The sequence below is a fragment of the Zingiber officinale genome, chromosome 2B (assembly GCF_018446385.1).
Source record: "Zingiber officinale cultivar Zhangliang chromosome 2B, Zo_v1.1, whole genome shotgun sequence".
In the NCBI taxonomy this organism is placed as follows: domain Eukaryota; kingdom Viridiplantae; phylum Streptophyta; class Magnoliopsida; order Zingiberales; family Zingiberaceae; genus Zingiber; species Zingiber officinale.
The window spans coordinates 9,622,825-9,694,913 of NC_055989.1; the positions used below are offsets into that span (position 1 = coordinate 9,622,825).

A 72,089-nucleotide genomic window follows, 5' to 3' on the forward strand; every position below is an offset into this window, starting at 1 on the left:
CCTTCTGGTTGCTTCATATGGATGTTCTCTTCAAGACTTCCATTAAGGAAAGCTATCTTGACATCCATTTGCCAAATCTCATAATCCATATGAGCAGCAATGGATAAGAGTATCCGGATAGACTTAAGCATGGCTACCGGTGAAAAGATTTCCTCATAATCGATTCCCTCTTTCTGAGTGTATCCTTTCGCAACAAGCCTAGCTTTGAAGGTTTCTACCTTCCCGTCTGTCCCTCTTTTCATTTTGTAGATCCACTTGCATCCAACGGCTTTTACACCATCAGGTGGTTCTACAAGCTCCCAGACCTTATTAGAGTACATAGACTCTATTTCAGAATTCATTGCCTTTTGCCAAGATGCTGCATCTATATCTTGGAGTGCTTCGTCATATGTTCGGGGATCAGGTTCATGTTTACCCGGGATCAAGTCCGAAGACTCTCCCAAAAACATGAATCTCTCAGGCTGCCTTACAACCCTCCCACTACGACGAGGCACTGTCTGTGGTTGTGTATCATGTGTGACACGTGTTGCAGTCTCTTGTGGTACTTCATCTTGTACTGTTGGTACTAAAGTAGACGTGTCTTCTCTTAGTTCTTCTAAAACAACTTTACTACTGGGCTTGTGATCCATTATATAGTCTTCTTCTAAAAATTGGGCATTGGTGCTAACAATGACCTTCTGGTCTTTAGGACTATAAAATAAACCACCTTTCGTTCCTTTGGGATATCCTACAAACACGCGAACTTCTGTACGGGATTCTAACTTATCAGCATCTGGTTTCAGCACATGTGCTGGACTACCCCAAATCCGAATATGTCTTAGACTGGGTTTTCGCCCATTCCACAATTCTATGGGAGTAGAAGAGACTGATTTAGAAGGTACTAAGTTCAGAACGTATACTGCTGTTTCCAGAGCATATCCCCAAAACGAATTTGGTAATTCTGAATAACTCATCATTGATCTAACCATCTCCATAAGAGTCCTATTCCTTCGTTCTGCTACACCATTCTGTTGGGGTGTTCCAGGTGCAGACAGTTGGGATTGAATCACGACCTCTGATAAGTAATTCCTAAACTCTCCTAAGAGGTATTTGCCACCACGATCAGATCGTAGTGTCTTGATACTTTTACCTAATCATTTTTCTACATCAGCCTTGTATTCTTTGAACTTATCAAAGTACTCGGACTTGCGACGCATTAGGTAAATATATCCGTATCTTGAATAATCGTCTATGAAAGAGACAAAATATTCAAAACCTCCTCTTGCCTGGACAGACATAGGACCACACAAATCAGAGTGAACCAATTCTAACACTTCTTTGGCTCTATACCCCTTAGCCTTAAAAGGCCTCTTGGTCATTTTACCTTCCAAGCAAGATTCACAAGTTGGAAAATTTTCCAACTCTAATGAACCCAAAAGTCCATCGGCTATAAGCCTTTGAATCCTACTTAAGTTAATATGACCAAGCCTTAGATGCCAAAGATATGCTTGGTTCATTTCTGAAGGTTCTTTTCTCTTATATGAGTTAGAAGATGAATTATAAATTTTCATGTTTTGCTTTGTGGAAGAAAATGGATTTAAAGTATACAAATTGCCAACTAATGCACCAGAACAGATAATCACTTTATTTCTTTTAATAACTACATCGTTACTGAAAGAAACTGAATATCCATCTAAAAATAGTTTGAAAACTGAAATTAAATTCTTTCTAAAACTGGGTACATAAAGACAATTTCTTAAAATTAAATTTCTATTTCTACTAAAAGATAAGTAGACATCTCCCACTGCAACAACCGCCACCTTAGTAGCATTGCCCATGTAGACGGTAATCTCTCCTTCAGTTAGTCGTCGGGTTTCCTGGAACCCCTGCAGGGAATTGCAGACATGATCAGTGGCTCCCGTATCTACACACCAGGTGCTGGTAGATAACACCGCTAAACATGTTTCAACAACTAGAGCATGAGATATACCTTTGTTTTGGTTCCTACGAGGACAGTCCACCTTCCAATGTCCTGCCTGCTTGTAGATGAAGCATTTGCCCTTCGACTTCTTCACTCCAGCTTTAAATCCCGTACTCTGAGATTTATTCACTTTCTTTGCTGAGCCATCTTGTTTATTCTTCTTCTTTCCTTTCGGTTTAGAAGTAGAACCATTTTCAGCAAAGTGAATTTGAGAATTGTGACGAAATAATCATTCTGCTGCTTGAAGTTCTGTCAGTAGTTCCCCTAATGAATAAATCCTTTTATTCATATTATAGTTCAGGCGGAACTGCTCAAAACTTCTAGGTAGCGTTTGGAGGATCATATCGATCTGGGTTTCCCCATCAATTTCTCCTCCAAGGATCTGTATCTCGTTCAGATAAGCCATCATTTTTAGGATATGATCCCTTATAGGAGTACCCTCTTGCATGGTGGCTGTCATTATCTTTCTCATGGCTTCTTGCCTAGAAGCTCTATCCTAATGACCAAAGAGTTCCTTGAGATTGTTCATAATATCATAGGCTGTTGGTAAATCTTGATGTTGATGTTGCAATACATTTGACATTGAAGCCAAAATGTAACACCGCGCCATCTCATCTGCTTTTACCCATTTCCTATGATATTCAATCTCCTCTTGGGTAGACTCACCAGTAGGTGCTTCAGGGCAAGGCTCAGTCAGTACAAATTTATAGCTTTCGGCAGTAAGAACAATGTCCAGGTTCCTTTTCCAATCTATGTAATTAGGTCCAGTAAGTCTATTCTGTTGAAGTATGATGGACAGTGGGTTGAAAGTCATCCTAAGAATCACAAATAACTTTTGGTCAGAACTCTAAATTTAGAATAATATTGATTCCTCAAACAATACTATTTTAAATTAACCAACACCTCAAAACACCGTGAATTTTGTATGTCACGTTAGTGTGGTCATATACAAATTCAACATTTGTAAAAGGAGGATTTTAACCCATTAATTTTATTATCTTGTCAACCTAACTTTTTGACAAATAAAATTAATAGTTGGTATTATTTGGTCACACAAATAATAGCAGTGACTCCGATGGGGAGGATACTATTAGATGTGTCTAAGTGTATACCATTACTTGACACTAAGTCCATTAATAAGATTATGCCCCTTCCGTTGGGGAAGATCGCACGCTCTTAATTAACTTCCTATAGTCATCCAAAAATGGAAGTCTGTTCTAGTGATCCATAAACAAGCTCATCCGTTATGGAGGAAGGCACTCAGAGCCAATGCGCAAGCTTGTTTGCATCACTTACAAACCAGTAATGGAGACCATGGGATTTACTTAAAAATCCCTCTCCCACTTAGTTATTTATAAATGAGGAATTTTAACTATGCTAGCCTACTAAACTTGTAAACTAACATGCACACACAGCACAATACAAGAAATACAAGAATAGCTCGTCGCGATCGTCATGCTCGTCGTTGCTCGCTTCTTGGGATGATGTGCAGCAGAAATACAAGAAACACAAACAACAACGCTATCTCTAGAGATTTACTTGGTATCCACCTCAAGAAGAGGTGACTAGTCCAAGGATCCACACACTCAAGCACCCTCCACTATAAAAACACTTCTTCTCGGTAACTACCGAAGGCGGAGAAGCCTTACAACCTCACAATACAATAATGAGAAAGAAAGAAGCAAAATACAAATGAATCTTACAAGATTACAATGAAAACCCTAGTTTCTTCTTCTTCTTGTTGTAACTCGCCTCTTGACTTGGATGAGCCTCTAAGAACCTTCAAGAACTGGCGGTGAGTAAGAAAAGATCGCTGTGGAGAGCTGCTGTGATTGCCCGTAGAGAGGAGATGAAGAAGTACGCAAAAAAACGCTCGCCGACGGCTTTATCCGCGCTAACGGTCGAATCCCAATCGATTGGATTGCTCCCAATCGATTGGATTACTCCCAATCGATTGGGGAGGCTTTGGATCGATCGGTCGATCGATCCAGAGTGCCTCTGTGCTCTTGGAAAATACTTGAATCGATTGCCCAATCAATTCAACGTGTCTCGCGCGATTTTTAGAGCTATCGCGTGATTTTCCAGCCTCCCAATCGATTGCCCGATCGATTGGAGATTTCAATCGATCAACGGGTCGATTCAGAAGCTCACTGTTCACTCAAAAACTCTCCAATTGATTGACCAATCGATTGACCAATCGATTGGGGAAGTTTCAATCAATTACCCAATCGATTCAGCCCATTTCTGCATGAATTCGCATCAACCCGATTGACTAATCGATTGGAAAGTAGAAAACTGAATAGAGCTTGAAATTAGCTTCGTTTCACATCTGATATCACCTCATTCCGATATCCGAGTCAAAAGTTATGGCCTTCGGAAGTTTACTATGTCCGAACTTCCTAGTTCCATGCCAACTCTCTATTGGACTTACGACCGCTAAGAATTCGGTCAACTTTTGACCCATCTAGACTTTCTCCTCGTGCCACGTGTTCAGTCAACCTTGACCCACTTGAACTTATCATCTCGTGCCAAGTGTCCGGTCATCCATGACCCACTTGGACTTCCTTCTACCAGATGTTCGGTCAGCCTTGACCCATCTGGATTTCCTCTTGCCAAGTATCCGATCAATCCTTTGACCTACTTGGACTTCCAAACACCAGGTGTCTGGTCAACCTTGACCCATCTAGATTTCCACATGTCTGGCTTCACTCACCAGGTCTTTCAATCTGCCTAGCTTCACTCACTAGGACTTTCCATCTGCTTGGCTTTACTCACCAGGACTTTCTATCTGCTTGGCTTTACTCACCAGGACTTTCACCTAACTTCAACCACTAGAATTTTCACCTGGCTTCACTCACCAGAACTTTCACCTAGCTTCACTCACTAGGATTTTCTAACTGCCTAGCTTCACTCACTAGGTCTTTCACCTGGCTTCACTCACCAGGATTTTTCTTTCTGCCTAGCTTCACTCACTAGGACTTCCCAGTCAAGTATCCGGTCAATCTTGACCTACTTGACTATTCTTCAAACTCAGACTGGTCAAACCCTAACCAGAGGGGAATTGCTCCAGCAATCTCCCCAATCGGATTATTACACCTGTAATCTCCACGTATTATCTGTATTGTCAAACATCGAAACTCAAACATAAAGACTCAAGCTTAGTCAACCAGGTCATCCTTGACCTAGGGATATTGCACCAACAAAATCTTGGATGATAGTACGTTAGGGAAGCTTAGTCTATGCATGTCTAGGAAGATATGGCTTCGACCTGGTACATTTGGCTAAGTGGAACTAACCGAAGCTACCCTTTATGGATCCTAACCAGTTAGACCAAGGTTTTGTATTAAGGTCAGTGGATAGGACTATTTGGAAAACCTCGAAGACATGTTTACTTTAATGATGTCCAGGTGACTCACCATAGCCCAGAAGTTTATCCAAAAGAATGCCTATTTGTTGAGCACAAAGCTAAACCTGAATCTAACATAAAGTTAAATCAAACCCTATAATTGAACCTAATTCATCTCACAAAATTATAGGATTCTCTGATTTAAAATTTAGATCGGGTGAGATAACTAATTATTAAAATTAAATTAAATTAAATTAAAATTAAATTAAATTAAAATTAAATTAAATTAAATTAAATTAAATTAAAATTAAATTAAGATAAAATAAAAAAAATACTTTTAAAAACTTATTTAAAAATTCTTTTAAAAAACTTATTTAAAAATTCTTTTAAAAAACTTATTTAAAAATTCTTTTAAAAACTTATTTAAAAATTCTTTTAAAAACTTATTTAAAAATTCTTTTAAAAACTTATTTAAAAAATTCTTTTAAAAAACTTATTTAAAAATTCTTTTAAAAACAATTCTTTTAAAAACTTATTTAAAAATTCTTTTAAAAACTTATTTAAAAATTATCTTAAAAAATTATTTAAAAATTCTTTTTAAAACAATTCTTTTAAAAACTTATTTAAAATTCTTTTAAAAACTTATTTAAAAATTCTCTTAAAAAATTTATTTAAAAATTCTTTTTAAAACAATTCTTTTAAAAACTTATTTAAAAATTCTTTTAAAAAATTTATTTAAAAATTCTTTTAAAAAACTTATTTAAAAGTTCTTTTAAAAACTTATTTAAAAATTCTTTTAAAAAACTTATTTAAAATTTCTTTTAAAAACAATTCTTTTAAAAATTCTTTTAAAAACTTATTTAAAAATTCTTTTAAAAAACTTATTTAAAAATTCTTTTAAAAAACTTATTTAAAAATTCTTTTAAAAATAATTCTTTTAAAAAATTATTTAAAAATTCTTTTAAAAATAATTCTTTTAAAAACTTATTTAAAAACTAAAAAAAAACTTATTTAAAAACTCTTTTAAAAACTTATTTAAAAATCCTTTTTAAAAAAAACTTATTTAAAAATTATTTAAAAACTTATTTTAAAATAAAATTTTAAAAAAATATTATAATAATTTTCTAACAGCGCCAAATGAAGGCGCCTCTGCGTGGCAGAGGCAGAGGCACCCTCGAGCATCGGTGGAAAAATTCCCGCCGAAATCGACTGAGGCGCCTCGGACCGAGTCTGAGGCGCCCTAAACGCATCATTGGAGGCGCCTTCAACGGGCTTGAAGGCGCCTTCAACACAGAAACAGGCAGCGAATAGAGAGTTCGTTGCAAATTTTCTTCTCGCTGAAACCAGCGATCCAAGGCGCCTTAACCTCATATTCCCACCCTTCAACTCTTTCAAATACCCTACAATACCACCTAGGTATACTCTAAACTATCCTAAATCTTCTTTTACATAGTTCTCGCACTTGTTTTGCAAATTTTTATGTATATCATTAAAATTAGGAAACGACGCAATGTTTCTAAGAAAATGTTGGTTTCAAAATCCCAATTTTATTAGATTTTTCAAAATTTGGACTTAGCCTAGGCATTTACCATAGAAATCATGTTCCCCTAGTTTCAGCCAGAGCATCTCACAAGCACACTAGGCATAACTTGTTTGTGTTTGAAAAACTTAGAACGGCGTAAGATGCATAGGGTACAACCTAGACTTCAGAATGCTTATTTTTGTGCATTGCAGGAAGTTTGGGCGTTAAATACGAAAAATACAGTAATCAAGTTAAGTGATCCTGACTTAGTCAAATCTAACTGGATTTCCAACTTAACTTGACTAACCAAGTGAAAACTGTTACCCTCTAGGTAAGCAGTTATTAGCTAGTGGTTAGACATTTGGCCCAGGGGATTAAATGATTAATTTTCAAAATTACTCATGCTTGGACTTTAGGACTACTTGAATTTGAATGAACGACCTTAATTAAAAATTTTCTTACAAGTGAAGCTCCTCCCTCTTTCCAGCTAAAATTTAACTAAGTCTTTCAAACTAAATATCTTTCAAAACTTATCTTTTCTTAAGAACTTTTTAAAATTCAGTATTTTTCAGTTCAAAATCAAACTAAGTATTTTTCAACTTTAGCTATATGTTCTAATAACATTTTCAAAGCTATTTTTCAAACGCTTATTAAAATTTTAGCTAAGTGACTTCTATAGTCGTTTTCAAATATTTTTAGCAAATGCCTTCAAACTTAGCCAATTTTGAGAAAAATTCTATTTCAAACATAAAGTCTTTCGAATCTAACTAACTTTTCTCAAAAAGGTTTTTCAAAAGTTACCTAAGTACTTTTTCGTATTTTGCTAAGTTACTTTTTGAAGTACAAATAATCTTCCTTAGTTAAAGTTACTCTTCAAACTTAATCCTTTTAAGCCAGCTTAAAAGATTTTCTCTAAATCCTTAACATTTACTTAGTTAAATGTCTTACAAAGAAAATTTCTTCTAAGTGATTAAGCAATTCCAAATTTAACCAAGTATTTTTCAAAAAGCTTTTCAAATTTAACTAAGTGCTTTGATATCACAAAATTAGCTAAGTTATTTTTCAAAGTTGAAATAAATTATGACAAATATTTTTAGCTAAAAGTCTTACAATAACATCTCTTCCAAGTATTTTTCAAGGTATAACTAAACATTTCTTCAAAATCCTTTCAAATATACCTAAGTACTATCATTTTTTTTACTCTCCTTGTATTTTGATGTATGATAAAGGGGGGAGAGTAGCATAAAATTCAAAAAGAAGTAGCATAAAATTCAAAAAAAAAATTCAAAAGAAAGCTCTAATTAAGGGGGAGCCTTACACTTTAAAGTTTTAGCTTAAGCTTTGTTAGCGTCTAAAATTGTTTACTTATTCTTGCTTATACTAAAATTTTAAAAATTGTTACTTATGCATCTGTTTACTTATGCCTGTTTTTACTTAACCTTGAATTTCAGTTGCCATAATCAAAAAGGGGGAGATTGTTGGTGCGGGAAGCATCCGACGATCGAACCCGTGTTTTGATAATGACAAAGGATTCAAAGTTAAGTTATTTTGTGATCTAACAGTTTGAATAAGTTTGCAGAAAAGTCCTAAGTGTACTTAGACAAAAACTCTAGCTACGGTTAGGCAGGTGGAAAACCCTAGGGGGTGGCAACCCTAGGTCATAGGGGGTGGTAACCCTATGCGGAAAGTCTTGGCGGGTCGAGGATTTCAAGTAAAAGTCCTAGGGGGTGGTAACCCTAGGTGAAAAGTCCTGGTGTCGCGAACCAGGTGGAAGACTGGACGGGTCGGGGAGCGGGCGTCCAGCAGAAAGTCCGAAAGCATCGAGTGCCAAGAAAAAGTCTAGTCGATCTGGAGGATCGTGCTGGCATCACGTAAATCTCCTGAGTGGAGTAGGTGAGGATGTGTTCCCCATAGAGGGAACAGTAGGCGTCGGGTTGACCTAGGGTTTTCGGTTGGAAATCTGAAGTCAGACCCGGACAGTCCGGAGACTGTCAATATTTTATTTATGACTATTATGCGCTAACTTTATTTTGCAGGGTATGTGTTTGGGACTAACACATTTTGCAAGAACAAAGGAGCAAGTCACACCTCGGATGAACAGTGTCCGAGGCACCTCCATAGAGCTTGGAGGCGCCTCGGGTGCAAAGTGTGAGCTGGCTGCGAAGAGGAGCTGGAGGCGCCTCGGACGGAGGTGGAGGCGCCTTGGACCAGAGCTTGGAGGCACCTTGGAGCGGCCATGGAGGCGCCTTAAGCAGGATAAGTGACGAACTTTTCAGCACTGATCCACGCGGCTAACTCGGCGTGTTGGAGGCGCCTTGGATGGTGTTGGAGGCGCCTCCAGCAGTGCATAAAAGGGGGTCTCAAGGCAGCAACAAGAACACAACTTTCTAAGCCATCTTTGTGCAACGAGCTGCTCAAGTAACGACCCGATAAAGCTACAACTCAAAGCCAACAACCCGAAGCTCTAAATCTGCTATTTCCTTTTGTTGTTGGTAAATTTAACAGCTTTTATTGTACGTAATTTGTAACACCTTTCGAGCTTATAGTTGTTGCCCACCGGAAGCGATCAACGATCGCGGGCCTTGGACTAGGAGTCGCCACAGGCTCCGAACCATGTAACCAACTTGTGTTAGCATTTGTTCTTTTCTTGTCCGCTGTGTTTTATCTACTCGATACGTTTTAAATCGAACGAAATAGCCACGAGCGCTATTCCCCCCCCCCCCCCCTCTAGTGCTTCTTGATCCAACAGATTGTGTGTTTACTTGCTCCGGCGAACCTCGGCTCTTTGCGGCGGCGATCCACTGTCCCCTGCGGTGATCCTCTTCCTCTCGTAAGCGTTCCTTCTCCCTTTCCATCGCTCCTTTTCCACTGCTCCTTTTCCTCCACTGTTCCGGTGTCTATCCAGCATCTGTTTTGCGTTTTTCTCCTCCTTCGTTCGTCGAGCTCTTTACTTCTCAGTTTCGCGGCGATGGCGAGTTCTTCTCAGCCTTCCGACCCAGCTCACGATCTCTGGTATAATGCCATGGAGACTCGGTTTAACGTGGGCGACGACAAGGGTCTTGTACTTCTATTATCCCAAACAGTCCGAGCTGGGCACTTACCTTTTCCAATCTCGCATCGGTCTGCTCTTTTTTGACAAAATGTCCACCTCCAACAAACACTGGAAGGAGTACTTCTTCTTTCTGAGACTCCTCGAGTGGCCAAGCTTCTGGACCAAATGGCAGGTTGGGCTTCCCCCTCAACCGAACTTGAAGAAGTACAAGACCCGGTCGGACTACCTCCATACTGCTAACATGTTGGCCTGCCTGAAGTTCGACATCCATAAGTTGTTGTCAGAGGGCGTGATGTACGTGTTTGGACTGAGTTCGATCCGAACAAAGCTTCCGAGCAGCGTAGGTATGAAATTCCTCAACCTTCTTCCCTTGAGTCTAACCGGTTCTTATCTTCTTTTGTAGCCGACATCATGATGCGCGCTCGGGCAGCCGGTATAATGAAGGCCAAGCAAGCTAAGATTGAAGTAGCTGCAGCCAAGGAGATGGGACGGCTCGGCTTGACTCCCGTCGGCTCACAGGAGAGTACTGTTGGGGAGACCCCAATTGTGGGCGAGGGGACCGCCGAACGGACGCCCGGCGTAGGAGGGGTGGCTGACCCGTGTCCGGTCCGAGAAGTACCACCTGCCGTCCATACTGAGGGATCGGGGTCCTCAGGCGATGAGGTACCGCTCACTCGAAAGAGATGCCGAACGGACACGCCTTCTCGCTCCGCCACCTCGGCCGTACAAGCTTCCGCAGGGGGAGGCACCCCGTCTCCAGCCGCCCCCGAAACAGTGGAGGCTACTTCCTCTGATCAGACTCCGTCTTTAGCTAAGCTACCAGAGTCGCTCATCGTTCGGCCGATCACTTCCTTGCCTCCGGCTAGGCGGAGGATAACACGGTTCGCTCTTCTTCCAGTCCTCCCTGCCCAAGCTTCCGGCCCGACCACCTCTTCTCAATCGGCGCCGAGCGGGCGACGATCCATCACCGCGACACTTCGCCTGCCGATGGAGGATCTTCTTGTGCCGGGCGACCAACCTAGCTCTCCTCGGCATCAAGTGTATATTCGTGGTCAGCTCACTCGTATCTAGGAGGAAGCAAGGGCACGAGCGGCTGTGAAATCCTTGGCGCGCTCGCCGGTAGTCATCTGGAAATGTCCACCGGGGTTAGTATTCACAAATATCAATTCATGAGTTACCTCTGATCAGCACTAATGCTTGCTTACAGTTCTGGGTGGAGAACATTGTCATGTGCCAGTGGTTGGCTCAAGTGGAGGACGAGCTGAAGAAGCTCAAGATCTCTAGAGGCGCCTCCTCTTCCTCCCAGGGACCACCACTCGCTCAGATACAGGCCGACCTGGAAAAGGCCCGACAGCTTCTCACGGCAGAGCAGCAGAAGTCGACTGACTAGGCCAACCGGTTGGATCAGATCAAGGCGCAACTGAAGACTTATGACCGAAAACTCGATCTGGCTTCCACAAGGAAACAGTGTGTTGGTGCGGGAAGCATCCGACGATCGAACCTAAGTTTTGATAATGGCAAAGGATTCAAAGTTAAGGTGCTTTGTTTTCTGACAGCTTTTGCTGAGTGTTTCAGGAAAGTCCTAACTGCGGTTAGGCAAGGTAAAACCCTAGGGGGTGGTAACCCTAGGTCATAGGGGGTGGTAACCCTATGCGGAAAGCCTTGGCAGGTCGATGGCTTCAGGCAAAAGTCCTAGGGGGTGGTAACCCTAGGTGGAAAGTCCTGGTGTCGCGAACCCGGTGAAAGTCCGGGCGGTGAGCGGATGTTCGATGAAAGTCCGGGAGCATCGAGTGCCGAGCAAAGTCCAGTCGATCCGAGGATCGCACTGGCAAAAGTAAAATCTCCAGGAGAGGAGGCGTTCCCCGTAGAGGGAACAATGGCGTCGGGTCGACCTAGGGTTTCAACTGGAAATCCGAAGTCAGACAGAGACTGTCATAATTTCATATTCATACTATTATTTTGTGTTAACTTTGTGTTGCAGGTATCTTTGGATTAACATACTTGCAGGTACCAAAAACACAAAGAAGGACTCGGATGAACAGTGTCCGAGGCGCCTCCATGGAGCTTGGAGGCGCCTCGGGTGCGAGCCAGGAAAAGGCCAGCGCAGCAGACTGGAGGCGCCTTGAATGGAGATCAAGGCGCCTTGGACCGGAGGTTGAAGGCGCCTTGGATAGGCTGAAGGCGCCTTGAACCAGATAGAGTTCGACCAGGTCAGTGCTGATCCACGCGGGTGACTCGGCTCGTTCAAGGCGCCTTAATGAACAGTATAAGGCGCCTTGAACCCCCTTTATAAGGGGTCTCGACCAGTAGCTTCACACATCTTCTTCCAAGTGACTCAAGTGCTACGTGCTGCTCCAAACGACGTTCCGAAGTGCTGCTACTTGTGCCCGACGACCAGGAGCTCCGAATCTTCATTTCTTTGTCGTTGGTATAATTAATTACTGTCATTTATTGTACTTCAATTTGTAATCGTTTATCGAGCTTATAGTTGTTGCCCACCGGAAGCGATCAAGGATCGCGGGCCTTCGAGTAGGAGTCGCCTTAGGCTCCGAACGAAGTAATGTCTGTGTTTGTGTTTATTTACATTTTCCGCTGCTTTAATTACTCTACGAACGTTTTACGATTCCGATAATCGAACGAAATAGCCGCGAACGCTATTCACCCCCCCCCCTCTAGCGTGGTTTCGATCCAACAATTGGTATCAGAGCGGGGTCGTTTTGAATTGGTGTAACCACCTTTCAAAATAAATTTTTACGCAGTTTTTTTTATTTTCGGAGTCGAATTAGAATTTAGCCTTATAGCTATATTCTAATTTCTGTTTCCCTCGAATCGACTTTTGCTCGAAGTAGGTGCAACACCACTCGAGTTCGTCTTTATTATTCTTTATTCCAGCACTACTAATCCAAGACTCAGTCTTGGAACATATTTTGTTGTTTTCTTTTGTTACATATTATAAATGGCCCAACAAGAGGGTTTCAGCACTGTACGTCCCCCGCTATTCTCCGGAGAGGATTTTGGCTACTGGAAGGGAAGAATGGAAACGTATCTAAAGATACAATTCGAAACGTGGATGATCATAAAGACGGGACTGAAACTGCCAATCGATGACGACGGCAAAACTACACCCTGCGAGAAGTGGGACGCTTCTTTAATAAAAAAGGTGGAAGCCGACGCCAAAGCTACCTGCACCCTCCAGTGTGGTCTTACCAAGGAAGAACTCAACAGAGTTGGCCCATTCTCCTCTGCAAAGGAGCTCTGGGAAAAGCTCATCGAACTCCATGAAGGCACTGACGACACCAAGGTAAGTAAAAGAGATCTTTTGCTTAATAAATTATACAATCTAAAAATGCAGGAAGGCGAAACAGCTAGCTCTCTTCACGCGAGAATACAAGATATCCTTAACTCTCTTCACGGAATTGGCCAAAAGATAGAAAATCGGGACGTGATAAGGTATGCCCTAAACTCGTTTCCAAGGAATACATTGTGGGCATCAATGGTAGATGCCTACAAAGTTTCCAAGGATTTATCTTCTTTAAAACTAGATGAACTTTTTAGTGAATTTGAACTTCATGAGCAGACTAATGCACAGCCTACCGAGAAAGGTATTGCGTTGGTTGCAGGTACAAGCCGAACCCGGGAACCAAGACCACGACGGAGAACCGAACCAGCATCAGAAGCTGAACCAGATTCTGACGATGAAGAAGGTGACATTACAACCGAGCTGGTAAACCTCGTGAAGAAGCTTTACAAGACGAAAGGATTTGACAAAAGAGATCTAAAGAAGGCAGTAAAATCAAAGGAAGGCCCACAAAATACAAAGATGAAGTTTGAAGTTACATGCTACGGGTGTAACCAAAAGGGCACATCAAATCCAACTGCCTAACCTGAAGGAGGTCAAAAAGCAAAGAAGGAAAAAGGTCCTTAAGGCAACATGGGACGAATCTTCATCGGAGGACGACGACGACGAGCTCGAACAAACGAGTCTACTTGCATTAATGGCCCGGGACCAAGTCGTCGAATACGGATGCGAGAGCGAGTCTGAGGCCGAGTCCGAGCAAAGCCACGGATCCGTATCCGTTTCCGAAGGACCAGACCCCACTGTAAGTATTTCCCGGTTGAATACTTTAGTTAGCTATTTATTGCGCAAATTAGCTAAGTCAAACCTGAAAGTTAAGTCACTTCTAAAGGAAGTAAGTGTCCTTAAAGAAGTGGCTAACACCAAACCTTTACCTGACCAGAGTCAGACTGAATTACCAACTCAAGTTCAAAAACTTGAGAAAGAAAATTCAAATCTAACAAATCAGGTTAAAAATTTAGAAAATACCTTAGAACGGTTTACTTTGGGCTCCAAGAATTTGGACTTGATTCTTGGGACACAAAGAGCCGTCTACAACAGAACTAGAGTGCATAGTTCACTAGTTCATGGCATTCAAACATACTAGAGTGCGGACTAATAAAAATGCTAAAAAGTCCTAATGCTTAAAAAAACAAAACTCGTTGGATCCCTGAGATCTTTATTCCAAGTTCCTGCCCACACACATCTTTGTAGCATTGTCCTCCAGCCTCCGCTAATCCATCTTTCCTTTACCTTTATCTGCAGTATAAGGAAAAAGAAGTATCTGTAAGCTTGGGAGCTTAGTAAGAAACCATCTATCTCACAAAACATGCCTTCGATGTAATTTATGTTTTTAAAACATGCTATTTGAAATACATGCTGATAATTATGCTAAGATTTCTAAAACATGGTTGATAAAACATGGCATAATGACATACAATACATGGCATTCAAAACTAAGCATAGAACTATCATGTGAATCCATAAGAAAACTAAACTGAAATGGAAGCTGAGCTGGACTAATATCAAACTAATGCTAAAGCTGCGTTGTGTTCACATAACTAATTCGTGAAGTTTGAAAACTATTTATTATAAATAGATGAAAATACTAATCATACTGCTGATGGGCCCGGCAACTGTACTTGCTATGCGCGCATCCCTAACTAGACCCGGGGTTGCAAGACCCGAATTTAGTAGGGTTTACTAGGTTATCTAAACCTAGGGACGACTATGGGAGCCCAACCCAAGGACATCTAGTCCAGTACAGTGCCACTAATAAAAGTAAAATACTGGGTCATAAGCTAACTAATTTATCTTGCTTTTACTAGGTTATCTGAACCTAGAGCTAGTTTATCTGAACCTAGAGGCGACTATGGGAGCCCGCCCATTGGACCGTAGTCCCATATAAGCTGAAGCAAGACTAAATATGCTATTTGAAATGCTCCTACTGCATTTACTGAGCTATTAAAATGCTTACTGTAGCATTTTTCCTGAGCTAAACATTTTATCAAACACTTGGTGTGCACTAAAACACACCCTACATACTAAAAATCTGCATACAACTAAATTAATGCATAAAACCATACGAATAGCTACTTATACTGCAGGTGAGGGGTTTCTTACATTCTGCGCTAGATTTCCTTACGATCTGATCGTTAGATTTCAGGAGAAGACGATCCTTTCGACGATCCTCTTACGTCTATGTGTTCTTCTTGCGGAGAGGAGCGCCCTTGTGCCGGAATCGTCGCCGGAAGATGTTCCTACGTCCCTAGAGATGAAACCCTAGATGTTTGCTTGAAGTGGGGTGCAGAGAGGGTGAGGAGGAGAGGAGGGTGGCATGAGGGTTTGAGGGAGAGGAAGAAATTCCCGATTCAAAATAAACCCTCACTTAATTATTTCCCTATTTATATTAAGTAGTTTATTCGGCCAACTTAAACTTAAATATAATTGCTTCCCTCTTCTTTCAGCACACCCCTGCTGGGGCCTCCTGGTTACTAGAGTTGTCTATAAGATATAGGGTCTCATAGGTCTCGGGTTCAATTCCCGCTTAGGCTATTTTACGTTTCTATTTATTTTTGCTACTTCCGCTACTCTAAAAATTCCATAAAAATATCCTAAAATTTCAGAAAAATAATAGAATATTTCTAAAAATCTTTTGAGAATATTCGGGCGTTACAATCCCCCATACCTTATAAAAAGTTCATCCTTGAACTTATAACAATTCTGGGTACTTCTGTCTCATACTGGCTTATGTCTCCCAAGTTGCCTCTTCTGTAGTGTGATTTTGCCATATGACTTTTACTATTGGTACCTCCTTGTTCCGCAATTTCTTAACTGCTCGATCTATTATCTGAATAGGCCGACTATCATAGCTGAGATCTTCACGGACTTGTACCGACTGGGGCTCAATCACCTGGGTGGCATCTAGGATATGCTTTTTCAGCATTGAGACATGGAATACATTATGAATAGCTGACATCTCCTGGGGTAGTTCTAGCTCATATGCTACCTTACCAACTCTTCTGGTAATAAGGTATGGTCCCACGTATCTGGGACTTAGTTTGCCCTTTTTCCCAAAACGCATTACTCCCTTCATGGGAGCCACTCAGAGAAATACTGTATCCCCAACTGAAAACTCTAAGGGTCTGCGCCGTGTATCAGCATAGCTTTTCTGGCAGCTCTGAGCTGTCTCTATCCTCTGGCGGATCTGCTGTATAGTTGCTGTGGTATCTGCTACTAGATCTGTCTGAAGTTCTAGTTCTTTCTGTTCACCACTTTCATACCAGCAGATTGGAGATCTACACCTCCGCCCATAGAGAGCCTCGTAAGGTGCCATACCGATAGTGACCTGATAGCTATTGTTGTATGCAAATTCTGCTAAACTCAGATATTTGCACCAACTTCCCTTGAAGTCTAGGGCACATGCTCGGAGCATATCTTCGAGTACCTGATTTACCCGCTCCGTCTGACCATCTGTCTGAGGATGGAAGGCTGTGCTAAATTTTAACTTGGTGCCCAATGTTGCCTGTACACACTCCCAGAAGTGTGATGTGAATCTACTATCCCTGTCTGAAATAATGGTCCGTGGGACTCCATGCAGTCTGACAATCTCCTTAAGATACAACTGAGCTAGCTGCTTCATGGAGTAGGATATCCTGATAGCTAAGAAGTGGGTTGATTTAGTCAACCTGTCGACTATTACCCAGATGGCATCAAAACCATTCGTGGTTCTGGGTAATCCCACTATAAAATCCATGGAAATATCCTTCCACTTCCATTCTGGGATCTGAATGGGCTGCAGAACTCCTCCTGGTCTCTGATGTTCTGCCTTGACCCTCTGACAGGTCAGACAAATACTAACATACCTAGCGACTTCTCTTTTCATCCCAGGCCACCAAAAATATTTCTTCATGTCTTGGTATATTTTGGTGGAACCAGGATGCATCGCATAAGGAGTTATGTGAGCCTCGTCTAGAATCTTCCTCTGTAGTTCCTCCTGATCCGGAACGCATAGTCTGTCACCAAAATATAATACCCCACTATCTGAGACCCTGAACTCTCCATTTTCTGATTCTGTTAACCCTTGCTTGATTTTCTAAATTTCAGGGTCCTAATCCTGAGCTGTCTGGATGTCACCAAGCAAGGTAGATGCTAAAGTCATAGTAGAGAGCTGTCCCACTATAAGTTCGAGACCAAAATCTGTGATCTCCTTTTGTAGGGGTGGTGACATGGCTGCTAGGGATAATAAGGTAGCACTAGACTTCCTGCTAAATGCGTCTGCCACCTTATTGGCCTTTCCTGGGTGGTAGAGGATGTCTATATCATAGTCCTTGACCAGCTCGAGTCATCTGCGCTGTCGCATATTCAGATCCTTCTGAGTGAAGAAGTACTTCAAACTCTGATGATCTGTATACACTCTGCACTGAGCTCCATACAAGTAATGTCTCCAAATTTTGAGAGCGAAGACAACTGCTGCAAGCTCGAGGTCATGAGTAGGGTAGTTCTTCTCATAATCCTTGAGTTGTCTGGAGGCATAGGCGATCACCTTGCCATTTTGCATCAGTACTGCTCCTAGTCCCAACTTAGAGGCATCACTATAAATATCAAAGCTGTCTGTGTTTTCTGGTAGAGCCAGAATGGGAGCACTGGTCAATCTCCTCTTTAGCTCCCTGAAGCTGTTCTCACAGTCCTCTGTCCACTGAAATTTTCGGTTCTTTCTGGTAAGAGCTGTCAGTGGGGAGGCTATCATGGAGAAGTCCTCTACGAATTTTCTGTAATAGCCTGCTAGTCCTAGGAAGCTTCTGATCTCACTGGCGTTCTTAGGTCTTTTCCAGTTACTCACAGCCTCTATCTTGCTAGGGTCTACCATGATACCATCCCGGGAGATGATGTGACCCAAAAAGGACACCTGATCGAGCCAGAATTCACACTTCGTGAACTTGGCGTACAGCTAGTTCTGCTGAAGGATCTGTAGTACTGTCTTCAGGTGCTCTGCGTGTTCTTCCTGAGTTCTGGAATAGATAAGAATGTCGTCGATGAACACGATAACAAACTTATCTAAGTATTCCCTGAATACTCTGTTCATGAGATCCATGAAAGTAGCTGGAGCATTTGTCACGCCAAAGGGCATGACTACGAACTCATAATGTCCGTATCTGGTCCTGAAGGCTGTCTTGGGTATATCACCTTCTTTAACTCTAACCTGGTGATATCCTGACCGGAGGTCTATTTTTGAGAACACTGCTGCTCCCTTTAGCTGATCAAACAAGTCATCTATTCTGGGAAGAGGATACCTGTTCTTGATCGTGACTTGGTTCAGTGCTCTGTAATCTATACACAGGCGCATGCTCCCGTCCTTCTTCTTCATGAACAATACAGGCGCTCCCTATGGTGAGTGAATAGGACGTATGAAGCCCTTGTCAAGCAGCTCCTGTAGTTGCTCCTGAAGTTCCTTCAGTTCTGTTGGAGTCATATGGTAAGGTGCTTTGGAGATGGGATTTGTACCGGGAATGAGCTCTATCTCAAATTCAATCTCCCTGTCTGGTGCTAGACCTGGTAACTCCTCAGGGAAGACTGCTGGGTAGTCGCATACAACTCGGACCTCTTCTAGCTTTTGGTCCTTGTTCTGATTGGTATTGACTACATGCGCTAAAAATCCCGTACATCCTGAATCTAGCAATTTCTGTGCTTTCAGAGCTGAGAGAAATTTCTTGGCTTTTCTCTTTGGTTCTCTGATGTACTCAAATTGTACTCATGCTTCAGGTTGGAATATGACTTTCTGTTTACGGCACTCGATAGAGGCACCGTACCTGATCAGGAAGTCCATTCCAAAAATGACATCGTAATCAGTCATATCTAGCACTATCAGATCACAAAAGAGTTCTCTGTCTGCTATAATGACTGGCACTGCTCTGAGCCAGTGCGTGAATGTCATAATTTCTCCTGAAGGTAGTGTTGTCAAAAACTGACCACTAAGTGTATCTGGAGCTATTGCTAACTTTTCGACGAATGCCCTGGATATATAAGAATGGGTTACCCTAGTATCGAATAAGACAGTTGTACTTTGCTGTAAAATACTGATCTGACCTGTAACAACTGTCGAGGCATTCGCTACATCCTCTCTGGTGAGTGAATAGATCCTCGCGTTCGTCGTGGCTGAGGGGGCTTCTAGTCTGCCCTGGCTGATGTATGGACCATCTAAAGCAGCCTGCATCTGGTGTAACTAGGTTGGCTGGCCTCCATACTGAATTGGTTGTGGTTGAGGAAAACTAGTCTTGTTCGGGCACTGCTTAGCCATATGCCCCTTTTGTCCACATTCGAAGCATCCTCGTGTGCCCTTGCGACAAACTCCTGGGTGGAATTTCCCACAAGTAGAACACTTGGGATAACTAGGCTGTTTGCTGGCTGGTCCTCCTTTTGGGTAACTCCCTAGTTTGCGTTTGTTGCTGGAGTTCCCTTTCCAGTTAGAGCTGTGGCCCTGGTGTTTCTGAGTACCTAAGCCTCCCTGACCTTTGGACTCTGAGAGGACCTGCTTCTGCTGTTTGATATTGTTCTGGTAGTGCTCGGTGGTCAGAGCACTGCTTACTAGTTCTTCAGTGGTTTGCGGCCTATGGACGCTGCTGGCCACGTTCATTGCTATTTCTGGCCTTAGCATCTTGAGCATCAACCGGACTCGTTCTTTTTCAGTGCTGACTAGTTCAGGGCATAGACGAGCCAATCTGTTGAATTTCTTCACGGCTTCCTCCACTGAAAGGTTGCCCTGGCGAAATTCAGTGAACTCGTCGTAGTGGCGGTTTGTGACCCGCATGTGAAAGAACTCTTCAAATAATTCTCTCTCGAAGTCAGCCCATGTCATCTAGTTCACTGGGTGCTTTACTTTAATTCTTTCCCACCACATCCGTGCGTCTCCTATCAGGCAGAAGGAGACGCATTTCACCTTTTCAACCTCTGGCCAGTCCAGAAGTTCCATCGTACTCTCCAGTGTTTTGAACCAGGCTTGGGCATCCCATGGTTCACTAGTGCCTGAGAAGTTCTCTGGCTTGATTCTCTGCCACTGGATCAGATAGGCTTCTCTCGTTGCCCCTGCTGTTGAGGCTACCGGTGCTGCAGGTTGGACTGATGGAACCTCTATCACTACTGGGGTTGCTAAGTTAGGTTCTGGTGTGACAGTGGGAGTGTTCTGCTGATTAGCCCTTAAGGTGGCTATCTCCTGTTGCTGTTCAGCTAGCTGCTTTTGTAACTGAGCCACTACTGTTGTAAGGTCTGGGGGAGGCACTGAACTGCCTGCCTCATGCTGGGGCTCAGTAGCTGGTGTCTTTCTAGATGGTCGTCCTCGTACCATTTTCTAGAGAGATAGAGGGCATGCATAACTAATACAATCATGTTTATATAACTACTATTTCTATCATGTTAATTGCTATCATATATCAACATGCTACCGTTATCTATAAACATGAAAGCAACATGAAAGCAAAAACATAAATAAAGTGAGAGGTATTCTTACTTGGAAGCTGAAGGTTCAATGCTGATGTGTGTGTAGGAAGTATGGAATTTGGCTCTGATACCACTCTGTAACGACCCGCCTCCTACTCGACTAGGCTGCGAGGCCGGACCGTCACATTATGTTGTGCTAGGCTATAAGTGCGGAAAACTGTACTAATTAAAATTTCACTCTGCTAATGACTATTACTGTCTGTAAGATTAGGTTCAAAGACCTTTTCATTGACATACTTATACTAGGGAAGGAACTCAAACTTCCTATTTGATCAGGACTGAAATGAGACCCTTCCAGCTGAATTCAGACATCCCAATCGATCGGTTGATCGATTGGAGGTGTCTGATCGATCCACTGATCGATTCAGCGTGCTACTGTGCACGGACGAATTTCTGGATCGATTGGCTGATCGATTCAGCTTGACCAATCGATCCAGGGATCAATTCAGCGTGCTACTGTGCACGGACGCATTTATGGATCGATCGGCTGATCGATCCAAGCTGATCAATCGATCCACTGATCGATTCGGCTTGTTACTGTGCACGGGGTAAATTCTGGATCGATCGGTTGATCGATCCAGACTTGCCAATCGATAGAGTGATCGATTCCAAAGCTCTCTGTTCGCGAGAGCTAATTCCCCGATCGATCGGTTGATCGATCCATTAACTCTCTGTTCTCGACAGAATGCTACCGGATCGATCGGCTGATCGATCCAAGAGCTTACTGTTCGCGGAACGAGCTCCCCAATCGATCAGATGATCGATTGAGGGCCCTCCAATCGATCGGCTGATCGATTGGGGTTTCTGATTTCGCAGCTGAGCTCTGATTTCAACACTGTTTCGTGCACAAATCACATATATAAGTTCTAAAATAGCTGGAAAACATCCTAATATCAAACAACTAGTATTCTAAGTATGGCATAGTGCATAGTTCACTAGTTCATGGCATTCAAACATACTAGAGTGCGGACTGATAAAAATGCTAAAAAGTCCTAATGCTTAAAAAAACAAAACTCGTTGAATCCCTAAGATCTTTATTCCAAGTTCCTACCCACACACATCTTTGTAGCATTGTCCTCCAGCCTCCGCTAATCCATCTTTCCTTTACCTTTATCTGCAGTATAAGGAAAAAGAAGTATCTGCAAGCTTGGGAGCTTAGTAAGAAACCATCTATCTCACAAAACATGCCTTCAATGCAATTTATGTTTTTAAAACATGCTATTTGAAATACATGCTGATAATTATGCTAAGATTTCTAAAACATGGTTGCTAAAACATGGCATGATGGCATACAATACATGACATTCAAAACTAAGCATAGAACTATCATGTGAATCCATAAGAAAACTAAACTGAAATGGAAGCTGAGCTGGACTAATATCAAACTAATGCTAAAGCTGCGCTGTGTTCACATAACTAATTTGTGAAGTTTGAAAACTATTTATTATAAATAGATGAAAATACTAATCATACTGCTGATGGGCCCGGCAACTGTACTTGCTATGTGCGCATCCCTAACTAGACCCGGGGTTGCAAGACCCGAATTTAGTAGGGTTTACTAGGTTATCTAAACCTAGGGACGACTATGGGAGCCCAACCCAAGGACATCTAGTCCAGTACAGTGCCACTAATAAAAGTAAAATACTGGGTCATAAGCTAACTAATTTATCTTTCTTTTACTAGGTTATCTAAACCTAGAGCTAGGTTATCTGAACCTAGAGGCGACTATGGGAGCCCGCCCATTGGACCGTAGTCCCATATAAGCTGAAGCAAGACTAAATATGCTATTTGAAATGCTCCTACTGCATTTACTGAGCTATTAAAATGCTTACTGTAGCATTTTTCTGAGCTAAACATTTTATCAAACACTTGGTGTGCACTAAAACACACCCTACATACTGAAAATCTGCATACAACTAAATTAATGCATAAAACCATACGAATAGCTACTTATACTGCAGGTGAGGGGTTTCTTACATCCTGCGCTAGATTTCCATACGATCTGATCGTTAGATTTCCGGAGAAGATGATCCTTTCGACAATCCTCTTACGTCTATGTGTTCTTCTTGCGGAGAGGAGCGCCCTTGTGCCGGAATCGTCGCCGGAAGATGTTCCTACGTCCCTAGAGATGAAACCCTAGATGTTTGCTTGAAGTGGGGCGCCGAGAGGGTGAGGAGGAGAGGAGGGCGGCGTGAGGGTTTGAGGGAGAGGAAGAAATTCCCGATTCAAAATAAACCCTCACTTAATTATTTCCCTATTTATATTAAGTGGTTTATTCGGCCAACTTAAACTTAAATATAATTGCTTCCCTCTTCTTTCAGCACACCCTTGCTGGGGCCTCCTGGTTACTAGAGTTGTCTATAAGATATAGGGTCTCATAGGTCTCGGGTTCAATTCCCGCTTAGGCTATTTTACGTTTCTATTTATTTTTGCTACTTCCGCTACTCTAAAAATTCCATAAAAATATCCTAAAATTTCAGAAAAATAATAGAATATTTCTAAAAGTCTTTTGAGCATTTTCGGTCGTTACAGTGGAGGTCGGTGCTAACGAAGGAGCAGAGGGCGTAAGAGAAGGGGTAATGGCATCTTCGGGTTGGTCTACCGATCGGGAAACGATATGCTCCAAAACAAAAACTAGGACGGGAGAACCTGCAGCATCTGTTATGGGAGAGGGTCAATAGCCGGTCGACACCTCGAGCAAAAGTATTCCGCGTGATCTGCTTGCCCCGAGTTAGACAGCACCTGAACCAGCTCGGCCTTAGTAAATTGAACAATGCGACGCTACTGAGCAATAGTTTCATCTTTGAGTCGGTTCTCTTCTTGAAGAAGGGCTATGGAGGCAGCATGTTTCTCTTTTAGATAGATCAGGAATTGAGTCTGGTTCTCCAGATCCGCATAAGCTTTCTACTTTAACGCTACTTCAGTTTGGATCCGAGACTTGGCGGCTAACCAGAGTTCCTCATTATCTTGGCGGAGAGAAGACTGAAGATCTCGGTTTTATGTCATCTCGACTAAAGTTGTATCCTTGTAGGCGAGTAGTTGAGTCATATGGGCTAGTTGTTGGCGTAAATATGACACTTCATCATAATTAAGGGTGGATTCCCGGGGGGGCTCTCTCACACATTCGCACTTGTCTTCTACTTTCTTTCCGCTTCGTACATTGTCCTTCTGGGAAAAAAGTACTTGACTTGAGTGTCGGAGGACCTGCTCTGGGGACTTTTTCCCTAGTTTCTAGTGTCTAACGCTCATTTGCTCATATAAGTATGCGCAAAGCTCAGGTACCGTTGGCTCAAGCATCATCGCCCGTCAGCACTATATATATATATATATATATATATATAATATGAATAATAATTATGAATGGTTGGTGAATAATATTTAAATATTATAAATTATGATAATTAATAAAGTTGTTCAAATTAATATGAAAAAAAAAGTTTTTAAAATGAATAAAGAAATATGTAATATTAAACTCCTTCACTAATTAAATAAATTTTAAAAATATAATTATTATTATGACATAACTAAGTAGGACTGTAAACAAGTCGAGTCGAGCCGAGCTTTGGGGTGTTCAAACTTATTTGATAAGATAATCGAACCGAACCGAGCCGAGTTTAAAATGAACCAAACTTTTGAAATAAGTGTTCAAGCTTGGCTTGGTTTATTTTTTATAAGCTTGAGCTTGTTTGAAGCTTGGCTTGAGCTTGGTTCGTTTAGATGTTATCAAACTCTCAATTCAAGTTTGGTTCGAGCTTGGTTTGAGCTTGGCTTATTTAGATGTTATCAAACTCTCAATTCAAGCTTGTTCGAAACTTTTAATTGTTTGATTGGTTATTAAGATTGATAATTTAAATTTATTTATTTATTTTTATTTTATTGTTTATTTAGCATATTGAAAAGAATTTTATTAATAAATATAGTTTATGAACATTGTTCATACGTTGTTCATGAACATTGTTCACGAACGTTGTTCACGAACGTTAACGAGCAGAACACATATGTGTTCAAGTTTGTTTGTTTAGCTTAACTAGCTGTTCAAGCTTGTTTATTTAATTAATCTTATATATATTGAACGAACATAAACAAACTCTTATCAAGTCGAATATCAAATTTATTCATGAACACTTGGTTCATTTACAACCCTATAACTAAGTATAATTATTGCATTCCATTCAACTCTGACAAGATGCGGACAAGGTCGACATCCATTCCTGCATTATTGCATCCATCCATGCAACTCCTGCCTAGATGATGTCAGGGTCCATCTCCCAGTCTCCGTCGAACTCCATCGGAAGCAAACTGCTCTCTCCTTCATCAAAGCCCCCGAACTGCCGAACTGGTACGGCGAAGCAGAGAAAAACTGCTTTTCCTCCAGGGGCGCAAAGGAAGGCGCAATCTTCCCCACAAATTCCTCCTCTCCTTCAAGTTTTTCCTCCGCCGCAGTACTCTGTTCTTGGTCGCGCTGCATTGCATTTGCACCTCCCTGCTCCTCCTCCTCCTCCTCCTGCTGCTGGAGGCAAGTGTGATAGTCGTGGTAGGTGACGTCGTAGACCGACGGGTCGTTGTCCGATCGTTGCACCTGCTTCTTTGCCGTGCAACTGTGCGAGTCCCGATGAGCGCACCGGAAATAGGCCCTGCAGCGAGGAGAGCTCGTAAGAATGGTTTTGGTCGAATGAGATCGATGCAGTACTGTAACTGTAGACTAGTGACTGGCTGACCTTGGATATTTGGCTCCGAGGATCTCTTTCTGGCCGTACTTCCTCCAGGTGAAGCCATCGTCCTCCCCCGGACCTTCCACTCCGCCGGCCACCGTGCCCACCCTCACTTGGCACCTCCACGAGTACAGAGATTTCCTGCAAATTATACGTACTTTCATGACCATGCGGACAGTACTGCGTGCATGCGAATTACGAACGTACCTTCTCTTGGGCGTCAAGGTGCGAGGTCGCAGGGCTAGCGAGGAGCACGGAGGCCTATCGTGGCCGGCGTTGGCTTCGAAGGATTCTGCCATGAGAATTGAGTTGTGGATGGAGGAAGTGATCCTAGGAGTTAGAGCCTTGCAGAGGTCAAGGCAATGCAGATTTAACTCCAGCTCCTTGAGCAGCTCCTTGGCTTGGCTGAGCTCGGCGAGCAGAGCAGCAGCGCAGGCATTGGTCTCCATGGACGCAGCTAGCTAGCTAGCTGTCAAGAAGCAGGGGAATGGATATATCAGCTCCAATTTCCGACGCTGGGTTGTAGTAGAAGATCGATCGAAGTGCTTCCCGAGCGAGTTATATAGAATAAGGCTCAGTGAAGAAGCGCGTGGAAATTCAGCGGCGAGGGATTTGTCAGACAAAACGAGTGGTTGGGATGTGAAGGGGGACGAATATTGGAAATTCTAAGAGCAACGCTATTAACGCGTGACGCGTTAATAGTAATATAATATTATATATATATATATTATAATATATATATAATAGATGGAGCCAATGAGCAAGTGGACGGAGCCAAACAAAATAAAACATTCACCCACCGAATATTGTTGTAGACACTAGTGTCTACTTACCACCTTTCCCTAGCCACCATAACACTCATGGTCTCCATTGGTAATGGTAGTAAAAAAGTACAATCAACTCTGCTCCGTACTTTCAAAACATGATCATAAATATCCATTTTTACATGTGCTATGGTTTCAACAATAACATGGAATCTTAACATTAATTCTTGACTTATTTAGATGACATTTTATGAGCAGAACAGAAATTTTAAACCCTCGTGTCGTATTAAGCACTGTTGTTCTTTTCCTCAGGTTAGAACCAAAAAATTAAACAGGAGCTATCCTATCGCAGCGATGATCATGTGGTTAAAGTGTAAAGAGCAATTCTGAAAGACAACTCAGGAAGGCGACTGACACCGCTAGATCATCCCTCTGAACCAGAATTAGTATGAGACTTCAACAGTAGATACTGTTATAATCATTTTTTTTAGCAAGAGCCATATTTTAAGCCATTCAGTACTGCATAGCCACATTTCTATTTTGCAGTCTTTGCTTCTTAGTTCAACAAATTACATATCCTGTGTGCAGATCTACAACTAACCCTGGCTACTCGATTGCAACAAAACTAGCTAGTTAGGAATAAGGTAATTAGGATTATGGTAGATAAGTAGGGAATGCAACAATGTCTAGGACAACAAACAAAAGTCTGAACTGCTAAATGAGAAGGAATAGAAAACACATTTTTGAACTGCTAAATAAGTCAGTAGAAAAGCTTATTCGAAGAGATGTTGGCATAAACTACATTCATAATATTATGCATTCATAAATACACTTCCTCTAAGCATATATTAGATTCGTTAAAAATGCATCCACATTGGGCTCATTCCTCATAGCTTCAATTCGACTTGAACACAATCAAAGCAATAACTCTCACATAGCAATTCCTTTGTTATTTGCATCATTACTGAGATTGAACCCCATTTCACTTTGTAAGAAGACCAATCTAATAGTAGAACAAACTCCCAATTCAACCATGCAGCAATTTTCAAAATTATCAGAATAAACTTTAATACGGTGCATAATGGTAGGGTCTGATCGTCAGAAGTTAAAGAGACATGGTAGTCAGAAATCAAGGAGATGTGGCAGTCAGAAATCAAGAGAATGTGACAATCAGAAGTCAAGAAAATGAGACAGTCAACATACGGAGTAGGGTCACTCAGGGCCATCTGGCATATAAAGCCAGAGCGGGTTCTGCCGATCAAGAAACCAGGTCTGCGGCAGGATGAGTGATCAAGACGAAGCCTGACCTGTCTTCACCAGTCGGGTTTCCTCAAGCTAGCTCGCATAAACAGACTTGTCATTCTCGGTCGGGTCTGAATCATGATAGCAAGGAGAAAGGGGCTCTAGTCGCGCCCTTCCGTCCATCCAGTCTATTCATCAGCATTTAGCAGACCGACCCGGGTTGTCTTGATCACACCCAGGCAGTATAGAAGGCACTACGCGACAATAGGTCAGGAAGTCGTAACCACCTATCAGAGAATAACTACTGCATGTCAGGGAATATTCCAACTGTTGTGGTCATATGTAAATAGAACCTTCCTCCAGTCTATAGGATGAGCCACGTGTTCTCCACCACCCGACAAAGTCCTGACACCCGACACCCTCTGCAGGGATCAGTCTTCAGAAAGTACGCACTGTCATATAAAAATGGGTGTCCTCTTCCTTGCGCAGGTATGCTCACTTGCACACTTGTCTTCTACTTTTCTTCTTCCTTCGTACACTGTTCTTCTGGGGAAAAAGTACCTGACTTGAGCGTCGGAGGGTCTGCTCCGGGGACTTTTTTCCTGATTCTCGGTCTCTAACGTTTCGTGTGTTTGTCTTAGTGTGCGCAGAGTTCTAGTACCGCCGGCTCAGGCCCAGTTGTCCTTCAGGGCCACGTGGGGGATATCCGTTCTTTGAAGCCCGCACGACCGCAGCATCATAATCTCTCCTCCGTCAACGCCAGCGACACTTCATTTAGCCTTCATCCGACTCAGATTCCGGACAAGATTAAACTCCTAGACAAGAAAAGCATTATATCATAAATATGCAAATTCATAAATGTGCACAAGGTTACATTGATCAATAACAATGAAATTACTGAGAAAAGTTCTGAGTGGCTTTCAAAGTTTTCATGAGGCAAGAGACATCGACACGACCTACTTGAGACCTTTAGTGGTGTGGCCTATAAAATTCAATGAAATATGATATGATGTTTTAGGAAAGCCTGTAAATGAGGTGCTGAGTACTATCTCCACTAAATGAATTTCATCACACACATTAATTATCACTTTCAATTGGATATAGAATTCAAATTTCTACAATATATTGAAAGGTGTAATTTTCTGACCAAATATAACATCAAAATAATATTTAGGCATGAGCAAATTAGATGCCTAGGACCTATAGTTTAAAATAATTTGTAATAATACATTACGAAGGTACTATTAGACTAACGAATCTCTTAAGACTTGAATCAATACAGTTCTTTCCAAAGTATTGTAGTGAAAATTTCAACTCATAAAGACAACTTAAACACATAAATTAAGAAGCATAATTGTTTTGGAATTGATAGACAAACTTCTAATAAAGATTACATTTTCTTAACTTTCTTAAACTTCAAAGGAACTTGCTAAAATCAAATAAAATTGTAATATGATTTAATGAACAAGAACCAAATCAATATAATTAAAAATTAAAATAAACTTTTAAATTAATTTTATTTAATTTTTAAGTTAAGTTTTACTTTTTTACTTATTGTTTTTATTTCTGATATTTGTTGTTATTTATTTTAATCTATGTTCAGTATAAATGAAACCAACTTGAAATTTTATTATGATTTACTCAGCACTATCTAAATTGGACGAACATGATTAAAAAATTAAATTAAATAAAACACAATTTTACCTAAAATATGATCAAAATATCATTTTTGAAAATGAAAATTAAGAGACCAAGACTAATCAAATTTTTCTTGCAAATATTCGCCGAATCAAATTTATTTACAGAAATTTGGCCCTTTTGTTTTGTTCCTTTAAAAAAAATCATGGTCCATCGCGAGATGCATTGCATGGGGATCCATGGTGGCATTAGTGACGTCATAAGATGCATTGCATGTGGATCCATGGTGGCATTAGTGACGTCATAACCGTTTCGTTGATCAGGTCATTCCATTTCATCTGAATAAGGGTACCAAATGTCAGAGACTATGCCCTTCGACGAATAAAATTAATAAGAAAGGACAAAAAATAATGTGGCGAAGGACTTTTCCGAAGGAAGGAAGGCTTTACGGCTAGAACTTTGTTGAGCACCAGGAACTAAAAGCAAGTCAAAATAAATAAAACGAATACTTTTTGACTACCATTAAGAAGGAGAATTTATGCTTGTCTAATTTTATTTATAAGATTGAGAATTTATGCCTAACTCGATGGATCGTTTGAGCACTTTTCAGATTGACTTGGCGATCGTTGAAAAAAAAATATGTGAGATCCAATTTGTTATTTTCAGGATTAATCGATATAAAAAATTAAAAATCTCATTTATAAAATAATAAAAAAAAAAATCCGAGAAGTCATATTTTTGATACGTCGTTATCTGGATTAGAAGAATAAATCAATATAAGGAGCTAGAATTGTGTCTCTTATAAACGGTTGATTTCTTTTCTCCTATTTTTTTATAAATATATATATTCAGTTTTTTGAATTTATTATCTAAAATTAGATTCCAACAAGAGCTCGATTGATAAAATTAAGCTTGATACGGATATGATAGGAGGGGTAGAGAAGAAATAAGAGGAAAAAAGGAGGGTATTTAGGTCTTTTCATTAACTAGGGCTTTAAGTGGGGAATACTGTAGCATGCAAAGGGGGCTCGGCTTCGTTCGTGCGCCGCCACCAAGCTGCCAACTCCTCCTTCCTCCTCATGCTTCTCGACGGAGATGACGCCATCGCCGACCGCCACACCTCCTCTCCTCCTCTCCCTGCTTACACGCGCCGTCACCTTCTCCTCTCTCCCTCTGATCCTCATGTCGCCACCGCCGGAAAGGCCGGTGCTCCTCTCTCCTTCCTCTCTCGCTGGTAGCAACCTCTAGTCACCTTCACCGCCACCTTCACAACGCCAGCGACAGATCCTCCCTCTTCCTCTCCACAGCGAAGGCGACAACCCCTCCATCTTCTTCCTCCTTCTCCACACAACGCCGGTCACAGCACCGCCTCCTCCTTCTTTCTCCTCGCTATGTTGCCATCCTCCTCCTCGGATGTCGCTGCTTCCTCTCCTGTTCGCGCATACTGCCAGCGACGCCAACAGTCGGCGCCCATAGCCTCCGGCTGCCGCCCTTCGGACTGCAGTACAGCCAAGCATGGTCTCACCAGCGATCTCCTCCAGGACGCCGCAGCGTTGCTTCTCGTACCGCTTCATCTCAGGCCACTTCTTGATCGTCCGCATCGTTGGGTATCGTTGATGCGGGTCGGGCCTCCGAGTCCGCATTGTCGTTATATTATGTTATTACTTGTATGATATTTTTTATGTCCCGGTCTGCATGCCGGTGTTTTGTCCTGGTCTGCGTACCGGTGTTTTGTCCCGGCCTGCGTGCCGATCTAGTTTCTCGGTTTGCGTGCCGATATTTTGTCTCGGTCTACGTGCCGATCTCGTTTCTCGGTTTGTGTGCCGATATTTTGTCTCGGTCTACGTGCCAATCTCGTTTCCCGGTCTATATGCTGACTTCGTGTCCAGGCCTGCGTGCCGCTAGTACCCCCGGCCTGCGTGTCGGTGTTTTATCTCGACCTGCAGCTCGTCTTCCAAGCCCGTACCGCGGGCAGCTCCTCGTCGTCAGATCCAGCTCTCCAGCTTGATTGGAGTCATCTACTCTTCCGGGTCGCGACAATTCTAGCCGCATCCCATCCGAGGGCGTCCCCCTGGGCCAGGGTACGTTTTTCGTTCATATTCCATACGTATTTCATTATTTTATGACTTAGTCTTATACTCATATATTCGTTGGATTTGCCTCGAGCATCGGGGTACCGGGGGCCAGGTAAACCCGGTCGCTGACTGCAGGTAGCGTTGACCAGAGGACTTCCGAAGACTTAGTCAACACGGGAGTCATCTCAGCACACTCCCCTCCGGGACGTCGCGACTTCGTCAACATTTCATCCACCTCACCCGACAGTCCGTCTGACTCAGCTTCCGGACGGGATCAATTTGGCGCCGTCTGTGGGAACATCCTTCACCTGTTCTGGAACGTGAAGATGGACGACGTCGGGAGGTTCTCTGCTATTATCACAATCCCGGAGGATCTTGATGCACCTATTATTTTCTATCCTCACTCCACCGGTATTCGGGAGTCGAGGGATCGAGTGGAGTTTTAGTCGGCTAACAGGTTAGTTTTTCCGTTATGTTTTTTCCCTGACTCCACGGGTATTCGAGAGTTAAGGGACCGAGACAAACCCTTAGCCGGTTGGCACGACTCCCCGATTAGGTATGATTACAAGCTCTGCTATCTTTTTACGATTATAGGAACTGCTATATTTCCCTGATAAAAGAGTAAGGAGCCTAGTTCCTTGATCAAAGACTAGAGCCTTCAATTTCTGATCGGACACTAGGGGCCCAGCTCTCCGCTCATACACTTGGGACACAGCTCCCCGATCATAGACTTGCAGTACCACTTCCCGATCAGGGTTTAGGGGTCTCGCTCTTTGATTACAGGCTAGGGACCTTACTCTCCGATCAGGGACTAGGGGCCCAGTTCCTCGATCATATGTGTTACAGGCTCTGCACCCTTCACCATAAGGCTCAACATTCTCTTATTGCTATATGCACTTCACTCTATTATTATTATATGCTCTGCATCCTTCACTTGTTGTGCAACCTCTTACATCTACAGGTGTTGCTCTTTTCACCCACGGTGCTCTGCTTTCTTCTATGGCTATGGGCTCTGCTCCCTTATATCGGCTTCGCGCCCTTTATCTTCTCCCCTCACTCCACGGGTATTTGGGAGTTGAGGAACTGAGATAGATCCTCAATCGGCTGACACCGCTCCGCGATCAGGTATGATACACGATCAGGTATGACAAAGGCTTTATTCCCTCATGTTGCTACAGGCTTCACTTCTAGGAGCTTCAAGGCTTATCCTCCCCCGTTCGGGGTCGAGATATCGCCACTGGTCTCGGACTAGAGTATCACTACCGGTCTCGGATCGGAGTATCGCTAACGATCTCTCGGTCGGGTCTTCCAGACCAATTCCCGGTCGAGCTTCCAGACCAATTCCCGGCCGGGCCTCCAGATCAATTCAGGGTCAGACCTTCAGATTGCTTTTTTGTCAGGCCTTAAGATTGTTTCCCGATCAGGTCTCCAGATCGAGTTCTAGTCAGATCTCCCGATCAATTCCGGGTCAGGCCTTCAGATTGGTTTTTTGTCAGGCCTTGAGATTGTTTCTCGGTCAGGTCTCCAAGTCGGGTCTTGGTCAGACCTTCAAATCAATTCTTGGTCAGGTCCCCAGATCAATTACTGGTCAGGCCTTCAGATCAATTCTTGGCCAGGTCTCCAGATCAAGTACTGGTCAGGCCTCTGGATCACCTCCCAGTCGGGATTCCGGACTCTTGCCTCAGTGCGAGTAATAAGTGAGCATTGCTCTCACGCTTAACCCCCCAACGACCTGCTCGGTCGGCTGTCCCAGACTCTCGCCCCAGTGCGAGTTATAAGTGAGCATGCTCTCACGCCCAACGACCGGCAGGTCGGTGTCCCAGACTTTCGCCCCAGTGCGAGTTATAAGTGAGTATGCTCTCACGTCCAACGACCGGTAGGTCGGCTGTCCCAGACTCTCACCTCAGTGCGAGTTATAACTGAGCATGCTCTCACGCCTCCAAACTCTCGCCCCAGTGCGAGTTATAAGTGAGCTCTGCTCTCACGCCCAACGACCGAGCTGCTCGGTCGGCTGTCCCAGACTCTCGCCCCAGTGTGAGTTATAAGTGAGCTCTGCTCTCACGCCCAACGACCGAGCTGCTCGGTCGACTGTCCCAGACTCTCGCCCCAGTGCGAGTTATAAGTGAGCTCTGTTCTCACGCCCAACGACCGAGCTGCTCGGTCAGCTTTTCCAGACTCTCGCCTTAGTGCGAGTTATAAGTGAGCATGCTCTCACGCCCAACGACCTCTCAGTCGGCGCTCATCACTCACTCGCAGCTCTGCCCGGCACTCATCATACTCACCGCTCCATTGGCCGCTCTGCCCAGCACCCATCCCACTTGCTTCACTCGCCGCTCTGCTCGGCACTTATCATTCGCGTTTCGTTGTTGCCCGGTCGACGTTCACCGCCCCACTCGCCGCTCTGCCTGGCACTCAGCTCCCACGTTCCGCTCACCGCTGTTGCTCGGTCTGTATTCATTGCTTCACTCGCCGCTCTGCTCGACACTCATCATGCACGCTTCACCGCTCTGCTCAGCACTCATCGTGCACGCTTCGCCGCTCTGCTCAGCACTCGCTCGGTCGTGCTCTCGACTTTGCGCGTCTATCCTTCTCTTCATTGCCAGGTCGTGATTTATTATCATTCGATAGGCGCTCGCTCGGTCGACACTCGCTCGGTCGGCACTCGCTCGGTCGACACTCGCTCGGTCGGACTCACTCGGTCGGCACTCGCTCGGTCGGCGCTCGCTCGGTCGGCACTCACTCGGTCGGCACGTTCCCGGTCGCACTTACGGCTTTTACTCGTCTTGGTCACGATTTATTTGGACGACATTTTCTCGGTCGTGCATTAAACATCGCTCGTCCATCGCCTTTCGCCTCGCTCAGCAATCGCTCGATCGCTCTGCTCTGCCTCGTCCGAGAGTCTTTGCGATATCACTCGGTCTCCCTCAGCATCTGATCGATCGTTTGCTTGTCGTGCGTTTCGAATTATTTCTCGTCGCTCGCTCGATTCTGTTTGAGTCACATGCTTAACATTGCCACAGCTACTCGTTCGACGTTATATGACAGACCTGCGATATGACTCTGCATTCGGTAGCGATTTTGTTTTTTGTTTGGATGGGTCTAGTCAGTCGGACTTGCGCCTCCTTCGACTAAACTTGAGGGGAGGATTGTGATACAGATATGATAGGAGGGGTAGAGAAGAAATAAGGGGAAAGAAGGAGGGTATTTAGGTCTTTTCATTAACTAGGGCTTTAAGTGGGGAATACTATAGCATGCAAAGGGGGCTCGACTTCGTTCGTGCGCCGCCACCAAGCTGCCAACTCCTCCTTCCTCCTCATGCTTCTCGCCGGAGATGACGCCATCGCCGACCGCCACACCTCCTCTCCTCCTCTCCCTGCTTACACGCGCCGTCACCTTCTCCTCTCTCCCTCTGATCCTCACGTCGCCACCGCCGGAAAGGCCGGTGCTCCTCTCTCCTTCCTCTCTCGCTGGTAGCAACCTCTAGTCACCTTCACCGCCACCTTCACAACGCCGGCGACAGATCCTCCCTCTTCCTCTCCACAGCGAAGGCGACAACCCCTCCATCTTCTTCCTCCTTCTCCTCACAACGCCGGTCACAGCACCGCCTCCTCCTTCTTTCTCCTCGCTATGTTGCCATCCTCCTCCTCAGATGTCGCTGCTTCCTCTCCTGTTTGCGCATACTGCCGGTGACGCCAACAGTCGGCGCCCATAGCCTCCGGCTGCCGCCCTTCGGACTGCAGTACAGCCAAGCATGGTCTCACCAGCGATCTCCTCCAGGACGCCGCAGCGTTGCTTCTCGTACCGCTTCATCTCAGGCCACTTCTTGATCGTCCGCATTGTCGGGTATCGTTGATGCGGGTCGGGCCTCCGAGTCCGCGTTGTCGTTATATTATGTTATTACTTGTATGATATTTTTTATGTCCCGGTCTGCATGCCGGTGTTTTGTCTTGGTCTGCATACCGGTGTTTTGTCCCGGCTTGCGTGTCAATCTAGTTTCTCGGCTTACGTGTCGATATTTTGTTTTGGCCTGCGTGCCGATCTCGTTTCCCGGTCTGTATGCTGACTTCGTGTCCAGGCCTACATGCCGCTAGTACCCCCGGCCTGCGTGTCGGTGTTTTATCTCGACCTGCAGCTCGTCTTCCGAGTCCGTACCACGGGCAGCTCCTCGTCGTCAGATCCAGCTCTCCAGCTTGATTAGAGTCATCTACTCTTCCGGGTCGCGACAATTCTAGCCGCGTCCCATCCGAGGGCGCCCCCTGGGCCAGGGTACGTTTTCAGTTCATATTCCATACGCATTTCATTATCTTATGGCTTAGTCTTGTACTCATATATTCGTTGGATTTACCTCGAGCATCGGGGTACCGGGGGCCGGGTCAACCCGGTCGCTGACTGCAGATAGTTTTGACCAGAGGACTTCCGAAGACTTGGTCAACACGGGAGCCATCTCAGCACACACCCCTCCGGGACGTCGCGACTTCGTTAACATTTCATCCACCTCACCCGACGGTCCGTCTAACTCAGCTTCCGGACGGGATCAAAGCTCTATTGATAAAATTGCTAATCCGACTATTCAATATTAATCAATTGAGAATAATCAATTTTATATTAGTAAAGTTTGTTTAATTTTGATGATCAAATTTATTCGGTTCAATTTATTTAATTCAGAAATTTTATTTTTAAATTAAATCATTTTATTTTAAATTGATTGGTCAAATTATGATACAGGCATAATCCGTGTTAAAGGTCATTATGAATCTTCAAACTTTAACGGATATAACTTTTGACTCAGGATTTGAAATCAGACTCTGTCTATCATCACACGTGCATAATTTAAAAATCTACATGTATTACTAGTGAAACCGTAATCGTCAAATTTTCAACTATAAATTCCACCGATTAAACCCTTTTAGGGCATTTTTGTTATTTTGGTAAATTTTATTTTTTGGATATTTAGAGTTGATTTGTCTTAATCCACGTCTTGATTTGAGTTAAGATTGTTAAGTTAATTTATTTTCTTTTCGGGTAAAATTTTTTTTCCTTTCTTTACAAGATTGGAATTAAAATATGTTAATTATAATTATTATAATTTCTTTCCTTATTTGAGTTTTAGGTTATAGTCTATATAAGAGTCATGTTTAGATATTGAGAGATTAACCCCTCAAGTTTTAATAAAAAGTGTTCTTCTTGTCTTCTCCTCAATTTTTCTCTTCACGTTAGCCCGTAGGATAATCGCTATCCTACCCGGCGTCAGTTGGTATCAGAGCACATGAAGGCTATCAACAAATCCAATGGCGGGTCGTCGTGGTTGTAGTCGCAATCGCAACAACATGCAGGCTTCAGCGGAGGAAGCTGAGCACCGTGGTTGTAGCATCTAGGACATAATGACGATTGAGGATTTATGGAGATAAGTTGGAGATTTAGCCCAGCGTATGGCGGTGCGGGATCTTGAAGATCATGGATCTGAGTCTTCCTTCGAAAACCCATATCACCAACGAGACTCACCTTAGGATCATCGTGGACGAGAGGAACCTACTAGAGACTTCAGATTTCGGGATCTACTCGAATTTTCTGGTTCGTTGTGAGAAGAGGACTTCATTGACTGAATCAACGAAGTAGAGTTGATCTTCGACTACAAGCGAGTTCCAGATCAAATGAAAGTGAAATTAATTGTCATCGGACTCAAAGGGCGAGCATCAGCATGGTAGGAACAGATGCGGCGCTCTTGGGACAAACAAGGTAAACCTCAATTAACTATTTGGGAATATATGAAGGAAAACATGAAGGAACATTTTATTCCCTTCGCCTACACCCAAACTCTGTTCCAGTGACTTCACTCATTAAGACAGGACACGAGATTGGTCAACGAATATATAGAAGAGTTTTTCCAGCTGGTGGCTCGAAATGACCTATCCAAGATGGAGGAACAGTAGGTGACACGTTACTTAGGGTGTCTACGCTTGGCCTTACAAGATGCCCTCAGTCTTCATTCACTCTCGACGATGTCAGAGGCCTTTCAGCGTGCACTGGTGGTTGAAAAGCAATAAAATATGAAACCAGCGGGGAGAGGTGACTAAAACAATCGGCCAGCTCACCCTCAAAATTCTCGTCCATTACAGCAGCAGCCACTGGAGCAGCCATTACAGCGACCATCGCAGCGGTCACCACAGGTTTACTCAAAAGCCCATGTCAGATGTTATCAATATGGTGAACAAGGACATATGACGCACCAATGAGGAAGCCCTCTTCTACTAATCCAAAGGGCAAAAACTTGTTGGTCGAGGAAGAGGTGGTAGAAGATACAACAACAATTGGTGATTCGATGTATGAAGCATCTGAAAAAGTGATTTATGGTGATGGTCATGAGACTTTGGTCGTTCGTAAGAGTTTACTGACTCACTAGGGTGATTCGGGGGACGATTAGTCGAGAACCAATATTTTTCATACTACCTACACCATCGCGGATAAAGTATGTAAGATGATTATAAACAACGGCAGTTGTGAGAATGTAATATCCGTAAAGGCTGTCCAAAAATTACAACTAAAGACAGATCGTCATCCTAAACCCTACAAGTTATCTTAGTTGAATAAAGAAAGCGTGGTAATAGTAGACCGGTGATTTCTTGTTTCCTTTTCAATTGACAAATATCGTGATAGTGCTTAGTGTGATGTGATGGTCATGGATGCATGTCATGTATTGTTGGAGCGACCTTGGCAGTAAGATCGCAATGATGTTCATGATGGGCAGAAGAATACATATACCCTTAATGTCAAAGGGAAAAAAATTTTGTTAGCGCCGCGGCAGGAAGGAACTACTCCAATTTCGATAGCTAAACATACTAATCTTCTTTATATATCTAAGTTTTTAGATGAAGTAGAGCAAGGAGTTGTATATGCTTTGCCACCATGCCAAAGCATCGCTCCAACCATGGATGCAGAGTTACCAGCCTAAGTACAGTAGTTGCTAGCAGATTTTGATGAATTGATGCCAGAGGATCTTCCTTCTGGGATACCGTCGATGCGCGATATCCAACATCAGATTGGTCTTATTCCGGGGTTGAGTTTGCCTAATCGGCCAACTTATCGCCTTAGCCTTAAAAAAACAGAAGAATTGCAACATTAAGTGGTGGAGTTGCTAGAAAAGGGGCATATCCGAGAAAGCATGAGCTCCTATGCAGTTCCTGCCCTACTACTATCAAAGAAGGATGGCTCGTGGCATATGTGTGTCAATAGCAGAGCCATCAACAAGATTACAGTGAAGTACAGATTTCCAATTCCCCACTTGGATGACATGTTGTATCAACTATCTGGTTCTAAGGTCTTCTCAAAAATTGACTTTAAAAGCGGATACCACTAGATCAGAATAAGGTCTGGCGATAAATGGAAGACAACATTCAAGATGCAGTATGGGCTATATGAGTGGATGGTCATGTCTTTTAGATTATTCAATGTGCCTAGTACCTTCATAAGATTTATGCATCAAATCTTGCGGACCTTTATGGGAAAGTTTATAGTGGTATACTTTAATGACATCCTCATTTACAGTCCGACATGGGCATCACACTTTGATCATCTCTGTGCCATCTTCGAAAAGCTGAAAATAGAGTGTTTATTTGTAAATAACAAGAGGTGCTCTTTCTTTACTACATCGGTAACTTTCCTCTGCTTTATTATGTCTACTAATGGTGTACATGTAGATCAAATAAAGATGGATGTAGTCCTAGAGTAGCCTCAACCAAGGACGTTGCACAATGTTAGAAGCTTCCATGGCTTAGCTTCTTTTTACCGTCGGTTCATCAGAAATTTTAGCACTCTGATTACTCCTATCATCGAGTGTCTCAAGGGTGGCTAGGTTTCAGCTAGTTAAACAAAAGATGATCGAAACACCAGTTCTGGTCCTTCCTGATTTTGACAGAATATTCAAGGTCAACTGTGATGCATCCAGCATAGGTATCGGGGGTGTTCTGAGTTAATCTAGGCGACCAGTTGCTTTCTTCAGCGAGAAACTCTCTGGGTCCAAGAAAAATTATTCTACCTATGACGTGTAGTTTTATGCCATTGTGCAGTGTTTGAAGCATTGACGACACTACCTAGTACAGAAGGAATTCATCCTGTTCACTAATCATGAAGCATTAAAGTATATAATAGTCAACACAAGTTGAGCAGGCGATATGTCAAACGGGTGACTTACTTACAAGAGTTCACCTTTACATTAAGGCACCAAGCGGGAAGTCTGAACCATGTCGCAGATGCTCTGAGTTGGTGTTCTTCATTACTCACCACCATGAGTACTAGCGTTGCGGGCTTTGAGGTTTTTCCAGATATGTATGCACCTAACCCATCATTCGGAAGGATAATATTGTAGGAGGTACATGATGGTTACCGACATGATTTTATTTTACATAATGGTTATCTGTTTCGTGGGTTGCAGTTGTGCATTCCAGAATGCTCTCTAAGGTAGCAGATTATGAGCGAGCTTTATAATGAGAGGCATTTTAGACGTGATAAGACATTGACTCTCATCTTTGCCAATTTCTATTGGCCCAAGTTGACTAGCAATGTGACTCACTTTGTTGATCGATGTTTGGTATGCCAGTGGTCTAAGGGGGTTTTAACTAATGCAAGTTTATACACTCCTCACCCGTTCCTAAAGCTCCTTAGCTCGATATCAGCATGGATTTTGTATTGGGATTACCCTACACCCAACAAACCTCAGACTCAGTTCTTGTTGTCGTCGACATATTCTCAAAGATGACGCATTTCGTAGCTTGTAGGAAGACTATGGATGCTACTCGAATTGTCCATCTTTACTTCAAAGAGATCATGCGTTTACATGGCGTTCCTCGGTCCATGACTCCATTTCAAAATATATTAAATTCATTAATCACTTCTGGAAGGGCTTACGAGGGACATGGGGGACATAGTTAAACTTTAGCAGTGCTTACCACTCTTAGACAGATGGTCAAACCGAGGTGGCGAATCGGAGTCTGGGTAATCTTCTGAGATGCCTTTCAGGAACAAAACCAAAGCAGTGGAACTTGGTGTTACCTCAAGTAGAGTTTACCTACAATAGATCAAAAAATAGGACCACAGGACTAAATCCTTTTGAGATTGTCTATGGCCGAAATCCATCAAGAGTTCTAGACTTAGCCCCTATTCCACGTGTAGGGTGAATTTGACTTAAGGATGATGAGATGACATAGCATCTTCGAGGAATTCATGAGCAGGTGAAACTGGCAATTATGGAAAGCAATACTAAGTATAAGGCTTGAGTTGATCGTCATCGTCGACAGGTACTTTTTGAGATTGGAGATTTTGTCTGGGCTATATTGACTCGTGATCGTTTCCCTATTGGAGAATATAATAAGCTAAAAGATTGAAAAATTGGACTATGCAATATACTATAGAAGATTAATGACAATGTCTATAGGTTACGCCTTTCTAGTCATCTGAAGACTTCTGATGTCTTCAATGTGAAGCATCTAACTCTTTTCTTGATGGTTGCTAATTAAATTAATCTGAACTCAAGGCCGAGGTCTTTTCAAGCCGGGGAGACTGATGCAGGCCCAACCTGTGTTGAAACTCACTATGAGTCTTCAAACTTCAAACGGACATAATTTTTGACTCTAAACTCGGAATTAGACTATCTATCGTCACGCATGCAGAATTCAAGAACCTATATTTATCACTAGTGAAACTGTAACTGTTAAATTTTCAGCCACAAATTTTACCGTTTAAATCTTTTTTAGGGTCTTTTTACTATTTTTGGTAATTTTTATTTTTTTTGAATATTTAAGATATTTTTCATATTTCTGGTATTTTTTATAGATGATTTATTTTAATCCGCGTCTTTATTTGAGTTAAGATTGTTAAATTTTTTTTTTTTTTTTTGATAAAAATCTATTTTTCTGTTTTTAATAAATTAGAATTAAGATATGTTAATTATAATTATTATAATTTCTTGCCTTATGAGTCTTAGATTATGATTTAAGACTCAACGTCAACCCATTGCTACAACACATAACAAGAATTTTACGAAGAAACTGATTGATCCGGTTGTGTAAGGGGCAGAAAAGGAGATAGGAGAAAGTAGAGGGGCATTTAGGTCTTTTAGGGGGAAGCTAGGGCTTTGAAAGGGAAAAAAGGCTCGGGTTTGAATAAGAAAGGAGGCGGCGTCAGAGAGATGGGGCACGAAAGGAAGAGAGGGGAAATCTTTGGGAGGTGGCGGTTGGATTGGCACTGCCACCGGCGACAGGCACTCATAGCTGCCTCCTCCTCTCCACTCGCCGACGACGATGCCGTGGAGGATCTGCTGTCTCTAGCGGGCGTACCCGCTGCCGCCTTCTCCCGCAACCGCTGCCGGCTCCAGTAGGTGCCAGCCGCTGCCAATGCCGCCAGCGACCATTGTCGTCGCCCTAGGCCACCTCCAGTGGCCGTGGATGTCACCGCCGTCGCCCCCAGCGAGTATCGACGCCTCTCCCATACTGTCGGCAGCGAATGTCTCCGCCGGCCGTGACTTCCGGCGGCGGTCAGCGCCTCCCGCCGGCCATGTGCCTCCTCCAGAGGCTGCCGTTACCGGCATCTCATGCTGTAGCCACCGCCGCAGCCGTCTTTGGCGGCCAGCACCTCCGGTCTCCCGACCGTCGATTCCGACGGCGGTACAGCCGCTGTCCTCGCCGCGTGCGGCACAGATCTGACCCAGTGCAGTGTTTCCGGACATCGGTTGTGTTTCCGGCCATCGAGCCGTGTGGTGTTTCATTATTCGGATTGTTATCATGCAGTCGGACCGTGCTCCGTCCTGCGGATCTATATCGCTTCCGGCTTCGAGCTACTGGAGCCAGCTACGCGTTTGGTGGACAGTTATCTACTATTCGGGATCACGACGACTCCGTCAGCTCACTGATCCATCCGAGGGCGCCCCCCTGGGCCAGGGTACGTTCTCGTACCTTCTTTGCATTTATTTCAATATTCTATTATTATCCAGATATTTATATATTTGTGGAATTCGCCTCGAGCACCGAGGTACCAGAGGCCGGGGCAACCCGGTCGATGGATATAGGTACAGTTGACCGGAGGAGGACTCCAGACGACTCAGTCAACGTAGCGGACAGATCATCCACCGGTTCATGGGGATGCGGTCAACCTTCCAGACACGTCACACCGGCAGGTTCGTTTTCTCAGCTTCCAGACAGGATCAAAATGGCGCCGTCTGTGGGAACGCGCCTGATCTGGAACGTGAAGATGGACGACGCCGGAGAGTTCTGCTATTCTCATGACCTAGGTCAGTTTTTCCGTTATCTGTTCTCGGTTAGTTATATGATCTGTATTAGTTCTTCGAGTTATCATCGAAGGCCCCCGAGCTGATCGGCCGGGAGGTTTATATCTGAGCCACAGGCTCGAGGACCGAAGGCCCCCGGGCCGTTCGGCCGGGAGGATTATATACAAGCCCGTAGCTGCTACGGGCTCGATCCCGAAGACCCCGAGCCGTTTGGCCGGGCTGCGTATGGGATACGAGCGATGCTTGAAATAGAAGATCCCGAGCCGTTCGGCCGGGTATATGGTATCCGAGCCCAGCGCTCGATGTGAAGGCCCGAGCCGTTCGGCCGGGTATATGGTATCCGAGCCCAGCGCTCGATGTGAAGGCCCGAGCCGTTCGGCCGGGTATATGGTATCCGAGCCCAGCGCTCGATGTGAAGGCCCGAGCCGTTCGGCCGGGTATATGGTATCCGAGCCCAGCGCTCGATGTGAAGGCCCGAGCCGTTCGGCCGGGTATATGGTATCCAAGCCCAGCGCTCGATGTGAAGGCCCGAGCCGTTCGGCTGGGTATATAGTCTCACTTGAAGACCGACGAGCACCGTCGTTAAAAATCGAGAGTCGGACCGGCGACTATAAACCTCCCGGGCGACCGACCAAGAGTCGGGCCGCAGTCGGACCGGCGACTATAAACCTCCCGGGCGACCGACCAAGAGTCGGGACGCAGTCGGACCGGCGACTATAAACCTCCCGGGCGACCGACCAAGAGTCGGGCCGCAGTCGGACCGGTGTGAATCCCCCGGGCTGAAGACCTCTGCACGGACCAGCATATCATATATTCTATCTCCCCCGTTCGGGGTCGAGTTATCACCGAAGGCCCCCGAGCCGTTCGGCCGAAAGGTTATCATCCGAGCCAAGCGCTCGAAGCCGAAGGCCTCCGAGCCGCTCGGCCTGGAGGACCAGTATATCGGACCAGTATATCATACATCTATCTCCCCCATTTGGGGTCGAGTAGCCGTCGCGAGCATCTATCTCCCCCGTTCGGGGTCGAGCAGTCCTCGCGGCCCAGCATCTATTTGACCGATCAACGTCACCACGGTCGCACGAGCAGTCCTCGCGGCCCAGCATCTATTTGACCGATCGACGTCACCACGGTCGCACGAGCGGCATCGTCCGCCCAGCATCTATCTGACCGATCGACGTCACCACGGTCGCACGCGCGGCATCGGCCGCCCGACATCTATTTGACCGATCGGCGTCACCACGGTCGCACGCGCGGTACGCTCGGCTTTATCCGGCCGATCGACCTCATTCCAGCCGACGCTGAACTATTCCGACCCCAATCTGATCCAGCTCACCGATCCGCTGGGCTGGGGCGGCACGACGCGCTCGCCATCATTCCAGTCGCACGCGCGGTATCGTCCGCCCGGCATTTATCCGATCGATCGACCTCATTCCAGTCGCACGCGCGGTATCGTCCGCCCAGCATTTATCCGACCGATTGCCATCATTCCGGTCGCACGCGCGGTATCGTCCGCTCGGCATCTATCCATCCGATCGACATCATTTCGATCGCTCGCACGACAGCGTTCGCCTAGCATCTATCCATCCGATCGACAGCACTTCGATCGTCCGGTCGGTATTTTCGCGGCTGCGCACTTGGCATTGGTCCAGTTTCCGACTTAGTTTGCTCGGTATCGTGACCATCTCCTGCGACACCCTTATTATCGCGACCGCTCGAGGGACATTATATTATTGGTTCAGCGTTTTGGCTTTGACATCGAGAGTGGTTCAATTCTTTGCAATAGACTGTCCAGTCAGTCGGACTCACGCCTCCTTCGACTAGACTTGAAGGGGAGGCTTGTGATCCGGTTGTGTAAGGGGCAGAAAAGGAGATAGGAGAAAGTAGAGGGGCATTTAGGTCTTTTCGGGGGAAGCTAGGGCTTTGAAAGGGAAAAAAGGCTCGGGTTTGAATAAGAAAGGAGGCGGCGGCAGAGAGATGGGGCACGAAAGGAAGAGAGGGGAAATCTTTGGGAGGTGGCAGTTGGATTGGCACTGCCACCGGCGACAGGCACTCATAGCTGCCTCCTCCTCTCCACTCGCCGACGACGATGCCGTGGAGGATCTGCTGTCTCTAGCGGGCGTACCCGCTGCCGCCTTCTCCCGCAACCGCTGCCGGCTCCAGTAGGTGCCAGCCGCTGCCAATGCCGCCAGCGACCATTGTCGTCGCCCTAGGCCACCTCCAGTGGCTGTGGATGTCACCGCCGTCGCCCCCAGCGAGTATCGACGCCTCTCCCATACTGTCGGCAGCGAATGTCTCCGCCGGCCGTGACTTCCGGCGGCGGTCAGCGCCTCCCGCCGGCCATGTACCTCCTCCAGAGGCTGCCGTTACCGGCATCTCATGCTGTAGCCACCGCCGCAGCCGTCTTTGGCGGCCAGCACCTCCGATCTCCCGACCGTCGATTCCGACGGCGGTACAGCCGCTGTCCTCGCCGCGTGCGGCACAGATCTGACCCAGTGCAGTGTTTCCGGACATCGGTTGTGTTTCCGGCCATCGAGCCGTGTGGTGTTTCATTATTCGGATTGTTATCATGCAGTCGGACCGTGCTCCGTCCTGCGGATCTATATCGCTTCCGGCTTCGAGCTACTGGAGCCAGCTACGCGTTTGGTGGACAGTTATCTACTATTCGGGATCACGACGACTCCGTCAGCTCACTGATCCATCCGAGGGCGCCCCCCTGGGCCAGGGTACGTTCTCGTACCTTCTTTGCATTTATTTCAATATTCTATTATTATCCGGATATTTATATATTTGTGGAATTCGCCTCGAGCACCGAGGTACCAGAGGCCGGGGCAACCCGGTCGATGGATACAGGTACAGTTGACCGGAGGAGGACTCCAGACGACTCGGTCAACGTAGCGGACAGATCATCCACCGGTTCATGGGGATGCGGTCAACCTTCCAGACACGTCACACCGGCAGGTTCGTTTTCTCAGCTTCCAGACAGGATCACTGATTACATGGAATTATAAGATTACATAATGCTTTACTATTTTTTTTCTCAGTTTAAACAACAATCCAACAACCAACACCACAATTTCTGCAATCTAATCACACACTATGCCATCCATTCCACTCCTGCCCAGATGCTGACAGGGTCGATCTCCCCGTCACCTTCAAACTCCATTGGAAGCGAACTGCTCTCTGCTCCATGAAAGCTCCCAAACTGGTACGGCGAAGAAGAGAAAAATTGCTCCTCCATGGGCCCAAAGGAAGGCGCAATCTGCCCCACAAAGTACTCCTCCTCTCCTTCAACTTTCAGCGCCGCCGCACTCTGTTCCTGATCGTGCTGCTCGAGGCAAGTGTGGTCCCCATGGTAGGTGACGTCGTAGACCGAGGGGTCGTCGTCCGATCGCTGCACCTGCTTCTTCGCGGGGCATCCGCGCGAGGCCCGATGAGCGCACCGGAAATAGGCCCTGCGGCGATCGAAAAAAGCTCGTGAGAATGGTTTTGGTCGAATGAGATCGACTGCAACACTGTTCTGTAACTGTAGTGACTAATGGCTGACCTTGGATATTTAGCTCCGAGAATCTCTTTCTGGCCATACTTCCTCCATGTGAAGCCGTCGTCCTCCCCCTGGCCTTTCACTCCGCCGGACACCGAGCTCAGCCTCACCTGGCACCTCCATGATCGCAGCAGCGACATCCTGCAATTGAAACCAGAGAATTAATCCTTCATCGTCGGTCGGCTTCACGGCCATGTGGGTCAGTACTGCGTTATAAGTACGAAGCACGTGCCTTCTTCTGGGCGTCAAGGTGCGAGGTCGCAGGTCGAGCGAGGAGAACAGAGACTGATCGTGGCCGGCTTTAGTGCTGAATGATTCGGCCATGAGAAACGAGTTGTGGATGGAGGAAGCGATCCTGGGAGTTAGAGCCTTGCAGAGGTCAAGGCAATGCAGATTTAACTCCAGCTCCTTGAGCAGCTCCTTGGCTTGGCTGAGCTCGGCGAGCAGAGCAGCAGCGCAGGCATTGGTCTCCATGGACGCAGGTAGCTAGCTAGCTAGCTGTCAAGAAGCAGGGGAATGGATATATCAGCTCCAGTTTCGGACGCTGTGTTGTAGTAGAAGATCGATCGAAGTGCTTCCCGAGGGAGTTATATAGGGCGGGCGCGAAGAGGAAGATGATTGGCGATGAAGAAGCGCGTGGGAATTCAACGGCGAGGGATTTGTCAGACAAAACGAGTCGCTAGGATGCGAAGTGGAGGATCAGATTTTGCACGTGACAAATTGCTGGGAAGTGATAGAAATTGTAAAATGCCACTGTCACTGTCACTGTCACTGTCACTGTCACTGTTAGATAGTCAATGCCCTCCGACTCCGTAAAATTTACTACACACGGAATGTTATGCAGAATTTTTAAGTCTAGGATCCACAAAGCAAGAGCACTTCGCGAGCACCCAGTTGTCCAGAATCGTGTTCGGCATAACTCACCTGATCCAACTCAGGGGCCCAGACTAGTTCTACACGTGCCGCAAAAACACACATGGCGTGTGGGAATCTAATTGGAATCGAGATGGTTAATTCCACTTCCAACCGATCAAATAACGGCAACAAAACGCGCGCGCGCACACGGTTTTTTATGTCTACAAAAGGAAACTGCGAAGATGCAGCGAACGCTGCCCCGCAGGGACGAAAAGGGAAAAGAATCGACGGCTAGGTGGTCGAACTCTTGTTCACAAGACTTCACACTTAGCTGTTGCTGTTGAATGACTCTTTGTTGATGCGGCTGTTCTCCGGTCGGTTGGTGTGCTCAACGGTGTGGCATCGTATACGTGCATTCTCGGATTGGTTGTTACCGATTTATAATTGTCATCTGTCATTGAGGGAATCGTGGTTGATTGGTTTTTTTCTACTCATGGTTTTCTCGTGCAAGTCTAAACCACAAATATTGTCCAAATAGAACATAACTTATGAATTGACCAATTTTAATCAAGTTATTATAATTTTAATTTCAAAATTCATGCATAATAATTATTTTTTCCAATTATTATAATATAAAATAATCAATTCATTCTTAAGATATATTTTTTTATTATTAGATTTCAATGCTTTTAAGTAATATTTAAGTAGTTTTAATTAAATTTAAAATATTTTTAACAAGTAAATTTTAATATGTTATATATAATAATAGAATAAAAATATTTTTAAAATACACTTTAAAATAATTTATCATTCACTACGCCAGCCTTGCTCACCCACAGCATGCTATCCAATCACTATAGGGATAGATTTTGCTCATATTCCAAGTTGGTTGGAACACAAACATTTACCTCCGCCATCATCTAATGGATGGAGAATTGAAGTGCGATCTTGAACCGTTGAGATGTAAAGTTGGGTTTCTATGTACAACAATAATTGGAGTGGATCCTCATTGGGTACGAGCAATTCGGGGATAATAATAAGCTTCCACAGGCGTAACCGAATTAGTACTCAGGCGGTCGAGTTGCACTACAAGAACAAGCAACTTAGTTAATCATCCTTGCTTCTTTCGGCATCTTCTCGAATTCCTGTTGTTGGCCGATCTTCTCTGTTCTTGTTCCTAAACTATTGAAAGGCATTTAGAGAGGGAAGATGAACGACGCCGATGGTGCTGTTTATCCGCAAAGAGGCGGAGAAGAAGGCGACCAACGGATTAAAGCTAGAAATTTAGTAGTAATTCAAATCGCTCTAGATTCCATTGGGTGTAAGAATAATTTTCAACTACTCCTGCAAGTAGACCCGACCTTGGGCTAGGTCCGAACCAGACCAAGTCTAAATTGACAAATTTGTGCTTGTGAGAAGTTTGAATGAAGTTTAAAATTTCTTAATCTTGAAATATTTTTAAAAATAATATTTATGCTTTCCCTTAAAATGATATTTACCTAAAAGTTCAAGTATGGTTTAAAAACTAAAACAAAATATCCTTATGATGAAATGTCCAACTTTCATACTTAGTTGACTATCATAAGATAGCAGCTGTTGACTTAAGTTGGTCAATTTGAGCTCTTAGTTCTAACTAATTTGTTACTAGCTAGATTACTCAAATTAATCAATGTTATTTGTTTAAAGTCCAGATTTATAGCGATATACTGACATAAGCATATGAAATCTTAGGTTAAATCCTAAGCATCTCACATCATTCTATGTTTCAAAATACATAAGTAAGGTATCCTATTATACTTGTAAGATGCTAACAACTAAAACTACAGGAGCAAACAAGTTTACGAGAAATCCTAGTCTACTCAGAAGGATAAAATATTTTGAAAGCTATTTTAAAAATAAAATTTTGAAAACAAAATTTGAAAACTAAAAAGTAATAAATTTTTAAAAACATAAAAATAAAGAAAACTACTCTATAAAGCATATTTTTAATTGTCTTCTTAAATTACTAAATTCAATTTTAGATAGAGACTTAGTAAATATATCAGTTAGGTTAGATTTTGATACAATATAGTTAAGTTCAATATTCCTTTTAGTAACATGATCCCTAACAAAGTGATGTTTAACTTCTATGTATTTTGCTCTAGAGTGGTGTACTAGATTTTTAGTTAGGTTTATAGAACTTATATTATCAACATATGTTTTCACATATTTATAGTCTAAATTAAAATTTTTTAAGGTATGAGACATCCATAACAATTGAGCTATGCACTCGTCCATTGCTATGTATTCAGCTTCAGTAGTAGATAGGATAACATAATATTATTTTCTACTAAACCAGCTAACTAAAGAAGATCCTAGTAGTTGACATCCTCCACTCATACTTTTTCTATCTAACTTACAACCAACATAATCTGAATCAAATAGCCAACTAATTCAAAATATGATGTTCTTGGATACAACATTCCTACATTTATTGTAAGATATGATAATTAAATAATAAGTGTTATTAGAGAAATAACCTTATTAGATTTTTCAAAAAATTTTAGAAACTTTTTAAGATTTAAATGGAGTCCGTATGACTCGTTTAAGGGGATGAATTGATTAGGCTTAAAGAAAGATTATTTAGATATCCCAATTAAATTGGAAGTTGATTAGATTATTTAACCAAGGTATATATTATTATAACCTATGTTTTCTTTATTTCATTTCTCTTCTCCCTCGATCTCCTCCCCAAATCCATTTTTGCTGACCTCACTCTCCACCTCCCAATCCTGACACCTTGCTGCACCACGATCTTGACGCCGCTGTTGCATTGTGATCCCGACGCCACTGCTGCACCACGATTCTGACGCTGCTATCAATGCTGTAGCCGCCCTCTTCCTCACGCGCCTTTGCTCTAGATCATTGGATCGTCTATCCACCATCGCTGGCACCCGAGGGCCGCCCGATGCCGCCGATTTGATCTCTTCACTGCTACTTTCCATCACCGACTGTCGTTGATGCCCTAGACCTCCTGTTGACACTCACTTTTCCTCACATCCCTTGTCTTTGAAGAGGGAGCAGTTCATGAGTATCCTTTAGCTATATCCAAGAACCGTAACCATCGTCGCCTCCCTTATTGTTGGAGACCATTATAGTGCTACCCCCACGTGGTGCTGATCCCAACTCACTGTCACTGCTTGACGCCACTATGTACCACCGTCATGACTTCACTGTACTAGAGAGGGTGAAGGTAATGGTTATGGACGAATGATTGAGTTTAATTCTCAGTTAAGAATGTAGTGTTTGTGAATTAGATATTGGATTCATGCCAGGTGCTGATTTTGGAGCATCTGATTTGCTGGATAGTAGCTCTATCCAGAACTTTAGCCATCTTCTCCAGCCATGCATCACTTCCGATCATGATCCACCATTAGCCACCACTGATTTGGTGAGTATGTGTAATGATTAGATTAATTCAATTAGGATTTTCTAACCCTAATTGGATTATGTTTGGTTAATTGAATTATGTTTGGTTAATTGAATTATGGTAGATTGGTATGATTTGCATTCTATGTGGTAGGTTTTGATTCGATTTAAAGGAAACTCTTGGACATGAGGATACTTGACACGAGCTACATATTAAAGGTGGATACTTCTTTCTTGACCTCTATAGTTCATTGAACTTAGTGCATGGATTATATGATGAATTAGGTTGTTTTATCTTGACTCTACTCTAGATTAGTTCCTAAGTTTGATACTTTATTGCTTTTCCTTATATTTTAATCTATTGGATATCTAAGTAGTCTCATTTGTTATTCATGATTGGGTTGGTTATATATATGCATGATATTACCAGAACATAGTGTTGGTGCAATATCCCTCAGGTCAAGGCTGACCTGGTTGACCAAGCTTGAGTCTTGGTTTGAGTTTCGATGTTTGACAATGTAGTTGTGCATTTGGGGAGATTGTCTGGTGCAATTCCCCTCTGATCAGGGTCTGATCAGGTTGGATGAAAAAGAGTCAAGTAGGTCAAGGTTGATCGGATACTTGACTGGGAAGTCCTAACTGGGATGTTAGGCAGAAGGAAAATCCTGGTGAGTGAAGCCAGGTGAAAGTCCTGGTGAGTGAAGCCAGGCAGAAGAGAAGTCCTAGTGAGTGAAGCTAGGCAGAATGGAAGTCCTGGTGAGTGAAATCAGGCACGGGGGAAATCCAGATGGGTCAAGATTGACCATACATCTAGTGAAAGTCCAAGTAGGTCAAGGGAGTAATCGGATACTTGGCAAGATGAAGAAAAGTCCAAGTAGGTCAAGGGAATGATCAAATACTTGGCAAGATGAAGAAAAATACAAGTGGGTCAAAGAGATTGACCGGACACTTGGTGAGGGAGTCCTAGCAGGTCAAGGGTGACCGGATGCTAGGTTTTATGTACCAACAAGTCATGGTTAAATGGATGTTGGTTTAGGGGGCTTTGGATTTGTTTTTGGGCAAAAACTAAGATCTGGATTAATCAGCCGATTGATCCAGCAGATCTGGATCGATCAGCCGATCGATCCAGCAGATCTGGATCGATCAGTCGATTGATTGGATCATGCCCAATCGATCAGCTGATCGATCGGGTGAGTCCCCACGAACAGAACCCCTTTGGATTGATCCGTGGATCGATCCAGAGGTCCCAATCGATCAGTGGATCGATTGAGAGCTGCTGTTTGTGCGCGATAAGCCCAGGATCGATCAGTCGATCGATCCAGGCTATTCCAGAGAGCACAGAGGCACTCTGGATCGATCAGTTGATCGATCCAAAGCCTCCCTGATCGATTGGGAGCAATCCAATCGATTGGGATCCGACCGTTAGCGTCGATTTAAGCCGCAGGCGTTCATTTCCTTCGGCATCGCTTCTACGATTCATCTCCGATCTTCACCAGCGACTCCACAGCTCTCTCTCAAGTTCAGATCGCCAGTTCTTGAAGATTCTTGGAGGCTCTTCCAAGTCAAGAGGCGGATCAAAAACAAGAAGAGAAGTTAGGGTTACGGTTTATTGTAAGCTTGTGCTTGTATTTCATATCCTTTCCTTTCTTCTTGTATTGAGAGTTTATAAAGGCTTCTCTGCCTTCGGTAGTTACCGTAGAGGAGTGTGTTTCTTAGTAGAGGGTGCATGAGTAGGTGTGGATCCTTGGATTAGTCACCTCTTGTGAGGTGGATACCAAGTAAATCCTTAGTGTTAGCGTTGAGTGTTGTTTTCTTGTATATTTCCGCTGCATCTTTGAAGAAACAAACAACGCCAAGTACACGAGCATGTGATGAGCTATTCACCCCCTCTAGCTACTTTTCGGTCCTAACAAGTGGTATCAGAGCGAGGTCGCTCTTCACCGGAGTCATCGCCGGAAGGGGCAAACAAAGCAAACAAGCTAGAGGGTGAAGAAGTTGGAGCAATTCTACAAGTCGAAGACTTCATCACAAGAAGCTCAACTTCAAATGGAATTCCAAGATGGACTCGGATTCGACACGAGGTTGCCTCCACCATACACATCTACAAGCTTCGATCTTTGGAAATCAAGAATCGAAAACTTCTTAATGGTGGAGATAGAGCAATGGTTTGCTCTCATGGAAGGTTTTGAAGCTCCCACAAATTTCAAGGGCAAAGTACTCAAGAGGAGCAAGTGGAGCCAAGACCAAATCCAAATATGTGAGGCCAATGACAAAGTGACCAAACTTTTAGTCAATTTATTGCCGAGCAACATCTTGGAGAAAATAGGAGAATTTGAAGATGCCAAAGAGCTATGGAGCAAATTGACAAAAATTCATGAGATCCCCTCCACTGTACAAGATCAAGAAGAATCCAAAGAGGGTGACTCATTGGATCAAGACCAAGAGGAGGAAGACTCCGAAGTTGAGAGATGCTCAACTTCCAAAGAAGAGGAAGTCCAAGAAGCTTCATCCTCAAAGGAGTGCAATCAAAAGAGTAAGGAAGGAGTATATTCCTTGTTTCATGTACAAGAGGATGAAGAAGAAGGTAAAGTCTCCACCTCTAGGATTGAGGGGGAGCAATCCTTGGTGACATCGTATCAAGAAGAAGGAGAAGCTTCTACATCCGGGTCAAGAGAATAAGTGGAGGAAGAAGCTTCCACCTCCACAAGTCAAGCTAAATCTATAGGAGGAAAATCATTTGCGGATCAAGAGGAAGCCTCTACCTCCGGATCCAAAGGAAAAAGTGTCATCCCTACACAAGAAGGTATAAATAGTTCAATTAATAATAAAAATCATATTATATGTTTTGAGTGTAGGAAGAATGGGCACTACAAGAGCAAGTATCCCAACTTGGCCAAGAAGAAGGGCCAAGTGACACAAAAGGGCAAGGAGAAGCCCAAGGAGACGATCCCCGGAACAAAGAAGAGCAAGGAGCACATTGTGTGTTTTTCTTGCAACCAAAAGGGGCATTACCGAAGTCAATGCCCTAAGGGGAAGAAGGTGGTCAAGGATCATGGAGGAAGCTCAAGTAAAGGGGGAGCCTCCAAGGTAAAAAGAAAGGTAACTTTCATTGAGCCTACCCCTTTAAATTATGGTAAAAAGCATCATAGTTCTAACTTATATCATTTTAATGCTATTTACCATGAAAATAGGAAGCATGATAGCGTTAAGGAAAAACATATAGCTTTTCATACTAAAACTACTACACCTAAGGCTAGGAATGTAGGTAAAAGTCTAGGCAAGAACTCAAAGGATTTTAGCTACAAGCCTAGAAACAAAAATGCTAATGGATTTAATGGAAAACCAAAAACTAAGGACTTAGTGATGGAGAATCAAGTCTTGAGGTCAAGACTTGACAAACTAGAAAAGACCCTAAAAAGGATGAAAAATATCCTTAAAGGGCAAAATGAGCAAAACCTAGGTCTAGGAGTACAACAAGGGTCATCCAATGGCCATAAAGGTTTGAGATACAAACCTAAGGCTAAGAAAGATGAAATCTCTTACCATAGGGTTCCATATAGCTATGGAACCAACCCTAGGTCTAAGGGTCAAGTCAAAAGTACAAGGAAAGTTATCCCTAGGAGTATTTTTGCAACTAAAGTGACTAAGACTTCTAAGAAGTTTAACAAAGTCACTAAAAAGGTCACAAGGGAAGTAATCCCTAGGGTTGACCTAGAAAATGTGACCAAGGCTTCTAAAAAGCCAAATAAGGTCACTAGGAAGGTATCTAGGGAAGTTATCTCTAGTGAATACCTAGAGCATCCAAGTAGCACCAATAGGTTTTGGGTTCCTAGGAGCATCTTCTCTACCCCATAGATGGGTTAGAGAGTGTCAACTTTAAGAAGAAGGGTAGTTAACCCAACTTTGAAGAAATTGACACTCAAGGAGCATTTTCAAGGTTGTTATTAACCTTTGAAAATGAAATGGATCTATCATTTACTCTTTGAAAGAGTAAAATGTGCCAAATTTGAGAAGTATTGATTTTAATCCTAATTGGCACAATTTAGGAATCATAAGAACTACCAAGTTGGGATTTTGGTATGTTCTTAGGAAAATAAAGGTAATTTGAGCCTTAATTAAGAGTGCTACTCTTGTGGAAGGACGAAATATGTCAACATTTGAGGAATAAGCTAAATTTAAATTGGCATAAATGAATCAAGAGAATTAGAAATACCAATTTAGGTTTTTGCAACTTCTTGAAGCACTTTTGGGCAAGCTAGGTTTAAAATTTTAAGATTAGCTAAGGATTAAGGATACTTAGGTAGATAATCTAGGTATTTTATTTATGCTAAACCATGCCATGATTGTGTGCTCACTATATGCCATGACATCATATTTAATTTTGTATTTTGCATTCATCCTTTATTATGAAAAATATAAAAATACCATGTCATGTCATACATACATCATGTAGTTATAGGAATCTTTCTTTTGACAGCTATTTCATTTTGATGTATGCCATAACATTATCATGCATTATATTTCCTTAAAATTAAGGACAAATGGCATTTATCAACTTGTATCAACAAGTGCTATTTGTAACAAGTGGTACAAGTGTATCAACAAGTGACATTCTAGGTGGATGTTCAATATTCACGAAAATGTCTAGATAGATATGCATGATCCCTAGATTAGGGCAAAACCAACTTTTAATTCTCACAAAGACCTATAAGATGATTGTATGTGTTTTGTGCACATTAGAGACAAGTGAGATGTTAGGATGATGAACAAAACTCAACATGCTGATTTAGTGCATTCTTTTGAGTTTTAAATTCATCAAAACATATAGTTATGTGTTTTCCCATCATTGGGAAAGCTAATATACAAGTCATGTGCATTAAGCCCAAGGAACATGGTGGGATATTGGTTTTGAAGATGTTTTAAAAATGCTTTTGGAAAACCTTGGTGAAGGCTATCTTTTGATAGTAATCATCATTGAATAGTTAGACACAAAATTTGAAGAAAACACTAAAGTTTTTGTAAGTTTTTAAGTTTGTGTCAATCTTTGAAAATATGATGTATTTGTTGGTGCAATATCCCTCAGGTCAAGGCTGACCTGGTTGACCAAGCTTGAGTCTTGGTTTGGGTTTCGATATTTGACAATGCAGTTGTGCATTTGGGGTGATTGTCTGGTGCAATTCCCCTCTGATCAGGGTCTGATCAGGTTGGATGAAGAAGATTCAAGTAGGTCAAGGTTGACCGGATACTTGACTGGGAAGTCCTAACTGGGATGTTAGGCAGAAGAAAAATCCTGGTGAGTGAAGCCAGGTGAAAGACCTAGTGAGTGAAACTAGGCAGAAGAAAATCCTGGTGAGTGAAGCTAGGTGAAAGACCTAGTGAGTGAAGCTAGGCAGAATGGAAGTCCTGGTGAGTGAAGCCAGGCACGGGGGAAATCCAGATGGGTTAAGGTTGACCAGACATCTGGTGAAAGTCCAAGTAGGTCAAGGGAGTGACCGGATACTTGGTAAGATGAAGAAAGTCCAAGTAGTTCAAGTAGGTCAAGGTTGACCGGATACTTGACTGGGAAGTCCTAACTAGGATGTTAGGCAGAAGGAAAATCCTGGTGAGTGAAGCCAGGTGAAAGACCTAGTGAGTGAAACTATGCAGAAGAAAATCCTGGTGAGTGAAGCTATGTGAAAGACCTAGTGAATGAAGCTAGGCAGAATGGAAGTCCTGGTGAGTGAAGCCAGGCACGGGGGAAAATCCAGATGGGTCAAGGTTGACCAGACATCTGGTGAAAGTCCAAGTAGGTCAAGGGAGTGACCGGATACTTGGCAAGATGAAGAAAAGTCCAAGTGGGTCAAAGGGAGTGACCAGACACTTGGTGAGGTTGTCCTAGCAGGTCAACGGTGACCGGATGCTAGGCATGATGAACCAACAGGTCAAGGTTGACCGGATGTTGGTTTGGGAGGCTTGGGACTTGGTTTAGGGCAAAAACCAGAAGCCGAATCGATCAGTCGATCGATTGGATGGAGCCCAATCGATCGGTCGATCGATTGGGGTGTCCTTGCGAGAAGCCTTCGTCCCAATCGATCAGTGGATCGATTGGGAGGAAGTCGCGAGCGCACAGAATGTCTCTGGATCGATCAGCCGATCGATCCAGAGGTCCTAATCGATCAGTGGATCGATTGGGAAGGTGCTGTATGTCGCGATAAGCCCTGGATCGATCAGCTAATCGATCCAGGCGAATTTCCAGAGCACAGAGGCACTCTGGATCGATTCGTGGATCGATCCAAAGCCTCCCCGATCGATTGGGAGCAATCCAATCGATCGGGATCCGATCGTTGGCACAGATAAAGGCCGTTGGCGTGAGTCTTCTTCGACATTACTCACACTGTTCAATTACAATCTTCACCAGCAACTCCACAGCTCTCACTAAGCTCCAGATCGCCAGTTCTTGAAGGTTCTTGGAGGTTATTCCAAGTCAAGAGGCGGATCAAAAGCAAGAAGAAGAAGCTAGGGTTAGGGTTTTTGTACTCATTGTAAGCTTGTGCTTGTATTTCATTACCTTTCCCTTTCTTCTTGTATTGAGAGTCTTGTAGGGCTTCTCCGCCTTTGGTAGTTACCATAAAGGAGTGTTTCATAGTGGAGGGTGCGTGAGTAGGTGTGGATCCTTGGATTAGTCACCTCTTGTGAGGTGGATACCAAGTAAACCATCCTTGTTAGCGTTGTGTGTTTTTGTTTCTTGTATTTCCGCTGCATATCTCTGAAGAAACAAGCAACGCCAACCACGAGCAAGCGACGAGCTATTCACCCCCCCCTCTAGCTACTTTTCGGTCCCAACAAGTGGTATCAGAGCGAGGTCGCTCTTCACCGGAGTCATCGCCGGAAGGGGCAAACAAAGCAAGCAAGCTGAGGGTGAAGAAGTTGGAGCATTTCTACAAGTCGAAGACTTCATCATAAGAAGCTCAACTTCAAATGGAATTCCGAGATGGACTCGGATTCGACACGAGGGTACCTCCACCATACATATCTACAAGTTTCGATCTTTGGAAATCAAGGATCGAAAACTTCTTAATGGTGGAGATAGAGCAATGGTTTGCTCTCATGGAAGGTTTTGAAGCTCTCACAAATTCCAAGGGCAAAGTACTCAAGAGGAGCAAGTGGAGCCAAGACCAAATCCAAAGATGTGAGGCCAATAACAAAGTGACCAAGCTTTTGGTCAATTTATTGCCGAGCAACATCTTGGAGAAAATAGGAGAATTTGAAGATGCCAAAGAGCTTGGAGCAAATTGGCAAAGATCCATGAGATCTCCTCCACTGTACAAGATCAAGAAGAATCCAAAGAGGGTGATTCATTGGATCAAGACCAAGAGGAGGAAGACTCCGAAGTTGAGAGATGCTCAACTTCCGAAGAAGAGGAAGTCCAAGCTTCATCCTCAAAGGAGTGCAATCAAAAGAGCAAGGAAGGAGGATATTCCTTGTTTCATGTACAAGAGGATGAAGAAGAAGGTGAAGTCTCCACCTCTAGGATTGAGGGGGAGCAATCCTTGGTGACACCGGATCAAGAAGAAGGAGAAGCTTCTACATCCGGGTCAAGAGAAGAAGTGGAGGAAGAAGCTTCCACCTTCACAAGCCAAGCTAAATCTATAGGAGGAAAATCATTTGCGGATCAAGAGGAAGCCTCTACCTCCGGATCCAAAGGAAAAAGTGTCATCCCTACACAAGAAGGTATAAATAGTTCAATTAATAATAAAAATCATATTATATGTTTTGAGTGTAGGAAGAATGGGCACTACAAGAGCAAGTGTCCCAACTTGGCCAAGAAGAAGGGCCAAGTGACAAAAAAGGGCAAGGAGAAGCCCAAGGAGACGATCCCCGGAACAAAGAAGAGCAAGGAGCACATTGTGTGTTTTTCTTGCAACCAAAAGGGGCATTACCGAAGTCAATGCCCTAAGGGGAAGAAGGTGGTCAAGGATCATGGAGGAAGCTCAAGTAAAGGGGGAGCCTCCAAGGTAAAAAGAAAGGTAACTTTTATTGAGCCTACCCCTTTAAATTATGGTAAAAAGCATGATAGTTCTAACTTATATCATTTTAATGCTATTTACTATGAAAATAGGAAGCACGATAGCGTTAAGGAAAAATATATAGCTTTTCATACTAAAATTACTACACCTAAGGCTAGGAATGTAGGTAAAAGTCTAGGCAAGAACTCAAAGGATTTTAGCTACAAGCCTAGAAACAGAAATGCTAATGGATTTAATGGAAAACCAAAAACTAAGGACTTAGTGATGGAGAATCAAGTCTTGAGGTCGAGACTTGACAAACTAGAAAAGACCCTAAAAAGGATGGAAAATATCCTTAAAGGGCAAAATGAGCAAAACCTAGGTCTAGGAGTACAACAAGGGTCATCCAATGGCCATAAAGGTTTGGGATACAAACCTAAGGCTAATAAAGATGAAATCTCTTACCATAGGGTCCCATATAGCTATGGAACCAACCCTAGGTCTAAGGGTCAAGTCAAAAGTACAAGGAAAGTTATCCCTAGGAGTATTTTTGCAACTAAAGTGACTAAGACTTCTAAGAAGTTTAACAAAGTCACTAAAAAGGTCACAAGGGAAGTAATCCCTAGGGTTGACCTAGAAAATGTGACCAAGGCTTCTAAAAAGCCAAATAAGGTCACTAGGAAGGTATCTAGGGAAGTTATCCCTAGTGAATACCTAGAGCATCCAAGTAGCACCAATAGGTTTTGGGTTCCTAGGAGCATCTTCTCTACCCCATAGATGGGTTAGAGAGTGTCAACTTTAAGAAGAATGGTAGTTAACCCAACTTTGAAGAAATTGACACTCAAGGAGCATTTTCAAGGTTGTTATTAACCTTTGAGAATGAAATGGATCTATCATTTACTCTTTAAAAGAGTAAAATGTGCCAAATTTGAGAAGTATTGATTTTAATCCTAATTGGCACAATTTAGGAATCATAAGAACTACCAAGTTGGGATTTTAGTATGTTCTTAGGAAAATAAATGCAATTTGAGCCTTAATTAAGAGTGCTACTCTTGTGGAAGGACGAAATATGCCAATATTTGAGGAATAAGCTAAATTTCAATTGGCATAAATGAATCAAGAGAATTAGAAATGCCAATTTAGGTTTTGGCAATTTCTTGAAGCACTTTTGGGCAATCTAGGTTTAAAATATTAAGATTAGCTAAGGATTAAGGATACTTAGGTAGATAATCTAGGTATTTTATTTATGCTAAACTGTGCCATGATTGTTTGCTCACTATATGCCATGACATCATATTTAATTTTGTATCTTACATTCATCCTTTGTTATGAAAAATATAAAAATACCATGTCATGTCATACATACATCATGTAGTTATAGGAATCTTTCTTTTGAAAGCTATTTCATTTTGATGTATGCCATAACATTATCATGCATTATATTTCTTTAAAATTAAGGACAAATGACATTTATCAGCTTGTATCAACAAGTGATATTTGTAACAAGTGGTACAAGTGTATCAATAAGTGACATCCTAGGTGGATGTTCAATATTCACGAAAATACCTAGATAGATATGCATGATCCCTAGATTAGGGCAAAACCAACTTTTACATCTCACAAAGACCTATAAGATGACTTGTATGTGTTTTGTGCACATTAGAGACAAGTGAGATGTTACGATGATGAACAAAACTCAACATGTTGATTTAGTGCATTCTTTTGAGTTTTAAATTCATCAAAACACATAGTTATGTGTTTTCCCATCATTGGGAAAGCTAATGTACAAGTCATGTGCATTAAGCCCAAGGAACATGGTGGGATATTGGTTTTGAAAATCATTTTAAAATGCTTTTGGAAAACCTTGGTGAAGGCTATCTTTCAATAGTCATCATTGAATAGTTAGAAAAAAAACTTGAAGAAAACACTAAAATTTTTGTAAGTTTTCAAGTTTGTGTCAATCTTTGGAAATATGATGTATTTTCATCGAAAATTATTTTTCCATGATAAAGTATACCCTAAATAATGTCTACACAAATTTTCACGGTTTTTAGAATTTTGTAGAATTTTCTAAGAGTTTATGAAGTTGACTGAAATGAAATTTCAGCAACTATCAGACCTCAATCGATCACCCCATCGATTGAAGGGTCTCAATCGATCGGGCGATCGATTGAGAACAAGGTTCTCGCGAACAGAAGCCATCTGGATCGATCCACCGATCGATCCAGCTCTCCTGAATCGATAAGTGGATCGATTCAGAATGGTCCGATCGATTGGAACCCAACTCCAATCGATCCAAGATGTTGATTTTGGCTGGAAAAGCCTGATTTCAGCATTTTTGAACCTTGATTAGTCTATGTAACCATTCCAAACCCCTCAAAATACATTTGTATTCATAAAAAGGGTGTTTTCATGTTGAAAACAAGAATGAATTGATTAAGGAAGATTAAATTAAAGTTTAGGTTGAGGTTTGTTTCAAATTTTGAACTTTTGAACCTCAAAACTTCTAAATTTGGGTTTCCTAAAGTTTTAGGGATTCCAAGTCATTGTTGGTGCAATGACAGAAGTCACGACCATGTCTTTAGGGGGAGGTACTCTTTAAGGACATGAAAACTATTTTTTCATGAACCTGGGAAGGTGGTCAACCTTCTTTTCAGACCATGCTCAAGGTTGAGCGGTTGAACTTTAATGGGGAGTGGATATCCTCATTATTCAAGTGGTTTAAGTTAAAAATGCTCAAGGGTGGACATTTGACTACATTAATGGGAGAATGTAGGGTTAAGGATAATGAAGGGTATGAGACTTTCATTATCGTGTTGATCACAACGAGTGAAGTTGTGAACAACGATGAGCAACTCTTCAGGGAGAGAGTTTTCAACAAGTGAATTTGTTGATGTGTGCCCAAAGGTGGGGTTGATGTGTGCCAATAGGGGGAGAATGAAGGGTTTAAGTTAGGACTTCATTACCTAGAGGGAGTTTGCCCTCTTAGGAGGAGAATGAAGGGTTTAACTTATGCTTTCATTACCTAGTGGCATGAAGGAGGTTGAGGCTATGAGATTAGCCTAACTTAAAGGTGGTATTGTCAAACATTAAAAAGAGGGAGATTGTTGGTGCAATATCCCTCAGGTCAAGGCTGACCTGGTTGACCAAGCTTGAGTCTTGGTTTGAGTTTCGATGTTTGACAATGCAGTTGTGCATTTGGGGAGATTGTCTGGTGCAATTCCCCTCTGATCAGGGTCTGATCAGGTTGGATAAAGAAGATTCAAGTAGGTCAAGGTTGACCAGATACTTGACTGGGAAGTCCTAACTGGGATGTTAGGCAGAAGGAAAATCCTGGTGAGTGAAGCCAGGTGAAAGACCTAGTGAGTGAAACTAGGCAGAAGAAAATCCTGGTGAGTGAAGCTAGGTGAAAGACCTAGTGAGTTAGGCTAGGAAGAATGGAAGTCCTGGTGAGTGAAGCCAGGCATGGGGGTAATCCAGATGGGTCAAGGTTGACCAGACATCTGGTGAAAGTCCAAGTAGGTCAAGGGAGTGACCGGATACTTGGCAAGATGAAGAAAGTCCAAGTAGTTCAAGTAGGTCAAGGTTGACCGGATACTTGACTGGGAAATCCTAACTGGGATGTTAGGAAGAAGGAAAATCCTGGTGAGTGAAGTCAGGTGAAAGACCTAGTGAGTGAAACTAGGCAGAAGAAAATCCTGGTGAGTGAAGCTAGGTGAAAGACCTAGTTAGTGAAGCTAGGCAGAATGGAAGTCCTGGTGAGTAAAGCCAGGCACGGGGGGAAATCCAGATGGGTCAAGGTTGACCAGACATCTGGTGAAAGTCCAAGTAGGTCAAGGGAGTGACCGGATACTTGGCAAGATGAAGAAAAGTCCAAGTGGGTCAAAGGGAGTGACCAGACACTTAGTGAGGTTGTCCTAGCAGGTCAACGGTGACCGGATGTTAGGCATGATGAACCAACAGGTCAAGGTTGACCGGATGTAGGTTTGGGAGGCTTGAGACTTGGTTTTGGGCAAAAACCAGAAGCCGAATCGATTGGCTGGAGTCCAATCGATCGGTCGATCGATTGGGGTGTCCTTGCGAGAAGCCTTCGTCCCAATCGATCAGTGGAACGATTGGGAGGAAGTCGCGAGCACACAGAATGTCTCTGGATCGATTAGCCGATCGATCCAGAGGTCCCAATCGATCAGTGGATCGATTGGGAAGGTGTTGTATGTCGCGATAAGCCCTGGATCGATCAGCTAATCGATCCAGGCGAATTTCCAGAGCACATAGGCGCTCTGGATCAATCCGTGGATCGATCCAAAGCCTCCCCGATCGATTGGGAGCAATCCAATCGATCGGGATCCGACCGTTGGCGCAGATAAAGGCCGTTGGCGTGCGTCTTCTTCGGCATTACTCACACTGTTCAATTACAATCTTCACCAGCAACTCCACAGCTCTCACTAAGCTCCAGATCGCCAGTTCTTGAAGGTTCTTGGAGGTTCTTCCAAGTCAAGAGGCGGATCAAAAGCAAGAAGAAGAAACTAGGGTTAGGGTTTTTGTACTCATTGTAAGCTTGTGCTTGTATTTCATTACCTTTCCCTTTCTTCTTGTATTGAGAGTCTTGTAGGGCTTCTCCGCCTTTGGTAGTTACCATAAAGGAGTGTTTCATAGTGGAGGGTGCGTGAGTAAGTGTGGATCCTTGGATTAGTCACCTCTTGTGAGGTGGATACCAAGTAAACCATCCTTGTTAGCGTTGTGTGTTTTTGTTTCTTGTATTTCCGCTGCATATCTCTGAAGAAACAAGCAACGCCAACCACGAGCAAGCGACGAGTAGCTACTTTTCGGTCCCAACAGTATTTTCATATAAAACTATTTTTCCATGATAAAGTATACCCTAAATAATGTCTACACAAATTTTCACGGTTTTTGAAATTTTGTAGAATTTTCTAGGAGCTTCTGAAGTTGACTGAAATGAAATTTCAGCAACTATCAAACCTCAATCGATCACCCGATCGATTGAAGGGTCTCAATCGATCAGGCGATCGATTGAGAACAGACTTCTCGTGAACAGAAGCCGTCTGGATCGATCCACCGATCGATCCAGCTCTCCTGAATCGATCAGTGGATCGATTCAGAATGGTCCGATCGATTGGAACCCAACTCCAATCGATCCAAGATGCTGATTTTGGCTGGTAAAGCCTGATTTCAACATTTTTGAACCTTGTTGAGTCTATATAACCATTCCAAACCCCTCAAAATACATTTGTATACACAAAAATGGTGTTTTCATGTTGAAAACAAGGATAGATTGGTTAAGGGAGACTAAGTAGAAGTTTAGGTTGAGGTTCGTTTCAAATATTGAATATTTGAATCTCAAAACTTCTAAATTTGGATTTCCTAAAGGTTTAGGGATTCCAAGTCATTGTTGGTGCAATGACAGAAGTTATCACCATGTCTTTAGGGGGAGGGACTCTTTAAAGACATGAAAACTATTTTTTATGAAACTGGGAAGGTGGTCAACCTTTTTTTCAGACCATGCTCAAGGTTGAGCGGTTGAACTTTAATGGTGAGTGGATATCCTCATTGTTCAAGTGGTTTAAGTTAAAAAATGCTCAAGGGTGGGCATTTGACGTAGGGTTAAGGATAATGAAGGGTATGAGACTTTCATTATCGTGTTGATCACAACGAGTAAAGTTGTGAACAACGATGAGTAACTCTTCAGGGGGAGAGTTTTCAACAAGTGAATTTGTTGATGTATGCCCAAAGGTGGGGTTGATGTGTGCCAATAGGGGGAGAATGAAGGGTTTAAGTTAGGACTTCATTACCTAGAGGGAGTTTGCCCTCTTAGGAGGAGAATGAAGGGTTTAACTTATGCTTTCATTACCTAGTGGCATGAAGGAGGTTGAGGCTATGAGATTAGCCTAACTTAAAGGTGGTATTGTCAAACATCAAAAAGGGGGAGATTGTTGGTGCAATATCCACTAGGTCAAGGCTGACCTGGTTGACCAAGCTTGAGTCTTGGTTTGAGTTTCGATGTTTGACAGTGCAGTTGTGCATTTGGGGAGATTGTCTAGTGCAATTCCCCTCTGATAAGGGTCTGATCAGGTTGGATGAAAAAGAGTCAAGTAGGTCAAGGTTGACCGGATACTTGACTGGGAAGTCCTAACTGGGATGTTAGGCAGAAGGAAAATCTTGGTGAGTGAAGCCAGGTGAAAGTCCTGGTGAGTGAAGCCAGGCAGAAGAGAAATCCTAGTGAGTGAAGCTAGGCAGAATGGAAGTCCTGGTGAGTGAAGCCAGGCACGGGGGAAATCCAGATGGGTCAAGGTTGACCAGACATCTAGTGAAAGTCCAAGTAGGTCAAGGGAGTGATCGGATACTTGGCAAGATGAAGAAAAGTCCAAGTAGGTCAAGGGAATGATCGGATACTTGGCAAGATGAAGAAAAATCCAAGTGGGTTAAAGGGATTGACCGGACACTTGATGAGGGAGTCATAGCAGGTCAAGGGTGAACGGATGCTAGGTTTTATGTACCAACAAGTCATGGTTGACTGGATGTTGGTTTAGGGGACTTTGGACTTGTTTTTGGGCAAAAACCAAGATCTGGATTGATCAGCCGATTGATCTAGCAGATCTAGATCGATCAGCCGATCGATTGGATCATGCCCAATCGATCAGCTGATCGATCGGGTGAGTCCCCACGAACAGAACCCCTTTGGATCGATCCGTGGATCGATCCAGAGGTCCCAATCGATCAGTGGATCGATTGGGAGCTGCTGTTTGTGCGCGATAAGCCCTGGATCGATCAGCCGATCGATCCAGGCTATTCCAGAGAGCACAGAGGCACTTTGGATCGATCAGTTGATCAATCCAAAGCCTCCCCGATCGATTGGGAGCAATCCAATCGATTGGGATCCGACCGTTAGTGTCGATTTAAGCCGCAGGCGTTCATTTCCTTCGGCATCGCTTCTACGATTCATCTCCGATCTTCACCAGCGACTCCACAGCTCTCTCTCAAGTTTAGATCGCCAGTTCTTGAAGATTCTTGGAGGTTCTTCCAAGTCAAGAGGCGGATCAAAAACAAGAAGAGAAGTTAGGGTTACAGTTTATTGTAAGCTTGTGCTTGTATTTCATATCCTTTCCTTTCTTCTTGTATTGAGAGTTTGTAAAGGCTTCTCCGCCTTCGGTAGTTACCGTAGAGGAGTATGTTTCTTAGTGGAGGGTGCGTGAGTGTGTGGATCCTTGGATTAGTTACCTCTTGTGAGGTGGATACCAAGTAAATCCTTAGTGTTAGCGTTGAGTGTTGTTTTCTTGTATATTTCCGCTGCATATTTGAAGAAACAAACAACGCTAAGTACACGAGCACGCGACGAGCTATTCACCCCCCCTCACCTCTAGCTACTTTTCGGTCCTAACACATAGTTTAGTTATAGTCTTATGTTTGTGCATTTATATTATAATATGATTATATACTTAGGTTTTTACCTATAGGTTATTGATATCATATGTAGTATAGTTTTATACTTGCGTAAAGGAATATATGTTAGTTAGATCATACTTACTTATACTTGATAGAAATCACTACCCAGGAGACAACCTTCTCAAAACTCACAAGCAAACACAAAGGTAATAGATATATTAATTAATATTTTTCCTAACAAAGTTTTGTGTCAATTAGAAGATTACAAGAAGGTATTCGAGTTATGGACCAAATTGATCGAGCTTCACAAGACTCCATCAAGGCTAGAAGATCAAGGCGAAAGTGAGCTCGAATCCGAGTCCGAATCCGGAGAGCTATCCTCAGAGCCAGACCTAGAAGAATAAGACCAAATCAACTTCATCGCACTAGTGGCTGAGGAGGAGGTTGATGAATCCAAACTCGAGTCAGAACAAGTGTCTAAACCCGAATCTGAGACGACAATGGTCAAGGGGGAGAATCCTAATGATGATTCAGAAGGTAAAATTATCAATTTTAAATTTAAGGTTCACATAACATGTTTTAAATGCAGTAAAAAAGGGCACTACAAAAATAAATGTCCAAAGAACCGATCCACAAAACCAGAGGCAAAGTAGGAACTGATGCTTAGAGTTCGAAAAAGGAAAGACTATATCGAATGCTTAAAATGCAAAAGAATGAGTCATTACAAATCTCAATGTCTGGAAAGAAAATCCAATAATCCAGGGGAACAATTAAGGTAAATAAATTTAAATTATATGAAAATTTGTATACTTTAGATTTTTCTTGTTTAAATTGTATTATGAATTTTAAAAAACATGAACATCCTACATCACCTAACAAAAATAATTTAATTAATAAAAATTCAATTGATTCAAATATAACTAAAATTGATCAAATCCACCTAAACCTTAATCAAGACCCAGATCTAGTTAATCAAAATTTATTTATTCATGATAATTTGAATTTAAATCAAAATAATAATTGTCTAAAATTAATTAACAATAAATAAAATTTAACTAAAAACTTAGAAAACAAAAATAAGAAACTAAACTATAAATTAAATACAAAATCAAATTTTATAAAACTAGAAAAATAAAATAAAATTTAAAAAAATAAAATTGATAAACTAGAAAATATTATTAATAATTTTATCAACTCACAAAATCTAGATTTAAGTTATAAATCAAAACCAAATCTAAAACAAAACTTCCACAAATCTAATTATAATCATGTACCCTTTAATTATGAAACAAATCAATAATAATAATAATAATAATAATAATAAAGTAAATAATAAAGTAAACAATAATAAGACAACTATAATAATAATAAAACAACTATAATAATAATAATAATAATAATAATATGAATTATTTGAATTGATTAACTTGCCATGATCATGCATATTTATCTGTTATATGTCATGTCATGCATCTTCCGGAGAACCCGGAGAGGAAGTTTGCTCGAGAAGGTCGGAAGTTGGGTTCGGGTGAGCCCTATTCCAGATGGTCGAAATCACCCAAGCGAGCGGAGCCGGAGCAGAAAACCTGGACTGAGGTGAGCGAAACTGAAGGAGACCCGGACCAAAAGTCAGCAAAAGGCTGACTTCTGATGCCCGGGGTGCCGGGACCAGGTCGAGGCCCCCGGATCAGTCTGGGTCGTTCGGACCAGATTGGGGCGCCCGAACCAGTCCAAGGTACCCAGAACCATTTCGAGTGCCTGGAACCCGACTTTTATCCAAATTGATGTGGCTTTTGACCGTTACATCGGGGATAAATTTCTATCTCATTCCAGGCACCTGGAACGCTTCCAGATGCCCCGAACAGGGCTATATAAATAGCCCTACTCCCAGAAGCTAAGTATTTAATTTCTTTAAAAGACTTTGTCTAGAAGTGGTGGATGATCCAATACCCAAGAAGGCCTAGTATCTCACCACAACCTGGAAGCCAATTATTAAAATAGATATTTAATTAACTGACTATTAAACCTTAGTCTAACTCAAATATTGATCAATCCTTAGATTGGAATTTAAATTTAAGATTAAATTAACCATTTCACAAAACTATTAAGGTTCTCTGATTCAAAATCTAGAAAATGGTAAGATGGACCTGGTTTAAAGTAGTTAATCAAACATAAATTAATTAAATTAAAGATAACTCAATTAAAATTCATAATTAATTATAAAATCATAATTAATTTCAAAATCTAATTAATTATAAAATTTTAATTAATTTCAAGATCTAATTAATTACAAAATCATAATTAATTTTAAAATTTAATTAATTACAAAATCACAATTAATTCCAAAATGTTAATCGTAATTTCAAAATGTTAATCATAATTTTAAAATGTTAATTATTTTTAAATCATAAGTAATTTTAAAATGTTAATTATTTTTAAATCATAATTAAATTATAATTAAATCATAATTAATTTTAAAAGTATAATTAATTCCAATTAATTCTAAAATCCTTAATCAAAGTAAATTAATTTTAAAAATATTAATCATAATTATTTTTAAATATTGTTTAAAAAATTTTAAAATTCAAAATTTAATTACTCAAACATATATGTTTTCAAATTCAAACTTAATTATTCTGAAACTCAAATTTAAAATAATTTTGTCTTCAACATTTTGAAATCTTCAAATTTAAAGCTTATATTTTAAAATCTCAAAGTCAGTATTTTTAAAATCTAAATTTAACTTAAATTATTTTTGAAATATACTTATATATCATAAATATTTTTCAAAGTTAAAAATAAAATCAACTTAACTTAACTCCGTCTCACACACACTCATAAGCTGAACATGATTGACAACAAAGAATGAGTGAGATGAAAAATTAGGAAAATAAAATATAACTTTTATGTTTATTTTACATACTTGGACTCTAGAACCCTCAAACATTTTTGACATTAAAATTAGCTAAGTTTTTTTAAGTGCTGCCCTTTAGGAGGAGCTTAAGTTAAACAGAGTAAAAACCTTTCCTCCCTAAATTATTTTTGATATACGGTAAAGGGGGAGAGAATAGTCAAAAGTTAAGGGGACTGATAAATTAAGGGGGAGCTAATACTTAGTAAGAAAATGCTACATTTTTCTTTAAATGTTTTTCATTAAATTGCTATATATTTACTTAACTTTTGAACCTGGTTGCCATAATAAAAAAGGGGAAGATTGTTGGTGTAGGAAGCACCAGACGATCAAACCTATGTTTTGATAATGGAAAAATGATTCAAAAGTTAAGATGTCATGTTGTCTAATAAGGTTGATTGAGCTTGCAGGAAAGTCCTAAGTTGTCTTAGGCAAAAGTCCTAGTAGATTCTAGACAGATGAAAAACCCTAGGGGTGGTAACCCTAGGTGATGAAAAATCCTAGCTGCGGTTAGATAGGTGGAAAACTCTAGGGGGCGGTAACCCTAGGTCTTAGGGGGCGGTAACCCTAGGTCCTAGGGGTGGTAACCCTAGGTAGAAAGTCTTGGTGGGTCGTGCGCTTCAGGCAAAATCCTAGAGTCGGGGACTCTAGGTTGAAATCCTAGTGGTCACGAACCAAGTGGAAGTTTGGATGGGTCGTGGAGCAGACGTCCAGCATGAAGACCGGAAGCCTCGGGTACTGAGGAAAAGTTCAGTCGGTCTGGAGGACCGGTTTGGCAATAGGTAACTTCTCCTGAGAGAAGTAGGTGAGGACGCATTCCCCGAAAAGGGAGCAGTAGGTGTCGATTCGACCTAGAGTTTCAACGAAACTCAAAGTTAGAACCGGACAGTCAGACACTGTCAAATCTCATATTATATATATTGTTTTATACCTGGACTAACTTTATTTTGTAGAAAATAAAGGGCTGGAAAAACCTGGTCGGGGGCGCTCGGAGTCGGTCCAGGAGCCCGGAACTCAAAAGTTATATGCAAGATGATGTGGCGCACGTCGATTGGCCGAACCATGTGTTCTAGGCACCCGGAGGGGTTCCAAGTGCCCGAAACAGCCTATAAAGCAAGCTTCAACCAGGAGCTTTATAACAAGCTCACGAACAACTTTCGCTTCTTCGAGCTGCTTAAAAAATGCTTCTATAATGCCCGAAAGCTCCGATGATGATTCTACTAAAGATTTCCTTATACAAAGTTGTAGGTATTCTTTAATTTTTAAATTACTTGTAAAACTGTATTTGTACTCTTTCCGACTAATTAGTGATTGTCCATCAAAAGCACTCTCACGTGCGGGCCTTGGAGTAGGAGTCACCACGGGCTTTGAACCAAGTAAATTCTTAGTGTTTGTGTTGTTTATCTTTATTTTCCGCTATGTATTTACTCGAAACGAACGAATTAGCCACGAGCGCTATTCACCCCCTCCTCTAGCGCTTTACAATCCTACAAAGCCCGGTCAAGTCGTTGCTCGCCCCGAGCGCTCACACAGAACCTTATGTTTGACCTGTCTTTATCCGAGTGTCCTGCTTTAGGACCACACAGGTGGGATCCAAGAACCTTAATGCTGGGAGATCACTACCACCAGGTGGAGAGTGCTCCTCCACCCTGACTTTGACCGCCACATTACCTTGACTTGGAGAGTCACATCACTCCCGGGGTCCGCTCGATATAACCTGTATCAGCTATAAATGACATGAAGTTTGTGATAAAAGTCAAATCATGACTTTCATCATAAATTAACATAATTGATATATGAGAAGTTGAGTACATCTTACGAGTAAAGTTCATTAGAGATCGATAGAAAAGACTTTTGGGTTTGTCTCAAGAGACTTATATTACTAAAATGTTACAACACTTCAATATGTTAAATTACAACATTAAACAAGCACCTGTAGTAAGAGGTATTGTTTTGAGCAAAAGTATATATTCCAAAAATCTTGAAGAAATAGCCAAAATGAAAAAAAAACATATGCCAATGTCATTGGAAGTTTAATATACACTATATTATTTACTCGTCTTGATATAAGTTATGTTATTGGCTTAGTTAACTGTTTTCAGTTAAACCCAAGATCGAAACACTAAAAAGTGGTGAAAAAGATATTCAAATATCTCAATGGAATAACAAATTATTGTCTTTGTTTCCAATGATCAAATATGAGCATAAAGGGTTACGCAGATGTAGATTGGTCAAGAGACCTTGATTATAGAAAATTCACATATGGCTATACCTTCTTGCTGGATGGTGGCATCATCTCATGGAATAGTAATAAACAGGCTTGTGTAACGTTAGCCAATAATGGAAGCTGAATATGTGGCATACGCAATAGCTGTGTAAGAAGTTGTCTAGTTAAAAAGGGTTCCTAAAGTATTTGAAGATTATGGAGGACAGTGGGAGTCCAGTTATAATGTACTATGACAATCAAACTACTATACCTTTTTCTAAGGATCCCAAATATCACAGCAAGGATAAGCACATAGAAATTAAGTATAATTTTGTAAGGGATATTATTGTTAAGAAAAAAGATATTTCTTGAGTATATCCCTACATGTGATATGCTTGCAGATCCTTTTACTAAGTTATTGACTAAAGAGTCATTTCAAGGATATGTAAAAGCTTTAGAACTTCTAAAATGTAAAACTTTGTAAACACAATTGGATATATGAAAATGTCATGATATATTCAGTGTATATATTGTTGTTACTTTTTTGGACAAAGTCTCGATGAACTATTAGCAGGTTGAGATTGGTCCACTCACATGGGCAATCATCCCTATTTATTAAGTGTATATAAATGTAAGACCATTACTTATGGGACAACTTATGTAGCTATGAATAGAGACATACAGATAAGTTGGGGTCACCTTGATTGTTGTATCAAGATGAGATCATTTGTGAATTGATAATGATCAGAGTAAATGCACCAACCATTTACTAAATCTACTAAAGGTCAAATTGGAATTCATATGTTAAACTTATGATTAGACATTAGATATATCTAGATCAAAATTTATATAATGTTAACTTTTGAGAAAAATATATGCTCTTTATTGGTAAAGGAAAAAAATATTGTAGCATGTGATTCATACCACATGTGCCATGACATAATAAGTGTAGTAGGAGAATAGATCTCTGTAATTTCTCTACTATATGAGGCCTTTGGGATTATAAGTTAATTTTAGTTTTATCCTAAGTGACTATTAATCTGTTTACTTGAAGTTCTAATCAGTGACTGCTACTTTAGCATGTATCCTATCACTATAGATGATTCGATCTATGGAGCATAACTAGGAAAATGATAATTAGAATGAATAAATTCTAACTAAAAAGAAAGATTAAGATAGATTTATATCTTTGACATTTATTCACTAGTTGACCAATTAATTATATTTTTTTTAGTACTTAAAATATTATGAATAATTGTATCGATTGAAAATATTGAACATGCTCTTGACATGATAGTCATTTTAAGGAATTAGAGATGTTCATATTAATATAAATAATTTAATTTAGGATGAATATAAGATATTGAT

The 72,089-nt window shown here is 42.5% G+C and overlaps 2 protein-coding genes across 3 annotated transcripts; both read right to left on the minus strand.

Annotated features, from left to right (window-relative positions):
• Positions 1–24,811: 24,811 nt before the first annotated feature.
• LOC122048978 (transcription factor WRKY19-like) lies at positions 24,812–25,941 on the minus strand. 2 transcript variants are annotated; one of them, XM_042610484.1, is made up of 3 exons: positions 25,628–25,941; positions 25,427–25,561; positions 24,812–25,342 (listed from the first exon to the last, which is right to left on the minus strand). In XM_042610484.1, the coding sequence occupies exons 1-3, from the start codon at positions 25,867–25,869 to the stop codon at positions 24,925–24,927; spliced, it is 795 nt and encodes a 264-aa protein (XP_042466418.1). In that variant the 5' UTR covers positions 25,870–25,941; the 3' UTR covers positions 24,812–24,924. The 2 variants fall into 2 exon arrangements, with proteins under 2 accessions (XP_042466418.1, XP_042466417.1); XM_042610483.1 differs by having other exon boundaries at positions 25,427–25,941.
• Positions 25,942–45,256: 19,315 nt separating this feature from the next.
• On the minus strand, positions 45,257–46,513 carry LOC122048979 (transcription factor WRKY19-like). Its single transcript, XM_042610485.1, has 3 exons — positions 46,188–46,513; positions 45,959–46,096; positions 45,257–45,866 (listed from the first exon to the last, which is right to left on the minus strand). The coding sequence occupies exons 1-3, from the start codon at positions 46,427–46,429 to the stop codon at positions 45,509–45,511; spliced, it is 738 nt and encodes a 245-aa protein (XP_042466419.1). The 5' UTR covers positions 46,430–46,513; the 3' UTR covers positions 45,257–45,508.
• Positions 46,514–72,089: the final 25,576 nt, after the last annotated feature.

Bases quoted from the DNA above. Each gene is read 5' to 3' on its own strand.
- LOC122048978 (XM_042610483.1), bottom strand. From the start codon at position 25,869: ATGGAGACCAATGCCTGCGCTGCTGCTCTGCTCGCCGAGCTCAGCCAA. The intron at 25,343-25,426 runs GTCAGCCAGTCA...TCCTCGCTGCAG, and splicing joins CTCGGAGCCAAATATCCAAG to GGCCTATTTCCGGTGCGCTC.
- LOC122048979 (XM_042610485.1), bottom strand. From the start codon at position 46,429: ATGGAGACCAATGCCTGCGCTGCTGCTCTGCTCGCCGAGCTCAGCCAA. The intron at 46,097-46,187 runs GCACGTGCTTCG...TTTCAATTGCAG, and splicing joins ACCTTGACGCCCAGAAGAAG to GATGTCGCTGCTGCGATCAT. The intron at 45,867-45,958 runs GTCAGCCATTAG...CGATCGCCGCAG, and splicing joins CTCGGAGCTAAATATCCAAG to GGCCTATTTCCGGTGCGCTC.